Source organism: Vipera berus, assembly GCF_964194415.1.
Source record: "Vipera berus genome assembly, chromosome: 4".
NCBI lineage: Eukaryota > Metazoa > Chordata > Lepidosauria > Squamata > Viperidae > Vipera > Vipera berus.
The window spans coordinates 34,802,420-34,874,508 of NC_138206.1; positions in this window are offsets into that span (position 1 = coordinate 34,802,420).

Genomic DNA, 72,089 nt, shown 5'->3' on the forward strand with positions numbered 1-72,089 from the left:
AAATATCTATTTAACTCACAATCCATGCAATGAGAGAATATTGGAAATAAATTGACAGGTTATGTGCCATAAGTTTTGTATCAATTCTTACTGATCACATAGATTTTATCCATAAAAAAATATTTCCTAACTTGATCCTTCAAGTCTTGCATCACCATTGTAATTGAGTCCATTCACTTTAGAGCTGGTCAGCATCTTATTCTCTTTCCTTTCATTTTCCTGGAATTAAATCTTTCTATAGAGAGTTAAGATGTTTCATAATGTGTCCAAAGTATGAAAATTGATTCTGGTCATTTATGCCTCCAGTAAGAACTCAAAATTGATTTGTTCAATAATACATTTTTTTTTCACAGATATCTAGGCAATGAAAAAACAAAGAATACCAGAAACCTGTCACTTTGTGCTTAATTGACTACAGAGGGGTCTTCAACTGTGTCAAACCTGTCAAGCTTTGGAATGTGCTTAGAAAAATGAAAATTCCAGAACATCTTATTTGCCTCATGAATAAATACGCTGAGCCATGGTGGCACAGTGGTTAGAATGTAGTATTGCAGGCTGCCCAATGCCAAGAGTTCAATCCTGACTGGCTCAAGGTTGATTCAGATTTCCATCTTTCCAACATGTAAAAAATGAGGATCCAGATTATTGGGGGCCAATATGCTAACATTTATAAACCACTCAGAGAGTGCTGTAAAGCACTATGAAGCAGTAGATAAGTCTATTGCTATGGCTACATATTTTAAGATAAGCCCTCAAAATATTTGTATGCTTTAATTTTCACAATTGACTTATCTGAGGATAGTGTATTTTTCATGTATTTTGGTTAAAATGTTGAGAGGACTGTGGTTTTATAATTGGAAAGAGAAACATTAATAATCTGCATTATGCTGATAAAGCTACTCTGACTGCTAAAAATGCAAATGATCTGCAAATTGTAGTAATGAGTCAAGGCAAAGGCCATAGTAAAAATGGGACTAAGATTAAAAATAAATTAAAAAACAAAACAAAATAATGACAACAGGTACAAAATACAGCCAACAGTCTTTGAACTGATAAAGAAGATATTGAAATGGAAGATAGCTTCTTTTCTTTTAGAATCAAATATCAAGCAGCAGTCAAAGATACAGTGAAAATTAGCAGTTGATAAAATAGCAATGAAAGTCTTGGAAAAGATATTAAGATGCTAAGACATGTCTATGTCAAGAGGACCAGAATCATACAGGTAATGATTTTCCCTGTGACATTGTATGAAAATGAAAGTTGAGATTGGCAGCATACAAACATAAAATGAAATGAAATGAAATAATAAAACAGAATAAAAGAAGTATTTATGTTTTTATTCAGATTTTTTAAAATTACATTTGCTAACTAGCTCATCTGTAACAATATCTTCATCTTAGCAAGAGGTTCATTCTATTCTTCTAAAATTTAAGTCAAAGCTACTTGACTGTCTAATCTTATAAAAGAATATGCAGAGAAAATACTTGGTGTGTTTTCTTTATTTTGTTTAAGCGATTGTGTTCTTGGTGGGTTGTTGTTGTTGTTTTGTTGATAAACGGTTACAGGGAAAAAAAGATGCAGATAAAACATAAAGAGAGTTTTTTGAAAAGAAGAATGACCCTGTAACAAAAGAAAAGAACATTTGAAAGGTATTATGGAAAAGCACCAATCACATTTAAAACACACAGTAAGACAATCTATAAGTCTGTTATGGAGAAGTATGTGCTGTTTTAAGTTCAATGGTGTGAAAGGTGTTTCAGAATTTATGATACTAGGAAACATGAGGAAATCTAGGCCAGTAATATGCTTGCACGTAAATGTATGAAGGCCTACCTTGGTTTAAATTTTTAATTTTCATGATGGTTTGGTACAGATTAGGATTATACTTATAGACAGATCATAACAGTGAAAAGTGAAGACAAAGACAAAATTCTATTTTACCTTTCTGAAAGAGAAAAGGTGAATATAAAATGATTGATAGCAATGGTCAAAATATTCAAGATTAGTGTTAGTCAAAATATAAAAGATAAAAGGGATAAGGAGTTTGGTCTATCAACATTTTTAGAATATAGTGATTTCAGTTTTGGCATCATCCAGAGTTATCTCATGACAGAAGAGTTTTACTTCCTTCAAAAGGTATCATTGCTGGGCTGTGCTCAGGGCATCAGCTGGCGTTAATCCAGTTCTGCCAAAAGACATGCTTGTAGATAGATACAGTATATGTATGTGAATGAATGTTGATGATAACTTTCCCTGACAGATTCAATAATACCTAGGGTTTTCTTTAACAGTAACAAAATGAATGGCCCATTATGCTTAGCCTTTTTCAAAATAATTGTGTGTCATTACCATGTGTACTGTGCTTCTGTATTTATAGAAACATTAGTGAGGAAAAGAAAAATTGCTGTCTTTTGTATGTGTGGGCATGGAACAATACATAATAGCACAAAGTAAATGGACATAATTCTCTGACTATTTTTTCTCTCTCAATTTGGTCTCCCATTGTATGCTATTTCTTCTTATAAATGAACCATGCAAAGTCTTTTCCTTAATAGCGTATAGTATAATAGTAGTTATGCCTGTTTAGTGAAACTCTGTTTTTGTTTTCTTGTTCTAATATATTACCAATAACATAATTTATGGTAAGGTTTCCATTATAGTTGCACTCTTCTTCTTGTTGTTGTTACTTGCGAAGTGGTGTCCAGCTCATCGCGACCTCATGGACAATGTTCCTACAGGCCGTCCTGTCCTTTACCATCTTCTGGAGTCCATTTAAGCTCATGCCTACTGCTTCAGTGACTCCATCCAGCCACCTCATTCTCTATTGTCCCCTTCTTCTCTTGCCCTCAACCTTTCCCACCATTAGGCTCTTCTCCAGTGAGTCCTTCCTTCTCATTAGGTGGCCAAAGTATTTGAGTTTCAACTTTAGGATCTGGCTTTCTAAAGAGCAGTCAGGGTTGATCTCCTCTAGGAAGACTCGCAGGAGTCTTCTCCAGCACCATAGTTCAAAGGCTTCAATTCTTTGGCGCTCAGCCTTTCTTATGGTCCAACTTTCACTGCTATACATTGCAACTGGGAAGACCATAGCCTTGACTATACGCACTTTTGTTGGCAGGGTGATGTCTCTGCTTTTTAGTGTGCTGTCTAGATTTGCCATGGCTTTCCTCCCCAGGAGCAAGCATCTTTTAATTTCTTGGCTGCAGTCCCCATCTGTGGTGATCTTGGAGCCCAGAAAAATAAAATCTGCCACTGCTTCCATTTGTTCCCCATCTATTTGCCAGGAATTGAGAGGGCCAGAGCCCATGATTTTGATTTTCTTAATGTTAAGTTTCAAGCCAACTTTTGCACTCTTCACCTGCAACAAGAGGCTCTTTAGTTCCTCTTCACTTTCTGCCATTAGAGTGGTATCATCTGCATATCTTAGGTTGTTGATATTTCTCCTGGCAATCTTAATTCCAACTTTTGATTCATCTAGCCCTGTCTTTCTCATGATGTGCTCTACATATAAGTTAAATAGGCAGGCAACAGTATACAGCCTTGCCGGACTCCTTTCCCAATTTTGAACCAATCAGTGGTTCCATGTCCAGTTCTCACTGTTGCTTCTTGACTTGCATATAGGTTTCTCAAGAGACAAATAAGATGGTCTGGTACTCCCATCTCTTTAAGAACTTGCCACAGTTTGTTGTGATCCACACAATCAAATGCTTTAGCATAGTCAAGGAAGCAGAAGTAGATGTTTTTCTGGAACTCCATGATCCAACATGGGTTGGCAATTTGATCTCTAGTTCCTCTGCCTCTTCGAAATCCTGCCAGTACTTCTGGTAATTCTTGATGTCTCTGCTTTTTAGTGTGCTGTCTAGATTTGCCATGGCTTTCCTCCTCAGGTGCAAGCATCTTTTAATTTCTTGGCTGCAGTCCCCATCTGCGGTGATCTTGGAGCCCAGGAAAATAAAATCCGTTACTGCCTCCATTTCTTGCACCCTTATTGCCCCATAATTACAGATTGTAGAACGCAGGAGATAGGAGTGTGTGTATGTGTGTGTGTCTGTGAAGGCATTATATCCTTAACTTTTTCCTTGACTTTTTATATCCTTTACTTTTTCCCCATTGCTGGCAATGGGGTGGGCATGGGCCGGGAGTTTGACATGCCTTCTGTAGGGCCTAATCTACTACTGCCAAGGTAACTATTTTAATTTTCCTTTGGTTTCCTAGAAGAATTTCATTTTCACTTTGGTTCTCAAACTACAGATCCAATGGCAAATTTCACGTGGAACCATTAATACAATGCATAGACTGAAAAACAAATGTTTTTTAAGTAAGAAAAGGGAGGGAGGGCAGCCCAGTACTAATTGGTGGTTTAGCTGAAAAAAACTATGGAAATCATTTCTATGAAAATTTATTATTTGTTACTAAATTGTATTTCACTGGCATCATTTAAGATAAAATGTAAACTTCACTTCAAACATATTAAGGCAATAGAAAGAAAATGCTGCACATTTAATATCCAGTAACTTTATTAAAAATAATCTAAAATGCTACTGTTCAAATAAAATTTAAAGAGTAAATGTAAGACCTTACATATACTAATATTTGGATATATGGTGGTTATTTGATTTAAAAATTAAAACTGACACATTTTTAGAATATTTATTTACTGAAACACATAAAAATAACAATATCCTTGAATGCAAGTCAACCTTTTATTAGAGATTACTTACTAGTTCTGAAATTAAGAAGCAAGACAAAATGTAGAATATTTTAAATGAAATAAAAATAAAATAAAAAATTTAAGACTGAGATTGAAATAGAATTATGTATTAATCATGAACAAGTTACAATAAAGCTTATTTTATCTTATCATATCTCATCTCATCTCAAAATTCCATAGAATTTTGCTGAAATATGAGATGGAAGAACAACTGAAAGAACATATGATAAAATTTTGATTTTAATATACAAATGAACCAATGGGAAAATATGTGGTTGAAAGGATTAAAATTTATATTATGCTCTAAACTTAAAGAGATTTTTTATGAAATATCATTGGTATTTGACAATAAAATTATCAAATTGAAATTATCTAGAATGTATAAAGATACTTTGAATCTTTGCTAGAATTATTAATAACATAAACATAACACAACATTTTATCATGTGTGGTAGATTACAATTTGGATACAAATTACATGTATTATTTTAGAAGACTTTAAAGTTAAAGTACAACTAAAATCAGAGAATTTTCTTTTGGGACCAATGAATAAACAATTAGGAAAAAAAGTCATGGAACTTTTACATAAAACAACTGCAGTGAGATTATTACATGCTCAAGACCATCAACAAAGGAATGGTTGGTGAAGATGATGAAACTTGGGGAAATGGCTAAATGCTTTTATTTGATTAAAAAAAACCAGTATCTATTCCTTGTAGAAACTCCTTATAGATTTTTTGCATGAAGCAGTAAAAATGCACTTATGTTTTGTGGTTTTGATGACTAGGAAAACATGGACTTGTAAACATAAAGTGAGATAATTTTGTAATTGCTGTAAAGGAAATTGGAAACTTTTTTTCTGTTTTCTTTCTGCACTTTTACTTTTCTCTTTTTTCTTCTTTCCTTATTGCTCCTGCTCTTAATTAGTGTTAGATTTATGTGCTGTGTAAAACTAATTAAAAATTATAAAAAATAAAAATAACTAAAAATAGCTGAAATATTTTTCGTGAAAAACGTATAACTGAAATTTAAAAAACCAATAATCTAAATTTTTGTTTACAATTTTTGCAATATCTTCAATAACTCATTTTGATTTTGAGAATTGCTGAACTCCCACATGTCCTTGAACTACACTCTAAGAAAAAATGACATAATTTATTTTTATTTTATTTTATTAGATTTATATACCGCCCTTTCCCGAAGGACTCAGGGCGGTTTACAGGGTATTTAAAACAACCAGTACAAAAGTTAAAAACAAATTTAAAAAGATTAAATTATCCCTAAAATTAAAAAACCCCAGTTAAAAATTCTCAGCCTGGGCCGGAGAGCTCAAAGAGCCAGGTCTTCAGGTCCCGGCGAAATGTGCGAAGGTCAGGGGCAGTCCTAAGCTCCACGGGCAGCTGGTTCCAGAGGGCAGGTGCACCCACAGAGAAGGCCCCTCCCCTGGGTGTTATCCGCCGATGCATGAACTCAATAGATATCAAGACATTTTTTAATAGTGGAAAAACAATTGGATTGCTTTGTTTACTGTTGTTGTTGTTGTTTGCTGTTTACTGCATACAAATCTCAAAAAAAAAAATCTGGTTATACAAATATAGAATCTATCCATATCTCCTTAAACTTATCTTTCCTTGAGATAATGTGTTGCTATAAAACGGAGTTTCATAATTCCAGAAAAAGGCACAAATCCAATAAGAAATTTCAGAGAAGTACTTGGTTTGTACTCTCTGTCAAGCCAAAATACCCTTTTGTTTTAAATCTGAAGCACTCTATATACCTTTTCTATTTTTGTTGCTCTATAATAAGATAGAGTAAGTATAGTAAGATTCATTTCAATGGAGGTGCAATGGCTCAGCAGTTTGTCATCTGGAAAGCTGACAGCCCAGGTTCAAGACCTTAGTGCCACATGACAGGTGAGCTCCCATTACTTTTCCCAGCTCCTGCCCACCTAGCATTTCGAAAATATGTGGATAAATAAGAGCATTCTGTGCACCACCGTGTATAGTTATGCTGGCCAAATGACCACAGAAGTGTCTTCTGACACAACTGGACAGAGGAAACCTTAACCTTTGCCTTTGGTAACATACTGTTTTGTAAATTAATTCTATTTATATTTTGTACTTGGCATGTCTGGCTCTTCTCCTCTCTTGTTTCTTGTTTGGAAACTTCAGTCATACAGAGATGACTTATTTTATATCTGAAATTTAGTTGCATTTACTCAGCTTCATGCTTCCAATATTAGGAAACCACTGTAAATTTTCCATGATATTTCTTCTGATTAGGTCATTATAGCTGAAACCCAGGAGGGCTCTCACCATGGTCTCTGCTCTACTGTATTTGCATAGACCTGAAATTTTCGGCCTCAGTTATTTTTAGGCCATGTGGACGAGTTTGAAACTCTGCATATTGGCTGAGAAAGACAGAACTATTTTAGCCACACTGTTGAGATCAGCAGTCAGATGTAAAACAAGATTTTAAAAAAGGCACTGAAGTATCAAAGGCTGTATGTGTCAGGAATGAAGAATACATTTAAGGAATGGAATGAAATGGCATGTGATTAGAGTTTAAAGGTGATTGTATTATGGTAGGAGAGTATGACTTCTTTTCAGTATTAATTTTACCTGAAAATATACACAAAAAATATACATAAAACATTGTGCCCTTTAATTAACATATCAATAAGTGTCCTCAGATGACTTTTTTGTTGTTGTTGTTACTGACTGTTTTCCTGACTCTGGTTTTTGTCTGTGTTGTTGGTCTCCCGAGTTATACAAACTGTACTTTATTTGTAAGATAATTGATTGGGCTTCTTCTGTTTATAGGTAACTCTTTGCTACCATCTAGTGATTATATGGATTTTTGTAAGTAGTAGCTTTAACTAACTTCTCTGAATGGAGAAATGATTGTGCTGTATCATATAAAAGGTTATGCCAAATTTTCTATTCTTGCCTTATTTATTATGTATTAATTAATTTAATTAATACATTAATTAATAAATCAAATAAAATTTACATAAGACATCCATCTTACTTCAAGGTGACTCTGGGCAAGAGTTAACCTTAATCATCACTTTGTGAGCCAGGCTGTCCAATGCCAGGAAGATCAGGAGATCCAAACAGTTCAAATGAGTATAAAGATTTATTGTAAGCTTGAACTCTCTACAAGAATCTGAACTACTAACAGCCAAGGAATATTAGCAGGAGATAAAAGTAGAAGGAATTCAAGGTGAGGTGGACTTAGATCTCTTGTGGACATGAAGAGACTCATGTCTAGTGATGCGTTTTGACCCTTCTCTCTGGCTCAGCCTGATCATCTCCTACAAAGGCCTCTGATATTATTCAAAGACCAAAAAATAAAAAAATAGGGGCCTTTAGCCACAAAAATTTCTCATCATCTCACAATTTGTTTTAAAGTACGGCACACATCTATATTTCTATGTGACATATTTTATAGACATTATTTGGTTTTTATTTTTACAGAAACCACATTGGGAGCCTCTCAGGAAAAAGACTAGGTGGATTATAAATGCTTGAAATAAAAGCATAATTAAATAGCAACAGCAGCTTCTTGACACATTTTCTATGAAGTGCTTTTAATCTTTTTTTAAGAGTACAAATCTTTTTCCTCTGGGATGAATATTGTTGCTGGTAATGGACACTTGCTGAGAGAGAAAATGCAGTAGCTTCTGTTCATCAACTTAAATCAAAACAAGAGTTTTCTACTATTTTATGAATAAAGAAAGTGAACAAGTTGATAAAGTTGCTTGCAATAGCTGAACTAGAAAAGATTAAATTAGATGCATGTTTAATAAAGTGTTTAAGATCACATAATGCAAAGAAGATGAAAAGCAACTAATATGAACATATTTAGTTTTACATAAAGAAAACAAAATTTTAAAAGAAGAGTTTTGAAAGTGATAACAGTATTTTTCATTTTTGTAGAGAGAAAAAATTATCATGATTGGGAAGAACAATTGTTTATTAATTAAATTAAATTAATAAAATGTAATTAAATGCAATCCAATTCTATAAACCAAAGCCTTCTATGACCTACTTGTCATAAGCACAAAAGGACACAGAAATGCCAATCTGAAGCTCCTCACAATGGATAGAGTCTCAATTCCAAAACACAGAGACTGTATACCAGCTGGAAAGAGAGTAAGTGGGGTCTGGTGATTATCAAAGCTACTGTCCTGGATAAAATGCAGAGCATACAGGAAAACTTCAGTTAATGACACCCAAAGATGAGCTGTTGAGAGAATACCTGAGGCAGCAGCAGACATGGGAGAAAGAAGTGCTATGGCAAGACAAGATCGTACATGGAATGTACCATCAACAGATAGCTGGGTGGACTGACATTAGGAAATCCCACTAAATCCCATCAAATGATGTAAAGAGCTAGACTAAAAGACAGTACTGAGGTACTGATCATAGATACACAAGAACAGGGACTAAGCACCAGATCCGAGGATCCAAGGTTCATACTATGAAGACTCAAAAACAGTCCAAGACATTGGCAGGGTATAAGATACAGATAGGAACAGCAAACATTGAATGGTACAGTCAAGAAGCTGGCATTGTGTACAAGAACATCTGCACAGTGTATGGGCTAGATCCTGTCAAGTTGTCATGCCTCCATCTGAGCCTGAATCTGAGGAGGAAATGGAGCTGGAACAGGACCCTATGGAGGCCGAGGGAGAGGTGTCTATGGCTTCAGAGGAAGAGCAGGCTGAGGCAGGCAAGGGCCCTTCAGGATTGGAACAGGGGAGACAGAGTTCAGGCAATGAGCAAGGCCCACCCCCACCTTATCCTAGAGCACAGAGAGTGGAGAGAAGGAGGGAACAACGCAGGCAGGCTCACTTGCTGCCATTGTCAACCTCCCATCACCCGGTTCACTCCCACAGAGTCAGCCTCCTCAGGGTGCCGTCGGCCAGGCAATGCCGGCTGGCGACCCGCAGGGGGAGAGCCTTCTCTGTGGGCGTGCCGACCCTCTGTAATGAATTGCCCGTGGAGCTGCAGACGACCCCTGACCTTCGGTCCTTCTGCCGTGACCTGAAGATGTGGTTGTTCCAACAAGCGGGCCTGGACTGACTACGGTTTTAATTAGCTTTTTACTGGTTTCTAAATTGTTATATAATTATTGTATTTATTGTTTAATTCTTTTTTAAATTTTCTATTTTATGTTTTTAATTTTTATTGTTGTGCGCCACCCTGAGCCCTTAGGGAGAAGGGCGGCATATAAATTTAATAAAATAAATAAATAAATAAATTACTTGGTAGGAGAATGTCCCACCCTACTCCACAAGGCACACCTGGGGATTGAGATTTAAGGAGACGCTGTGGGGTGGGGCATTTGTCGGGAACAAATGCTGATTCCTTGGAGTGTTGTGTATTGTTGCTCTTGTTCTGTGCCTTCTGTTTGGAAACCTGGAAATCTTGACTATTGGACTGACTGACCACGATTGATTAAATGTTTTAAGACTGGATTTTGGATTCTCTCTTTGAAAACTGCTCAGGCAAGCTTGGATTCAAATGGACTCATTAGGTTTATGTTTTCTTCCTTGTTATCTCTATGGCCTTGAGTATATTCTTATGCTAATCAGACTGTATTGAAACTGCTTCAGCCAGAATCAGCTGAAGGTGTGTGTTTGTGTGTGTGTGTGTGTGTGTGTGTGTGTGTGTGTGTGTGTGTGTGTTCTTTTGTTGGAGGCTTGCCAGCAAATGTGGGAGCATTTGGGGAAACTTTGCAGCAATTAAAGAACTGTTTAAATTGCCGGCTGACTGCATTGCCTCTGTGCTGTGCCCTGGGTCACCACACAAGTCTAGTTGTAAGATTCCAAAGAAGGTTATGAAGAATAAAAGGGCTAATATCCTCTGGGACTTCCAGAGCCAGGTACTGGCCATTCAACCAGATGTTGTGGTAGTAGACAAGACCAGAAAACAGTAGTAGTGGTAGATGTAGTGAAGCCAAGTGATAGCAACATCAGGAAGGAATCTGAGAAACTATAGAAGTACCAGGTCCTGAAGAAGAATTAAAAGGGATATAGAAAGTAAAGGCTAAAGAAGCCCTAGTCATGGTAGAAGCACTTTTGGCTTTGACTCCAAAACTGGTGGAGAATTCAAACACATCCCAGAAACAATGTTAGAGCTCTCTGCCCAGGAGAGATGTCAGAAAGAAAATGGGGGGGAGGTATCCATGTGTGCAAACATCAACAAATATAAAGAAAACAAAACTACAGAGGCTAGTGACAAGTGAACAATTTTAAAACGTGAAAGCAGGCAGCGCTACACCTGTCTGCACAGGACCCAATAAGGAAGTTGGGAATAAACAGAGAGTTCTTGCAGTGACCATAACCCAGACTAAGCACTAATCTATTCTCATTGCCAATCCACTGCAATCTGGACTGGAAATTTTGAAGTTGGTTTCAGAAACAGCTGGAAGGAGTATGAGAGACAAGTACCAAAATTGCCTTAATTATGTAAAATGTCAATGCTCAGATAAGTTGCTTTTGTAGTTGGGTATCAATAGTATGGCATGTTAAAAGATGAATGAAAATGGTGTTTAAAACAATACATTTATCAAATGCAATTGCTCACTCACACTAAGTGCAGATCAAATGGTAACAATGGTAGTAAAGCATGAATGGGACTGTATTGTCATTCCACCAGGAGTTGCTACAAAGAAGAAGCTGCTTTTAAAAAAGGATATATCCTGCTGCTTGATAGTATAAGACACAGTCTGGTAAATCAAAGCCTCCATTTTCTTCTGCTGTTTATAACATCTTCAGTCAGATTCTACCTTTTTTTCCCTTGCCAGATAAATTTTAATATCGCTGTATTTAATTCATTGGAAAAATTATATATTTTTATCGGTATTGTTTGAAATAAAAAGAGTAGTTTTGGTAAAAAAAATTCCATTTTTCCAAATCTAGTTTTATTTGTTTTAGTAATTTTACATAATTGTCTCTTTTATTGTTGCTCATCTTGTTGTTAGATATATCCCCAAGTATTTATCTTTCCTAACTACTTGCAGGTCTGTTTTTACTGATAGTTATTTTTTTTTTGTTTGTTTATCTGTGAGATTTTTAACTATAAGTTTAGTCTTTTCTCTATTAATTTTCAGTCCTGCTACTTCTCCAAATTTTTCAATCTTTGCTAATAATTTAGGACTTGTATCTAACGGATCCTCCAACATAAATACCAGGTCATCTGCAAATGCTTGTAGTTTGTACTTTTGATCTTTTATTTCCATTCCTTTGATCTGGATACTGTCTAACATTCCTGTTGAACACTTCCAAAGAAGATAAATAATAGTGGGGATAATGGACATCCTTGTCTTATGCCTTTTTTAATATTGAAGCTCTCCATGAAATCTCCATTCACAATTATTTTAGCCATTTGTCTATGATAAATTGGATTATATTCATAAAATTTTCTCCATATGGTTTAGTTGTTGAACCATAAAGTGCCAATTGACGTTGTTAAAGGCTTTCTGTGCATCTAAAAAATCAAAACCATTTGTTTCCATGGGTGCATTTTGTAATATTACAATGTGTCTAAAATTATTCTTAAATTGTTCTTTATTTGTCTTTTTGGTAAAAAAAATCCATTTTGTTTTGAATGTATAAATTCAGTCAAGAATCTCTTTAGTCTTTCTGCTATTATTGAAGCAAAGATTTTATAGTCCATATTTAGTAGAGATATTGGTCTATAGTTCTTTATCAGGGTCAGGTCTGTGTTTTATTTGGGTATTAGCATAATATTGGCATTTCTCCATGTATTTGGTAATTTGGCTTTTAGTTTTGTGGCTGTTTGAATAAAATGTATATTGGGATTTCTTAAGATTTATTTCTCTCTATATGTCCTGTATACAAAATTTCTTCTGCCATTCTGAAAAAAGCCTTAAGCAAAATATTCCTTCCTTATTTCCCTATTTTACTACTCTTTTAATCTAACTTTCCATTTACAATTGCATTAAAAACTCCTAATAATCAAATATTTTGGTACTCCAGTTCCAGTATTTTCTTGTGTAATCTTTGGTAGAATCAGTGGCGTAGCATGGGGGGTGCAGGGGGGGCCGGCCGCACCGGGTGCAACATCTGGGAGGGGCGCATTAGATGCATTTTACTTTAATTACATCAGTATTTTCATAACAAACAATACATGTGCTTAGGGGGTAAGGGTTTCTTTAATTAATCTAGTGGAAGAGACTCGAGTGCTAAAATCCACGTGTTAGGGGGCACAAATTACTTGCCTTGCCCCGGGTGCTGACAACCCACACTACGCCACTGGGTAGAATTCTTCTTGTTTGTTATTTGGTGTGTAAATTGTTACCGTCAATGTCTGTTTTTGATTCACTGTTATTTCTATCATTAGTATTTTTAATTCTTCATCCAAGTAGATTTGTTTAGGATTCAATGTTTCTTTGATATATAGAGCTACTCCTCTATTCTTTTGTTATGCTAATGAAAAAATGAAGTTTCCCAATTTTGGGGCACTTCAGATATTTATAGTATTCTCTTTTAATATGTGTTTCTTGTAAGCAAACTATATCCATTTTTAATTTTTGTAATTGTGTAAAGAGTTTTTTTCCACTTTACAGGGGAAGTTAATCCATTTATATTTATCGAAGATATCCCAATATCCTTATAAATTAGTTTGTCTCTGTTCTTTCCCTTTAGCCCCTTCTTCTTGATTTATAGTTTCTGTTTCTTCCACTTCTCTTTGTTTGGCCGCTCCTTCTAATGCTGTCTTTATGATTTCTAAATTCCCCTTCTTGTTGAAGTTCTGAGTCTTCTTCTTTGAGAAAACTCTTTATCTGCTATAAAATTCCCTTGTTTTGAAGATAGAGGTACAATCAAGCAGCCACACTAGCATGGTTAAACGAATGGATAAGTCTTAGAAATAAAAGACTATTATACCTAGAAGGGCATGGCCTACAACTTGGATAGCATGCTTTCCTATGGTATGGGAAGAACAAAATTCACAAATACTTTCAAAACCACTATGTAAGAAATGCACTGCTTTTGACATGGGAAAAGGTAAAATCAAGAACTTACATGAAAATACCAGGATGGGTCTCAACAATGGAGGTGTTTGTACACCCAAACCTAATCAATTATGAGAAATTTGTGACTTATAAAGATATTTTGAATATTGACAGGACACTACAAACTAAACAAGAATTGGAAAAATAGGGCATTGAGCTATCATGGTGGCCACACCTGCAAATACAAATGAGATATGAGAAAGATGCAAAAATATATGGTTTTTACAAAGACCAGACAACATTAGACCAGATGACAAACTGATTAAGAAACTGTACAGCTTTCTGTTAAATTTAAAGATGGAAGATGAAAAAGTTAAAGAAACAATGACAACATGGGCAAAAACTTTGGGAACAATATAGAGTTAGAAAAATGGCAAAACCTATGGGAAATAAATTACAAAATAACGAGGGCAGCTACTTACAAAGAAAATTTATATAAAATGTTCTATAGATGGCACTTAACACCTGCAAGATTAGCAAAAAAAAATTAAAAATATGTCTAACAAATGTTGGAAATGCAGACAAAATCCAGGCACATATTACCATCTTTGGTGGACATGCCCTAAAGCAAAGAACTATTGGTCAAAAATACATAGGTGGCTAGAAAAGATGATAGGAACACATGTAGACTACAAACCAGAATTATTTATTTTAGGCATAATATCATAAAATTATGATAAGAAATGTTTATACTTAATACTACATATATTTTCAGCAGCAAGAACTATATTTGCTTAATACTGGAAAAATGAAGAAATACCATCTGAAGAAGACATAATTAAGAAATTTTTGGACTGTACAGAAATGGATAGGCTCACATTGAAAATGAAGGGGAAGCAAGACTCAGAATACTTTCAAACATGGGAAAATTTTATAAATGGTTAGAAAAACGGAATAAAGAGTAGGAATGGAAATTGTATTACTATCGAGACTTCCTGTTTGGTAGCATTGAGACAAGCTGGAAAAGTCAGTGCTCGGCTTTCCAGCTTGGTTTTTTCTTCATCTAACGACCCTTAAAGGGTCGAAAGTTGCCTTGGGGAGGCAATGAAGGAGGAGGGGCACTTCAGGAGCTCAGATCAGGGGGTGCCCGATCAGAGCGAACTGTAAGACCCTCTGCAAAATGAAGATAAAAGGCTGTTTTTTATCATCAGCCATAGACGTCTCCAGCGGGAAGAAGAAAATCACAATTCAGAGGAACACCAACAGCGTGTTGAATCTGGGTGAGCAGATCGTATCATTTCCTTCTCTTAGAAGATTATTAATGTTGAATCCCTGATGATAAGAGCTGGAAGGCAAAGACCCCCAGAAGATTTATAAGCAGCGGGTAATTAGGTAAAGGTAAAGGTTCCCCCGCACATGCATGCTAGTCGTTTCCAACTGTAGGGGCCGGTGCTCATCTCTGTTTCAAAGCCAAAGAGCCTGCTCTTGTCTGAGGACGTCTCCGTGGTCATGTGGCCGGCATGACTAGACACCAAAGGTGCACGGAACGCTGTTACCTTCCCACCGTAGTGGTCCCTATTTTTCTACTTGCATTTTTACGTGCTTTTGAACTGCTAGGTTGGCAGAAGCTGGGATGAGTAACAGGTGCTCACTCTGTTACGCGGCACTCGGGATTCGACCCACCAAACTGCCGACCTTCTGATCAACAAGCTCAGCGTCCCAACCCACAGAGCCACCGCATCCCAGGCGGGTAATTACTTGGGGTGAAAAAAAATTCTTTGTTTAAAATATTGGACATTGATAAATAAGCTAAGGAGGACATCTAGTGGTGGGGAAAAAATGAAATCTTTGACTGAAATGTGACCTTGGAACGAACACCTGTGGACGCGATGAGGGCAGCGAAGTAATTAGACTTCACCGTCCTCATCGCAGCGAGATAAGACCTTGTAAAGGCTCTTAGTTGCAATTGGTCAGATTCACACCGGGTGGATCTCCAACCACTATATAGACCCCGTCTCCAACACTTCATCTCCCGGAGCTCCACAGAAAACCATGGGGCCCAACGGGATCTGTGCCGGGTCTGGGGTTGCAAGGGTACAACACGGTCGAGTGCCTCGGTGGCCGCCCTTTCCCAGGCATCCACCAAGGCCTCGACCAGGCTGTGAGTGAGGGAGCTAGGTAAGGACCCAAGCACCATCTGGAACTGTTCTGGGTCCATTAGGCGCCTGGGACAGAACCACCTGGTCGGTTCCATAGCCCAGTGGCAGGGGGTGGCACAGCAGAAGACCAGCCACAGGAGATAATGATCGGACCATGACAGGGGGACAATAGTTGGCAAGCCCCCTCCCAGATCATCCAACCATTGACCAGATAGAAAAATCAGGTCAAGAGTGTGACCCGCCCCATGAGTCGGGCCCTGAATTACTTGGGTCAGGTCCATGGCCGTCATGGAAGCCATTAACTCCTGAGCTAACTCTGACGACTCTCCCAGGGAAGGCAGGTTGAAGTCGCCCAGATCTATAAGTCTGGGAAACTCCACCGTCAACCCTGAGAGGGTGTCGAGCAGCCCAGGCAGGGCCATTGCTACACAGCTGGGTGCCAGGTATGTTAGCAAGAGGCCCAACTGAGCCCGAGAGCCACATCTCATGAGAAGGGACTCACTCCCGCCTATCTGGACAACAGTGGTCTCCCACGGACATAAGGTTTCCCGTATAACCACCGCCACCCCACCGCCCCTGCCCTGAGCCCGAGGCTGGTGTAGCACACAGAAACGTGGAGGGCACAGTTCAACCAGAGGTACACCACCCTCTGGGCCCAACCAGGTCTCCGTAATGCATGCCAGATCTGCGTGTTCCTCCTCGATCAATTCCCGGATGAGGGGCGCCTTGTTCACAATGGATCTGGTATTAAAATACACCAGTCTGAGCTCAGGGTCCTGGTCCCCCTCACCCCCAGACAAAGCGTATAAGACCGTGCTAGAATATTGAATACGAACCATAACATAGTAAAAACTGCATAGGGCAATAAACCAAATGAACAATTAGATGACTGTAATGATGTTATAGAGCCAGGATATATATATCTCAGTCCTCCAGCTCAGTTCCACTCGGCTCTCACCCGAGTCAACCAGGTGGAGCAGCCACAGCTGCTCTCTCACCGCCGCTGAGAGAAGCCCACCTAAGGTAGACTGAGTCCAGAGTGCTAGTGAAGCCCATCCCACTGATCTCTCACATCAGTGGGAGGTTGATGAACAATCCAGGCCGCCCTCTCACCACGGCCTTATTCCGGTACCATATCAACTGGCAATAGGAAGTCTTAGGAGTGGGCACAAATGTTGGTATTCCACCCTGCTCCAACTAACCGGACGTTAAGGAGGCATGATGCATTAAGGAGGTAGTCCTTCGTGCCAAAACAGTGTGCGACAGCCAATCCAGGGGAGTCAGACCAAAGCCCCCCCCAACCAAGCAGAGCACGAGGGCCATGCCACAAAAAGTCCACAGGCCATTAAACCACCATCCTCAACAGAAAAATGCCTGGCAAAGAAATTGTTATTAATACATAAGTTAAACATTTTGTTTCTATTTCTTTACAACTGCTGATAAAAATTGGACTGGCTATGTTCAAATTAAAAGGGATGCAGTGGCTCAGTGGGTTAGGATGCTGAGTTTGTCAATCAGAAGGTCAGCAGTTTGGCAGGTCGAATCCCGAGTGCCGCATAGCAGAGTGAGCGCCTGTTATTCGTCCAACTGCCAACCTAGCAGTTCGAAAGCACGTAAAAATGCAAGTAGAAAAATAGGGACCACTACAGTGGGAAGGTAACAGCATTCCGTGCGCCTTTGGCGTCTAGATGCCGGCCACATGACCACGGAGATGTCCTCGAACAAATGCTGGCTCTTCGGCTTTGAAACGGAGATGAGCACTGGCCCCTAGAGTTGGAAACGACTAGCACGCAAGTGTGGGGGAACCTTTACCTTACCTTTATGTTCAAATTATACACACAAGATAACAGGCTTAGGTGAGGGGGAAAGTGTTACAATTCAATCTATTTATGAATATGAATGAATATGTCCATAATTGCCCAGTGTATTTTAACAAAGATATAGAACTGTGCTATGAGGAGTTTACAATTTACATTTCTTATTCTTGGGAAATTAATGACAGAAAGAAAATGGATTGAAAAAAGTAGATGCAAAAGTAACATTAGATAAATATGAGAGAATATAGTTGCATATCCTTAAGTAATTTATGAAAAAAATGCTTAAGGTTACCACTTCAGATAGACATACAAAATTTGCATGAATCCAGATAACCACTAAAATAGTAGCCATGAGATACAGTTCTTGGCTGAGGGAGTAAAGGAGACTATCTTTTAGAAAGCTAACTTTCACTCTCAGGGGCCATTGAGGACCACCTCCTGAGCTTGGAGCTAAGTAGGGTCAAATCTAGTTAGTGCTTGGATGGCTGACTGTCAGGAAATCTCAGAGATATAGGTTAGATTGGGGAGTTGGGGATAGGGGGGACATAAGGACACCATAAAGGAGACAATGCAAACCTGTTATATACTGTTGCAAAAATAAAGGCTACCCAGATGTCTCCATGAAATGAACAAGAGAGGACTTTAACTGAAGAAAAGTTTACCTTGCTAATCCTGCATGGTTCTAAAATTAAGAAATGCCCTCCCTTAGAAAATGCATTTAGCCTCAACTTTTTTTTAGAAAATGAATTAAGACACAGCTTTTTAATGAGCATTTATAAAAACATATTTTTATATAATGTGTTTTTAGGGTCCTACTTATTTTGGGCTGAATTTTGTATTACTGTATACTGTACAAATATTAAAAATTGTATATTTTTTTTAAAAAAAGAACCTGCTACTTATCTGTAGTTACCCAAACCCTGATTCTTGGAAGGAATATATCTAATAAATGAATAATGCAGGAATTGGGATCTTGTTATGTTGGTCCTATGTTAGGTCCTCACCAAGATGGCCATAGTCTAGCTGGGATATTGGCTCCTGAGCCCAACCTTAGTTTAAGAAGGCCATTTGCTTCCTCCCCGCAAGTTTGAAAGGTCGTCAGTAGGTCGTCCCCAGAACTAGATCTCTATGTATCCTTCACGGGCTAATAAATAGCCATTCCAATAGGTGGAAGATATTGGTCATGCATTCTGAGATCTCTGAATAAAAACTAAGGAAGAAAGTTTTATTTCGCCTCAAGGATGAATCGAGACATCACCGCAGCTTCACCAAACTGGCAAAGAAACAATTCAAGAAGAGGTCTGTTATAAATCTGGCCTCCCCAGATCAAGCTGATGTAATCATGCCCTGGCACAAACTAACAGCCAGTACCAGCCTGCAACCCACCTTAACACAGGGATCTGATGACGGATAGGCACGGCCAGTGTCATAATTCACAGGACCTTTAATGGACCTCCCCTCCCCCCAGGCCCTCCTCCTTCACACCTGCTGCTAAGCTGTGACTCGGGTGGCCTTGCGTGCCTCCTCTGAACTTTGCACGCAGCCAACACTGCAGCAGCAGCTACCTCCTCTGAATTTCTTTGCAATGTGCAACCATATTTCCCTCTCCAGGAGAACAAAGAAAGAAGATCCTATTGGCTTTCGAAAGCCAATAGAGAAAGTAGCACAGCTTGTGCAAAAGTTGAAAAAAATCATCAAAAAAAGGTGCTAGAACTCCATTCTGAGCATTGTATGAGAAAAAAAGCCCTGGTCTTGAATAAAATGAAGTAATTTATGGCCATGTAATTTCACTCTTGAACATGAGTATAGGACCTCTGAAACTTGATCCAGCCAAAGATAATGATGCTTTTCACTTCTTCTGGAAACAATGGTTCTTAAGTTAACCATGATTAAATTATTAAAGTTCATTCAGTTAAGACTGTCAATTAAAGAAATGTGAATGGCAATTGTTTGATTGAAAACAATTCTATTCTTCCTTATAATTTATGTATAAATGCCTTCTTCCAATACAACAGATTTGTTTAAGATGTTGCTTCCCACCTGCAAGGTATAAAAATATTTTATCTTTCTTCTTCCCTCCACCTTTATGTGTGTATGTTTGTGTGAGTGTGTGTATGTATACACACATCCATACACACATCCATATATAAACACAAAAGTAGGGAGCGAAAAAAATCAGTATGGAATTTGCAGCAGAATAATCAAAGACAGGTCCTTTGCAATGTTTATGCAGAAACAGGGGACTTATTTCATGTTGCCAAAATCTCCAGACTTCCAACAAGACAATTGACATGCAATCTTTGGAACTTTCTCTGTCCAAAGCATTATTTTTCCCTGTGTGCTACCTTTTTCAACACCTACTGAAACTGTTGTTTCCATCTGTTCCCACTATGTCTCATAATGATGAGATTTTCAACAATTTTTTTGCTAGATACATAGTAGCTCCCTGCTCCAAATATTCCTACAACCACCCTGTGTGGCAGGTTTGCCTGAGAGATGGTGATTTGCTTAAAGCCATGTGGTGAGCTTGCCTGGCCAAATGCACACTTGAACCTGGGTCCCCTACTCCAACTCCTTAATCCACGGCTGCAAGTGTGACATGACCCACTAACTAGTTTAGCATGTATCAACAACATAATTCAATTAAATCTCAGTCAGACAAAAGTATTTTCAGTATGAACTGGACTAAGACACAAAATTTAATGTATTTTGTGTGTGAGCCATTGCGCTAATAAATCTTTTTTGTCTTTAATGTTCATAGATCACACCTTTGGTGGGAAATGCATTCACACAATTACAAATGCACTAGCTGCTACCCTTTCAGGATCATCCATTTTTCCTCCATCTTAATTATATCCTGTATAAGATTACTGCTCAAATTGCAAAAGTTGAAATTGCTGCAAAATATGGCAACTGTGTTAATTGATACATTCCATTTATGTCAGATTAAGCCTTTCCTGAATGATCTGCAGATATTGGCAGATGCTTATGGGATACATTTTTTTACACTGCCATTCAAATTTAAACAGTTAAATGCCTATCTGGTTACAGATTTTTCTGTATAAGATTCAAAATGTTTCTACTATCAAAGTCTTGTTCATCTTGCATATGAAAGATGATATATTCCTGCATTGTTTCTAAGATGTAAAATGTAAACCCTTACCTGGGACCATCTTTGACTCTGGGGGGAAAAATAGCCAGTTCAATTATTTTTTATAGTTTCACTGTAATTTATAAGTATTGTTTTTAATTTGTTCCCAAACTTCTGTATTCTGTTCTATATGTTATATATATTAGCGGTTCTGAGTACTCTGTTTAATAAAAAGTAGGATGTAATTCAAATGAGCAATTCAGTAAAATATATTACATGAGGACAGCTTTCTTCTTATTGTTCATTTTGAAGTGTAGAATTGTATGAAAATCCCAAGTGTAATGAATTGAGGTAAGGTTAATTTTCCTTTTTTTACATATCTCTTCATAGAGTTGCTCTTCAGTTCATTATTCATTCTTTCATCTCTGATATCTATGTGTATTTTCCTAAAAATATCTGTGTTTCTAGTGTTTGAGCAAAATGAATAGTCCTCGTCGTTCACAACAAACCTGACCCCATGTATGTATGTTTCTCTGCTCGAATTTGAAGAGCAAAGAAGTCATTCACTAAGAAAGCTATTGACAATAGCAAAACAAGTCTTTTTAGTTAAAAAGGAAAATCTAGAAATATTACAGTTCTTCATTTCAATTCCAATTAAATGAAAATGACAATATTCTTTCATAAGTCTTGTATGTTACCACACTACCTCACAGCATAGTTTTTTTGAAAAGTTGAACTAAAAACTAATTGTCTTAAAGAAGAAAAGGGGAAAAGCTCCCTACAAAACAGCCACCTCAAAGTGAACCTCAGTAAGGAATAAGTATTGACATGGAAATGTATTTCTTTTTTAACCAAGAAAGAATACAAGTATTTGAAAATTACTAGCTATAATATACTGTTAATGTTTTTTTTTTAAATTTTATATAAATCTAACGTTAGCTTTAGCATTACTACAGAGTTTTAAAATTAAAAAATATCCAATATACTGTGTTGTGGTGTTTGTTTGTTTGTTTGTTTGTTTTTGTTTGTTTGTAGTGGAACATCTCTTTCCCCACCGAGAAAGATACATTTTATGTTCCTTTCTCTTGTCCTCTTGTCCCAACAACAACATAGAAAATGCTGGTCTGATATAACATTTTCTTTCATTTTTTTTCTTTTTATCTTTAAAGTCCAGTGTTTCCATTTAACCATTTAATCTCAAATCGTATAGAGCAGGGGTGTCAAACTGCTGGCCCACGGGCCGGTTGCATCATGCAAAGGCTGCACCCATCTCAGCTGTGGCAATGCAAAAAAAGTCATGATACATCGTGACACGTCATGTGATGTGGTGCGTTTGACACCCATGCTATAAAGTATAAACTCATCATAGATTATAATTTATGCAATGCTAATATCAAGATCCCAAAGTCTGCTATTATTTCTTTTGGAATGCAGCTATTTTATAATTTATAATAGTTGGTTGCAACACAGTCAAGTACTATTCTTCTTGAAAGTTAAACTTTGAACTAAAAAAATATATATGAATTGATGGATGGATGGACACATAAACGTCAGGGGCTATTTATTTCTATATATATGCTATGTAGACATTGAACTCTTGTTGAAAAATCAAGGTTCAGATTCTTTAAAGATCATTGGAGAACTGATTATGTTTTTATGATATAGAGGAATGCAAGGAATATACTGAAGTCACAATAAATACAGAGCCATTTTCCCCCCATGTAAAACAGTTTACAGCAAAAAGTACATCACTACTTATTTTACTATCAGATCTTGAAGGAACATTAGCTTTCTTCCTCCTTATTAAAATTCCAACACAGATTGTGTATAACATGATATACTAGTCTAGATATTATGTGGAATTGTATTAGAAAAGGAATAGTAACACTGAAAACAGGTCAGATGTACAGCTTTCTGGAACAGTTTTTTGTTCTCCTCAAGTGACTGTTCTGAGAGTTAACTTATTTCAAAGCCTCATTCTGAGAAATCCATATCACAAGGAACTGGAGTGGTCAGATAGCTGATTAAATAGATAATACTGATTTGAAAGTTCTTCAGAACCATGCAGCTAGCCCCAAAGCTGATAAAACTCTTTCCCTGAACAGTTAGCATGTCTGGCTGGTCCACTAATAAAGCCTTATTCTGATGACACCCTTGAAGGAATTATTGGAGAGAGAGAGGGGTAGAGAGAGGCAAATCAACTAAGCATGGAGAAAACAGTATTTAGCAGGAGCAATGAAAGCAAAGAAGTGAAACCATGGTCCCCATAGTAATTCTCCAATCTATTGGAGTTGGTATACTGGAGCTATCTCACCACTGATATGAAAACCGGTCCAGTTGTGGGGGTGGGATGGGAGTTTTTCAGTAATACAGTAATTGAGTATAATATATAGGGACCACTACGGTGGGAAGGTAACAGCATTCTGTGCGCCTTTGGCATCTAGTCATGCCAGCCACATGACCACGGAAACGTCCTCAGACAAACCCTGGCTCTTCGGCTTTGAAACAGAGATGAGCACTGGCCCCTAGAGTTGGAAATGATTAGCACGCGTGTGTGTGGGAAACTTTACCTTTATATATATAGTGGTCCCTATTTTTCTACTTGCATTTTTACGTGCTTTCGAACTGCTAGGTTGGCAGAAGCTGGGACGAGTAACAGGCGCTCACTCTGTTACGCGGCACTCGGGATTCGACCCACCAAACTGCCGACCTTCTGATCGATAAGCTCAGCGTCCTAACCCACTGAGCCACCGCGTCCCATATATATATATATATATATATATATATATATATATATATATATATATATATATATATATATATATATATATATATATATATATATATATATATGTTTAAGTATTTGTCAAGGCTTTTTGAATGGACCTTGCTAATTAACTCTTTCATTCCTGTTTTGGCCCGGCTCAGGGCTTATCCACAGGAACTAGTCAACTTATGACAGCTCATTATTTGTGCAAATTATTCAAATTGCTAATAAAGAATTTGGGAGGCTAAGATGATCATTTCGAACTCATTTATGTTCTCATCAGTTAGTCATATAAAGGGTATGACTAACTGATGAGAACATAAATGAGTTCGAAATGATCATCTTAGCCTCCCAAATTCTTTATTAGCAATTTGAATAATTTGCACATATATATATATATATATATATATATATATATATATATATATATATATATATATATATATATATATATATATATATATATATATATATATATATATATATATATATATATATATATATATATATATATATATATATATATATATATATATATATATATATATATATATATATATTATAATCCACAGGAAGCCTTGAGAGACATACTGTACATCAAGCTAGCTTTGGCAATTTCAAAACCCTAATTGGTAACCACATTTGCTGATGGGAGTTTAGCATTAATTTTGTTAAAGAAAGCATGGAAAAGAGCTTGATGAATAATTTCCATTATGATACTGAGATTTGAATGTGTGGGTCTTTTCTAGGTTACCAGATTTATTTATTTTTTTAAAAAAGTACTCCAGTGCTTTGCTAAGCACTACTGGCTTTAGGTATAATATTACATCTTATTATACAAATACTAAAAGAGAATAACAGCTTTTATTTGAACAAATATCCCTTTGGGCTTCACTAGAAAACCAAAAGCAATATACCAGGGTCAACAAAATGATGTATATGTATATTCACAAAATACTTTTTCTACAACATGTGAATATGTTTTTTCAACAGGGAAAATTGTTCTTGTTGCTACTTTATTGGAAATTGACAGATTTCTTTTAATTTTCTGATCCATTCATAGAATATATGAAAACAAGTGTAATGTTTCCTTGTTCATACAATGCCACTATAATCAACACTGTGCTGGTTATTGCGTATCCACCAGCATTGGTATTTGTCCAAATTTTAATAAGCAAACTCTATCAGTGATTCTTTAAATTAGATATTATGAATGCATAGTAGAAGTCTGCTATAGATTCACTTATTACATTTATCATTATCTTTCATCTTCTGATAGTGCTGTACATAGTATTTAATCTTCTACCTTTTTTCAACATAAAAAATTCTATGAATTTATTCTTGCTCATAAGACTGCAGTGAAGCCCTCAAAGCCATTCCTACTTGTCACAGCCTTATCCATGATGATGCCTTATATATATATATATATATATATATATATATATATATATATATATATATATATATATATATATATATATATATATATATATATATATATATATATATATATATATATATATATATATATATATATATATATATATATATATATATATATATATATATATTCTCCTTTTCTCCTTTTATGGCACGGCAGGAAATGTGGAAAAGGCATCACAGAAAAGCATAGGAATAGTTGTTGTCTTTGTTCCTTTGTCATTTTGAGCAATTTTTTTTCCAGTGAACAACACAGAAAGAAAGTTAATCATTCAGGGTATATTTCTCTGAATGTGTCTATGCTCAATATTGCAGGGGGGGGGGAAAGGAAATTTGATATGCAGCCAGGAAAAAAATGGCTATAAATATTTATTGCAGTTTTAGCTAATCTAGAGGCATGTTTCAAGTTCAGTATTATATTCCTATGTGCCCATCAGAGACCATGATTTTATGTGATTAAATCCTGATTTGAAATCATAAAATATTCCACCTGAAAACTTCTAATTCCCCAGTTGGTTAGAATGAAAATTAATACAAATTTGAAGAACTGAAAAAATTGTGGTCTAACTTAATTCTGGGAGAAAAAGGCTGTGCATATATATGCTATTTTTAATCATATAAAAGGTGCTACACAGGACTGAACATGGCCTAATATTCCAAGGAATCTTTGCACTTTGTACATCATGCCATGCCAGTGAGCTGATTGATTCTGGGCCTACTCTGGTAGCAGCTGAAGAATTGTTTCAGGATTCTTCAGTGCAAATCCAGTGCAATCCCACAATATGGGATGTTCACCAAATAATAGTATTAGTCATGAGGATGCTGGCAGTTTCATTCAATTCATTTTTTTCAACATATCTATTCAATTTTCACTTTCTTAATTCATATGGAAGCTGTAATGTATTTGTCTTCTAATTTTATTACTTTTATGCATTTTATGCTTTGCTTTCAGGCTCAAAATAGATACAAAGTAATATAAAATACATATTATAAATTAAGTAGGAATATTTTAAAATAAAAACTAGGACAGAATATCTTAATACTGAACATATGCAAAACTGTCATGTATTAAAACAGTATGGATTGTCTAAATTATCTGTCCATCTGTCTATTCCCCCAGCATAAAAGAAAATAATACCCATCTTACCCTATTGTGATAGTACAAAGTTGGAGAAACCTGGAGAAACCCATTCAGCTGAATTGGCAGGACTTCTGGAATTCTTAGAAGATACCAGAGCAATACTTCATGGCATGGCACAAGTCTGGCATATGAAAAAGCTAAATCTCTTCCGAACCTCATTCTCTTACCAAAGAGGTTCATAGCCTTGAGCCATAGGAGAGTTCTATGCAAATTTGGGGTACTTTCCTGCATTGCTTCTGAAATGTATCATTAGTAGTTCAGAATACAATTTTGCTGAAAGCTGGTTCCTTAACTCTGAGCTGGCATTACTATCTCATCTTTCAATAGAAAATGGATGGTGAACCAACATGCCTCCCCCTTTAACACACACACACAAACACACAAACACACACACAAATCAAGGGGTTTTTTTACCCTTTTCCTGCCATTTCTTTAAAATTACTAGTAAGTGGTGAACAGTATGCAAAATTGGGGTTAAGAAGAGGTTACAGTATGCATCACTATTACTAGCTGTAATAAAAAGTTTGATAATATGTATATATTTTAAGTCTAGGTTAAAAATCTACATAGTGATGAAAAATAGCAGTCACTTAGAATCAACCCTTTGAGGTAAGCCAGGTCAAAAGATAGACATGGCAGAGATCTCAGGAATATTTCTTAAGGTAGAATAATAGAATTTGAAATACTCTCCAAGTTTATTTCTGTTACATCTTAAATTAAATAAAATCAAGATATGGTTATGCTGAGTTTATTTCTTATGAATCTTCTTTCTCAGGGCTATGTAATTCCCTCCCCTACTTTCTCTCCTTCATTTCCTATCTCCAGAGTCAGCTAAAAATTCCTGTACACTCAATGAATTTTGTAGGCACCTGGGGATTTTTCCCAGTCTAGCATTTCAAGTAATGCTTCTCCTTACCTACTATCACTTAAAAGATCTGCAAATTTGTAATTTAGTGATATGGAGGGAAAATAAAAGCATCTAATAGCAAAGTAAGACTTTGCACATAATGTCACTTACCTAAAATTATACTTTGGCTTTATTTTATTTCTGTTCTAATTTGTTATATTTACATTTTGATTTCAAAGCAACTTTTATATTGTATTTTATGTGTTTTATAATTATAAAATAATATAATTAATTGGGAAATATACTATAAACCATTATATAACTCTCCCCCACCCCTTGAAAAAATGAATTTAAGCTATTATTTTATGAAGCTATTCTGGTTCAGTAATGTTTTCTTGCTTTTCTCATCATAATTGGAATAAAAACAAAAGTTGCAAATAAAATCAAAACCCAACATTTAAAACAGAGTTGCAAAATATTGAGTGCAAATCAGACCAATCCATTTTTAATAATAATAATAATAATAATAATAATAATAATAATAATAATAATAATAATAATAATAATAATAATAAGGTGGAATGGACCTTGGAGGTCATCTAGTCCAACCCCCTGCTAAGGCAGGAAACCCTATACCATTTCAGACAAATGGCTGTCCAGTCTCTTCTTAAAAACATTTATCACACCCTCTCAAAAATCTTTTGGGGTTGGTGATTAAATTTAATAGTTCTGACCTCATTATCCTACCTCTAATGAACTAAAATGGACAGAGATGTCCTTGATCCAGCTGGTGCTCTCTAGTTTCTTGGAATATAATTTATCTTTTTTAACCTTATGGATGGTACAATTGACTAATGTACTGGCTTATCACCTCTTAAATAGAGTTGGAGATTCTCTTTTCTACAGCGAAATTAGTCTCATTCAGCACAAGAAAAACCATGGTATTATCCAGCATCATTTTAAATCAGAGGATGCATACTGAAGCTTTATCTATCTTGATTAGCACGTGCCATTTTCTTGTCTAATCTCATTTTGGCAAATTGTTTAGAACAGGGAAAGGCAATTATGGCCCCTTAAAACCCAGGAATTCTGGCAGTTGAAGCCCACAGGTCATAAAGGTATGTAGCTACCCATTCCTGTTGATCTGACCTGAATAATCTAGCGTCATCTGAAAAATTAGCACCCTCCACTCATTCCTGATATTGTTGCCTTGAAAAGAAGTAGCAGTACCTGTTACAAAACTTTGAGAGTATTTCTTTCTTTCTGTGTGTTTCCCTTATCTCCTGCCCACTACTTTTTAATAATTTCCATTAGGGAGGATCTGTCCTTGTATTCCATGACTGCTAATGTGTCTTTGGCGAACTTCTGTCCTGAGTTGTGACCCAAAGTCAGATCAAAGTGAATCTATATTCCCTGTTGTGTTTTTACTCTTTATTTGGTGCAGACAGGCAGTATTCTGAAGGCTATAGTAACTAATCAGATTGTAGCATGAATTCAATCTTCAGTAAAAAAAAACAACATCAGGAGGGGAAATAAAGCAGAATTCCAAGAAAAAAGGCAGCAACATACTCCCTTGATCTGAAGTTTATGTCAGGTTCTAGTGCTCATTTTTCATACTTTTTTCCTTATTATCTTAAAAAATAAAACGTTTTGTTGCCAGACATGATTCATACAAAATAGCATACACTGCAAAATTCAAATTGTCTTTGAGTTTCTTAATTCTCTGTGTTATAAAGAGCAGGTGCTAATTTATCCCCATCCTGATGGTCTGAAAATGAAAATGCCCATTGTGCTTCATAGAATTTAAATTCTATGTAACATAGGGGAATATGTTTTTTATTATGGTGAATGATAAAGAATATAAAACAATATTCATACATAAAACAAATATTTCATTCATTCATTAGATGGGAACATCGTTCCACCTGATGTACATTTTACATATTAAATTACAAAATGTGATGGTGCTTAAAGAAATAGCAACAATGGTGATTCCATTCCCAATAAAACTGTTGCTCTATTGGACATTAAGAAGTTATATTTAGGTCTAGAAGGAAGCATTTGATATAAAACTAGCCCCTTCTGATTACACATATATAGTGTTTACAGTTATATAGTTATACAACATGTGTGATATTTTTACCACAAAATCCAGTTTTCCTTATATAAATTTATGTTCATTATTCAGAAGCTGGATGGTTAATGGCAGTCAGTTGGACTAGATATCTTCAAGGTCCCTTGAGATAAGAGTTCTCTAAATAATATATATAATACCTTCAGTTTCATAATAATTGATATTATGGAACTGAAGTACAAGTTGTTTTACCACTTAAAGAAATTAAAAGGAAGATTTCTAAATGCTTCTATTTTTTTCTTTTTAAAGCCAAGAAACTATGAAATTACTTTTTTTCTTTATGCTGTCAATCATGAAGTACTGTTATGAAGTTGAAAATCTTCACATTTCAGGCCAATTACAGAGCTCTCTTATATAGCATTTGATTGACTCAACCCTACTTAGATGGATTTCTTTTTTTTTTTTTTGCTTCCCTCCCCTATAGATTTTCCAGACATCATTGCTGATTTTTGCTTTTGTTCCCAAGTCTAATTCATTTCTCAGAAATATGTTCCATCCATAGATTTCTTCCTAGCTGCATTACTTTTCAATTCACAAGATATGTTTTAGGAATATAAAATGCTTAATGCCTTGAGAATGCTAAATGAGCTAGAGGTATGGATGCATTAGTTAGTTTGGGTAGCTGCCAGAGCATAATGGCGAAACATGCTTTCTTTACTGATGTTTCTAAATGGACTTCTTAGCAATTCCAGATTAGATAAATCATAGCAGTTGAATTTCAGGCCAATTCATTTCCTAAAGTCAGTGGGACCAGGTCAGTTTCACACTGAGTGCTATTCCATCATAACTGGTTGTTTATCAGAGTCCTTGAACTCTGTATCAGCTAAACCATTCTGTGACTACAGTAAATCACCAAGTGAGTTACGTTTTCTCCTAAAATACCAGTAGTAAGTTGCAAAAGAATTTCTGCACATGAAGAGTTTCAAGACTACATTTTGGTATAGAGAACAACATTAAAATGTGCATACAAAGATCTTTCTAAAATTAAAAAAATGCAGTTTAAAACTGCTGTATTTTATTGTTTCCTGTGAAAGTGTAACTGAAAAAATGAATATTTCTGAAAGTTACAAAAATATTGTATCAATATGTTATCTGAAACTGAAATTGAATTATATATATATTATGAATTATGAGAAGTTATATACAAAAGCTTCCTACTTTATAGAAAACAGTAAGTATAAATAAATGTACACTTTTTAAAATTAATGTTTTTTAATCTATAGAAAAACTTGGTAGATTGAAGTACTGCCTTAATTTTGAATATGCCTAGGAACCTGGGGATGGTATGATAAGAAAAATTGTTGTTTTAAAAATAACGGTTAAAGACAGATTTATACTTAAAACAGTTGTCTAAAATAAGACAGTTGAGTTCAAGTGCTTTAAAAATATGAGATTTTTGAAGTCTATGATTCATCAAAATGAAAGACAATGCTTTTCCACTTGTATGCCACTCCAACTGTGGGGAAGTTTAAGAAGTGATATGAAAGTTTTAAGATATCCATTTGGCCTTTTTAAAAAATAATTTTGGATCTCTCTCTCTCTCTCTCTCTCTCTCTCTCTCTCTCTCTCTCTCTCTCTCTCTCTCTCTCTCTCTCTCTCTCTCTCTCTCTCTCTCTCTCTCTCTCTGTCACTGTCACTGTCACTGTCACTTTCTCTGTCTCCCTTGCCTTCCCCTCTACATTTCAGTCAGTGCTGTCTCATGGTAAGTGCAAGAATAAGTTCTGGCAAGTGTTTTGAGGAAATGATTTGAAAGGCTAAGAGAAAGTAAATGGCCCAGGGTCACCTGGCTGCCTTTGTGCCTAAGATGGGACTAGAACTTATTCTCCCATTTTGCAGCCTGGCACCTTAACCACTACACCACACTGGCTGTCTTTTACCTTGAACTTAATTTATGAAAGAAACATAAAAATTAAATGTTTCTTTCATCAATTAAGCTCAAGTTAAAAATATGTGTAGGATAACACCTTGAGATAAAGTTTACACTCTTACATCAATGATAGTATTTCTTTTTTTCGTAAAAGTCAGCTACAAATGAAAAAGATTCATTTATGTTTAATGCTGATAAATATCTGTCAGGAACTCATGATACAACAGGCAGCAAATCAGGGCAAATTAGCATTATACATTTCTTTGTTCATTTTTGTCTTTATCTAGTTTTTTCTCTCCTGATATTGGTATTATTGTTCTTATTATTATTGTAATAGAAGAAACTGGAAAGACACTATGATGTTTCCCAGTTGCCACATTGCTTTAAGAAATCTTTAATTTCCCAGAGGAAAGCAACATACCATCACCTTAAAAAAACATTAATTTGTGTTAAGGGGATGGAAGCAAATGATCTTTTACAACCTACTTTGGGCTTCTTTTTCAAAATAAATTATTTACAATTAAAATCTTATAGAAAGGGAGGGAAAGTAGGCTAAAATAAGGCATATATAAGAGCCCTTTGTATGTCCACAACTATTGAATAATTAGATTAAGATGTATGAATGAAAGGTAAAAGTCTGCATTAAATTATCCAGTGGTGCCAGAGATATATTTCAGCTACTGGAAGAAGTTTCAATATAGTGAATTCTTAGGGGAATAGAATTCTGTTGCTGAAAAAAAGGCAAGAATAAAATGGTAAAACAGCATGAATAACAATCATAGGGCAGGAGGGGGGATGGGACACAATGCCATCAAACAATTAAGAAGATGCAATGCATGTAGCTCTGGTTTTCAGTTAGGACTGATTTAAACAGAATTTAATAAACCAGACACATTGCATTGCAAGTGCATTCTCATTTTGCCCAAACACTAACAGATGTTTAATCAATAAGATGGACTATAAAGGGCAGTGCAATTAGTAGGTCAGAGATATGTTCTTGTGTGGAGCTTGAAAGCTGTAATTATGGACAAGATCTCATAAGTGCTTTGTACCAATGACACATAGCATCAATATGGAAGAATGTATATACTGCATCTCATACAATTAGGAAAATGGAAAAGGAAACAGCCCACATCTTTGAGAAAGCACTTAGGCAAAATTGTCATAATGTAATATCTCAACAGATTTAATTCCTTTTTGGAATACATATCTTTGATAATGGAATAATTGCATATGGACAGTATTAGAGAACTGAAAATACTACCAAGATCCTTCTGGAAATATATCTCAAACCAAACTTTGTTCACATTTCATCTTTCACTATTTTTTCCCCCAAATTCCCTTAAGAAAGAAATCTAGCAGTTAAAAAATTGATTGGAAAAAATCTAAAGTTAAATTTGTTTAATTTCTCCAGTCTAGTGGCCTAAGAAGAAAGACCTAGAAGAAACCAAAGTTTACCACAACTCACATATACAGACAACTGAGTGGAGCAAAGATACAAGACAGTTTAGTATAAACAGACAAAGGGATCAATATCCTTATTGAGGCTGCTGTAAATTATAATTTGGCAGCATCCAGACAGCCACAGTTCACCATCCTTCCAAGAAAAATGTGGTTTATCTTAGTGTAATTGCCAAATACATCTTAAAAGCCTTTTGGCATTCTTTGTTTGCATATAGTTAAAAAGATCCTGACAATTCAATAGTAGTAACTGTGAGAGGGATTTCGGAGTCCTAGTGGACAATCACTTAAATATGAGCCAGCAGTGTGCTGCAGCTGCCAAAAAAGCCAACACAGTGCTAGGCTGCATTAACAGACGGATAGAATCAAGATCAAGTGAAGTATTAATACCATTTTACAATGCCTTGGTAAGGCCACACTTGGAATACTGCATCCAGTTTTGGTCACCATGATGTGAAAAAGATGTTGAGACTCTGGAAAGAGTACAGAGAAGAGCAACAAAGATGATTAGGGGACTGGAGCCTAAAACATACAAGGAACAGCTGCTGGAATTGGGTATGTCTAGTTTAATGAAGAGAAGGACTAGGGGTGTCATGATAGCAGTGTTCCAATATCTCAGGGGCTGCCACAAAGAAGAGGGAGTCAAGCTATTCTCCAAAGTGCCTGAAGGCAGGACAAGAAGCAACGGATGGAAACTAATCAAGGAGAGAAGCAACTTAGAACTAAGGAGAAACTTCCTGACAGTTAGAACAATTAACCAGTGGAACCAATTGCCTAGAGAAGCTGTGAATGCTCCAACACTGGAAGTTTTTAAGAAGAGACTGGACAGCCATTTGTCTGAAATGTTATAGGGTTTCCTGCCTGAGCAAGGAGTTGGACTAGATGAGCTCCAAGGTCCCTTCCAACTTTACTATTATGATTATGATTAATTCATCAGTATAATAACTAAGGTAGTCCTTGACTTGCAACCATTAGTTTAGTGATCATTCAAAGTTACAAGATTGAAAAAAGAGACTTATGACCAATTTTCACACTTACGACTGTTGTAGCATCTCCATGGTCACGTGATCAAAATTCAACCAATGACAATTGGCCCATATTTATGAGGTTGAAGTGTCCCAAGGTGATCACCTTTTGTCACCTTCTGACAAGCAAAGGTAATGGGAAGCCAGATTCACTTGATAACTGTGTTACTCACTTAACAACTGCAATGGTTCACTTAACAATTGTTACAAGGAAGGTTATAAAGGGAGGCAAAACTCACTTAACAATTGTCTTGTTTGCAATGGAAATTTTGGGCTCAGTTATGGTTGTAACTCAAGGCCTTTCTGTAGCAACTCATAATATTGATGTCTGGATAACCATGATTCGTGTTCTCCTCTTGCCAATGAGATATTAGAAATAATTAAGTACTGGGAAAAATTCTTCAGGTTACTTTCTGTGACAGTGTGAGAAAAGGCTGGTTTTCAATGCTCCAGAAAACAAATTTTCTATTTTGCTAAAAATGATTTAACCAGGCACTAACAGACCACACCTCATAAAAGCAATTGTGGCTTATTTATCATTGTTATCTTTCACCCAGTGTTTTCAGCACCCTGTGTATCACCCAAATTGGATTTAGTGACTAACAGATGTATATGAGTGTAACTGCAAAACCCCCAAGAAGACATTCACGTATAGTGACAAACTGTCATCACTGCACCAACCCGTGTATGAAATGGTGGCAAAATGTGGGACAACAGCATCTTCTCTATCTCCATGTACATCATTGGCAATCCTCCTGTAGGCCAGGAAATCATAAAGGAACAGTGAAAGCTTATTTAAACAAAAGAATATCATAGGAGATTGTGCTTTGATTTCTGGGAAAATAGATAGAGCACTGGGTTTTTTTTTTCTAGATCTGATTTTTCTCTGAGGTTCACTTTTAAAACCTTAGATGTTTCTATCCAAGTAGGTAGATAGTTTATTGATTAATAACCATATCAAAAATGATAACTTACGGTGTGGAATTGTGGAAGCTTGTAAAAAGCTACCTTATTCATTTTATTTACAGTGAAACTTCCATTTAATGGACTTCAGAGCAGCAGACCAAATTTCGATGTAGACATGCTCCTGAAATAACAGAGAACTTGTTGCAACTAAAATAGTCCATATGTTAAATTTCTATTATGTAGTCATTAATTTTATGATGTTCATGTTCTTTTGCATTATTTTCATAAAAAAATTATTATACAAATGATGCAAATGACATCATGTGTGTTAACTGACATCAGTTTACAAGAATGCATATAAATGTACATTGTTGTTGTTAGCTGCGAAGTCGTGTCCGACCCATCGCGACCCTATGGACAACATTCCTCCAGGCCTTCCTGTCCTCTACCATCTTCTGGAGTCCATTTAAGCTCGCGCCTACTGCTTCAGTGACTCCATCCAGCCACCTCATTCTCTGTCGTCCCCTTCTTCTATTGCCCTCGATCTTTCCCAGCATTAGGCTCTTCTACAGTGAGTCCTTCCTTCTCATTAGGTGGCCAAAGTACTTGAGTTTTAGCTTCAGAATCTGGCCTTCTAAAGAGCAGTCAGGATTGATCTCCTCTAGGACTGACCGGTTTGATCGCCTTGCAGTCCAAGGGACTCGCAGGAGTCTTCTCCAGCACCACAGTTCAAAGGCCTCAATTCTTTGGCGCTCAGCCTTTCTTATGGTCCAACTTTCACTGCCATACATTGCAACTGGGAAGACCATAGCCTTGACTATACGCACTTTTGTTGACAGGGTGATGTCTCTGCTTTTTAGTGTGCTGTCTAGATTTGCCATGGCTTTCCTCCCCAGGAGCAAGCGTCTTTTAATTTCTTGGCTACAGTCCCCGTCTGCAGTGATCTTGGAGCCCAGGAAAATAAAATCTGTCACTACCTCCATTTCTTCCCCATCTATTTGCCAGGAATTGAGAGGGCCAGATGCCATGATCTTGGTTTTCTTAATGTTAAGTTTCAACCCAAGTTTTGCACTCTCCTTCTTCACCTGCAACAAGAGGCTCTTTAGTTCTTCTTCACTTTCTGCCATTAGAGTGATATCATCTGCGTATCTTAGGTTGTTGATATTTCTTCCGGCAATCTTAATTCCAACTTTTGATTCATCTAGCCCTGCCTTTCTCATGATGTGCTCTGCATATAAGTTAAATAGGCAGGGCGACAGTATACAGCCTTGCCGGACTCCTTTCCCAATTTTGAACCAATCAGTGGTTCCGTGTCCAGTTCTCACTGTTGCTTCTTGACCCGCATATAGGTTTCTCAAGAGACAAATAAGATGGTCTGGTACTCCCATCTCTTTAAGAACTTGCCACAGTTTGTTGTGATCCACACAATCAAAGGCTTTAGCATAGTCAATGAAGCAGAAGTAGATGTTTTTCTGGAACTCCCTAGCTTTCTCCATGATCCAGCGTATATTGGCAATTTGATCTCTAGTTCCTCTGCCTCTTCGAAATCCTGCCTGTACTTCTGGTAGTTCTCGATCCACATACTGCTGAAGTCTAGCTTGTAGGATTTTAAGCATGACTTTACTAGCATGAGAAATGAGTGCAATGGTGCGATAGTTTGAACATTCTTTGGCACTGCCTTTCTTTGGAATTGGAATGTAAACTGATCTTTTCCAATCCTGTGGCCACTGTTGAGTTTTCCAAATTTGCTGGCAAATTGAGTGTAGCACTTTTACTGCATTGTCTTTTAAGATTTTGAATAGCTCAGCTGGAATACTGTCACTTCCACTAGCTTTGTTGTTGCTCAGTTTTTCTAAGGCCCACTTCACTTCACATTCTAGGATGTCTGGCTCGAGGTCAGTGACCACCTCATTGTGATTATCAGGGACGTTAAGCTCATTCTTGTATAGTTCTTCTGTGTAATTTTGCCACCTCTTCTTAATCTCTTCTGCCTCTGTTAGGTCCCTGCCATTTTGGTCCTTTATCATGCCCATTTTTGCATTAAATGTGCCCTTCATTTCTCCAATTTTCTTGAAAAGATCTCTGGTCCTCCCTATTCTATTGTTTTCTTCTATTTCTTTGCACTGTTCATTTAAGAAGGCATTCTTATCGCTTCTAGCTATTCTCTGGAATTCTGCATTCAATTGGGCGTATCTTTCTTTTTCTCCCTTGCCTTTCGCTTCCCTCCTTTCCTCAGCTATTTGCAAAGCTTCCTCAGACAGCCATTTTGCTTTCTTGCATTTATTTTTCTTTGGGACGGTTTTGGTTGCTACCTCTTGTACAATGTCGCGAACCTCTGTCCATAGTTCTTCAGGCACTCTGTCTATCAGATCTAATTCCTTAAATCTATTTGTCACCTCTACTGTATATTCAACAGGGATATGATTTAATTCATACCTGAGTGGCCTAGTGCTTTTCCCTACTTTCTTCAGTTTAAGCCTAAACTTTGCAAGGAGAAGCTCATGGTCTGAGCCACAGTCAGCTCCTGGTCTTGTTTTTACTGACTGTATAGAGCTTCTCCATCTTTGGCTGCAGAGCATATAGTCAATCTGATTTCTGTGTTGACCATCTGGTGATGTCCATGTGTAGAGCCGTCTCTTGGGTTGTTGGAAAAGAGTGTTTGCTATGACCATCGCATTCTCTTGACAGAATTCTATCAGCCTGTGCCCTGCTTCATTTTGCACTCCAAGGCCAAACTTGCCTGTTATTCCAGTTATCTTTTGGCTTCCTACTTTAGCATTCCAATCCCCCATGATGATAAGAACATCATTTTTTGGTGTTAGTTCTATAAGGTGCTGTAGTGCTTCATAGAACTGGTCAATTTCATCCTCTTCAGCACTGGTGGTTGGGGCATAGACTTGGACTACTGTGATATTGAATGGTTTGCCTTGGATTCGAACTGAGATCATTCTGTCATTTTGAGGATTGTATCCCAGTATTGCTTTTCCTACTCTTTTATTGACTATGAAGGCTACTCCATTTCTTCTGAAGGATTCTTGCCCACAGTAGTATACCTGATGGTCATCTGAATTAAATTCACCCATTCCTGTCCATTTTAGTTCGCTGATACCTAAGATGTCAATGTTCAGTCTTGTCATCTCTTGTTTGACCACGTCCAGCTTTCCTTGATTCATGGATCTTACATTCCAGGTTCCTATGGAGAAAAAATCTTTACAGCATTGGACTTTCCTTTCACCACCAGACACATCCACAGCTGAGCGTCCTTTCGGCTTTGGCCCAGTCGCTTCATTCTTTCTGGCGCTACTAGTACTAGCCCTCTGCTCTTCCCCAGTAGCATATTGGACGCCTTCCGACCTGAGGGGCTCATCTTCCAGCGTCATATCGTTTTGCCTTTTGGTACTGTCCATAGGGTTTTCATGGCAAAGATACTGGAGTGGGTTGCCATTTCCTTCTCCAGTGGATCACGTTTTGTCAGAACTCTCTGCTATGACCTGTCCGTCTTGGGTGGCCCTGCACGGCATAGCTCATAGCTTCATTGAATTACGCAAGCCCCTTCGCCACGACAAGGCAGTAATCCATGAAGGGGAAATGTACATTAATATACTTCATTTGCATAATAGTGTCATTTTTATGTCATTATTCCAGTGATATAACTTGTACAAACTACCACTTACAACTTCACAGGTTATCTATATGTGATTGAAGATATCTGTATTCCATTTGACTAGAGAGCATTCAAATACAGACATACAACTTGAACGCATGTAAACTTATTCACACTTATTTGGCATGAATATTATTTAAGGCAACCTCACTTTCTCATCTATGTATTTACACAAAGTCCATTTTACACCCTTTGCTTAATATTGTATTCTATGAATCAGGGGCAATATACAGTATGTAATATATAGGTAGTCCTTGTCTTTTGACTGATTAATTATCAACCATTCAAAGTTAAGACTGACCTTAAAAAGGGGACTTATAACCCAGATCTGATGTTTCAATTCTCATCCCTCTGCTGAGTGCACTTTGGTCACTCTGCAACATGGTCATATTTTACAGCATTCTCATGATCTTGTGATCACAGTTTATGACAGTTTTTTTGGGGGGGAAAGACAGCCTTTATTTCCAGTTTTCAGAATAACAACACCATCATGCAAAATGGATTCACTTAAGAACCCTGTTATTCGCTTAACAACTACAGCACAAAAAATGGTTTTCTGATTGTTACAATTGTAATGGGCAGGCTCCATTACAGTCATAATTCGAACACTAGCCAAATTCGTGTTCTGAGCTCAGACCTCAGTTTGTTCTGTCTGTGGATCATACATTTTTGTTATCACTATTCAAAATGTGGCATTTTTGTCCAATGCTTGATCATGTATATTTAATAGATTAATAGAATGCTGTAATCAGGTTTTATGTTCAGAAAATTAGCAACACATGCAGACATGGCAAAGGCAATGGTAGTTTAATTTTAAACTCCAGAATGGGGACAAACCTAACACAGCTCCTTTTCTTTTCACCTTGTTATCTCTCACCAGTTTACTACATTTTGATTCAACATTTAAATATATTGTTTGTATATAAGTAAGCTAAGGTGAATATGATAATATAAAAAGGAAAGGAAAAGATAGAAATAATGACTGAAGGAACATTCTGATTAGTAGTCAAGGATGGTGCTTACTGTTGACTCAGGTACTTAACAAGTCTTGAGAAGTGTAAATACAAAAAACTTGAAACAATGCATGCTTGTGGTCAGCCCAAGATCAATGTTAACTGAACTCTATGTGAGAAGTTTCAATGTTTCTTATATGGCAGAATTAAAATCATGTAAATTCAAGGATGCATTCTGGACTGAGGGGTTTAATGTTTTTTAAATTGTGACTTTAATTTTTTGCGGCTAGACTTAATTTGATTTAATTTTAATTTTATATTGTATTATTTTTAAATTTTGCCTTGTAAACCGCCCTGAGTCCTTTGGGAGTAGGGCGGTATATAAACTGAATAAATAAATAAATAAATAAATAAATAAATAAATAAATAAATAAATAAATAAATAAATAAATAAATAAATAAATAATGGAAATCAGAAAAGAAAATTCATGGATACAGAAACAAGAAGGAAATAATATATGGAGGTAAGCTTGACCTTTGTAAAACCCAAGATAACTATGAGTGAATCAAGGGAAAATTAGAAATTTTTCTTCTTAAAGCTACAATAGCAAGAATAGAAGGTAATAAAATGTGACATAGTAAAGACATAGAAATAGAAAATGTCTACACTAACTTCATGACATTATATACATAATTAACAAATATAACTTCTCAGTGACACTTTAGATCAGGAGTCTTCAAACATGGCCCTTTTATGACTCGTGGACTTCAACTCCCAGAATTCCTCAACCAGTGTGCCTGGCTGAGGAATTCTGGGAGTTGAAGTCCATGAGTCATAAAAGGGCCGAGTTTGAAGACCCCTGCTTTAGATAAAGAAAAGCACTACTGATTTGCATGAATCATGTTCATCACAATGCTGGCATATAACTTTTAAAATATTTATTAATGAATAACTAATAAGGTTTCAGCATCAACTTTCTTTAAAACTGCTCACTGTTTATTAAATATATGGTAGACATCATAACAAAGCACTGGAACAGGCAATTTATTAGTAGCAAATACATTTTTGAATATGTGACATAGTACCGAAAGACTAAATTGCAAAATATTTGTAATTTTTCTGTGTGGTGATCCTTACATATGGAATTAGGAAAATTTAAGACCATTCCCTTAATTCCCCCCCTTAAAAAAACACATAGACATGCATGCACATGTATGCACACATAATGGGATCATTGTTTTTTAATCATCCCTGTCACTAGTGTACTTTAGATAACAAACTGTGCATTCACATGGAAAACACAGAAGACACTTTGGTAAAACAAGAGGAGGATTCAGCTCCTCCCATTTTGCATTTAGTAGCTCTGATTAAGATACTGTTGTTCTGTTGCTACTGTTGTTTTGTTGCATTCAAAATATCACTGCTTGAAATCAGAACAAAACAAATGTTATATATCTTTTTGTTTAATTCATAAATTCATACATTTTGAGAAATGTGCTTACCTTGTAAGAACACCAATTTGGCTTTTTCCTGCTTCCTTGCTACTGATGCATATAAATACTTGACTGCAAATTCATTATAAATTCATCATGGATTTTCTCATACTTGTGGCACTGTGGCATTGACTGCTGTATGTAATCTTGTCACATTTATTTCCTTATCAATTTATATGCCTACAAGAAAAAGTTTTTTTCCCCAAGGTTCAGTTTTTTGGATAATTGAAATATTTGTCTGTCTGTCCATCCATGTATCTGTTCTGTACCAGCCTGCTACCGGCCCTGCAGAAAAGGCAGGAACAACCCCTTTAGAAACGGCAAGAGGCTGGAATTACACCTGCCAAATTTATTCACATAAAACAGAGTAAGACAAGACACCAACCATAAAACACGAGCTAAGAAGCAGGAACAATCCAAGTGGTTGCCTTCAGCAAACCAGCCCTCCCACACATTCCCCTTAAATACAGTTCAGGGTGTGGCCTCTCTGTGCCTCCTTCTGAGGTGCCACATTGCCTTCCTCTGTTTACTCCTGACTGACTGCCTCCTGCGTCGGGCGTCCTTGAACAGGGCCAGCTGTGGGTCATCTTCATACACGCTGTCAGGCTCACACAGCTGGGTCTGCATCGTGACCAGATGAGAGGGGCCTTGCTGGGGGCTCTCATCAAGCTGTCCAATCCCCTCAGCAAGCTCTTCAACACCCCCCTCCTCCTCCTCTGAGTCATCCGACCCAACTGCCGAACCCACAGGCTGACCCTGAATCACAACAGTATCTATCTATTATATTAGGTGACTTGGAAGCTGCCTTCTCTCTAGAAAGAAAAGCTATAAATAGCAAAGATTGAAGGCACTCCCAGATCATGATGGGAAGCCAAAGATTGAAATTGAAAGTCCAATACCCAGCATTTCTAACAGCAAAGATATATGTTCCTGGTCAAAGGCTAAAAACATTCCTAATTTTTTTAACTGAGAAAATGTAGTTGAGAAACTGTCTTTAGGGAATTCACTTTATAGCGAATTGATAGTTACAATGAGGTGTGCCAAGAATGATCATTTGCCATTGACCACAGCAGCCACATCAGTGATTAATTTCTAAAGAGAAAGGGAAGTGATATCAAGGGTCATTTCTGGAAGCAAAGGTTTCCTGATCAGGAAGTATTAGTGAATGCCTGGAAATCAGCAGATGTGAAATGTGGGCCATTGTCAGAGACCAACACATCAGGCAAACCATGAGTTGCAAATAGTCCCCTGAGCACCTGGATAGTCTTTGCTGTAGTCATACTAGCAACTGGAACTACTTCTAGCCATTTTGAATGACTGTCCACTACCACCAAAAACAGCTGACCTTGAAAAGGGTCCGCATAATCAATGTGTACCCTTGACCACGGAGTATGTGTCAGTTCCCACTTGTGCACGTGGGCTTGTGTCTGTTCAGGCCTGGACCTTTGGCATGTATAGCACCCTGCTACCTGCTCCTCTATGGCTTTGTCAAGACCAGGCCACCATAAGTAACTCCGAGCTAGTGCTTTCATCATGACTATGCCTGGGTGACCCTCATGTAGCGACTGCAAGACTCTCCCGCAATTTCTCCGGGATAATAACTCTACTACCCCACAACAGGCATCCCTTATGAGATGACAACTCATGCCTTCTCATGAAAAATGCCTGAAACTCTGGGTCTAGACAAATGCCACCCACATTAGGACTCTGCCCAGTACCTTGTCCGCCGTGGTGCCAGCAGCAATGTCCTTCACCTGAAGTGGACAATCTGGTAGATCTTGGATGGCTAGGATCTGCTCCGCAGGTGCTGGGTCCGGATCAGTAATCATTAATGGTAATCTGCTTAATGCATCTGTGTGGCCCATATCCTTCCCTGGTCTGTGGACCAGTTTGCAAGAATAGGCAGATAAGAATATAGACCACCTTAGCACTCTTGGGGAAAGAATTTGTGGTGTTTGTTTATCAGTTGTGAACAACCCCAACAATGGTTTGTGATCTGTAAAAATAGTGAATTCTCTGCCATACAGGTAATCATGGAATTTCTTGACTCCTGTCACAATTGCTAAGGCCTCCTTGTCAATTTGGGCATAATTCCTTTCTGCCCTAGAAAGAGTTCGGGAGTAATATGCAATGGGCCTTTGCTCCCCATTTCCTTCTATGTGACTCAATACAGCGCCCACGCCATAAGGGGATGCATCACAAGCGATGCAGATGGGCTTATTTTCCATAAAATGTGTGACAGTTGAGGTCACTGGACAATAGTTGTTTAAGATTCCTGAAACTCTGTTCATGGATTGTGGTCCAGTTCCATGGGGATTTCTTATCTAATAATCTGTGTAAGGGCTCTGCAATTGCTGCTTTGTGGGGCAAAAACGCATGGTAGAAATTAAGTAACCCCAGGAAAGCTTGCAATTCAGCCTTGTTCATTGGGGTTGGAGCCATTTTTATTGCTCTCACCTTAGAGTCAGTAGGGTGAATTCCCTTGACATCAATCCTGAACCCTAAGAATTCAGTGGATGCCACTCCAATACTGCACTTACCCCTTTTTAGTTTGAGCCCAGCAGAGCGGAATCTGCTTAAAACAGCCTGCAGCCTGTCAGCCAAGATCTCTTCAGATTCTCCAGCAATCAGAACATCATCAAAATAAGGACATACACCAGATATTCCCTTCAGAGTCCTTTCCATCACTTCTTGGAAAATTCCAGGAGCTACAGAGATGCCAAACTGCAAACGGTTGACTCTGAAAGCTCCTCTATGTGTCACTATTGTCTGAGCATCTGCCATTTCCTTGGTAATGGGGAGCTGCTGATACGCCTACGCCAAATCTAACTTGGCAAAGATGGCGCCGCCCTGTACTGCAGAGAGGACGTGTCGGACCATCGGGACCGGGTAAGCATGCAGATTCAAGGCCCGGTTTACCGTGGCCTTATAATCTGCACGTATTCTTACCTCCCCATTAGCCTTCAGAGGGGTCACTATAGGGGTCTCCCAATCTACCCCTTCCACGGGCTCTAGCACCCCTTGTTCCACCAGCCTATCCAATTCGCTCTCAATCTTATGTTTGAGAGCGAATGGGACTCTTCGGGGCTTGATTCGCACCGGTAGGACACGGGTTCCGCTTGAAGTTAATAGGGGGGCCTGTGTATTTACCCAGCTTGTCTTCGAATACATCTGCAAATGTTTTGCAGATGGATTCGAGGATTTTGTGCTGAATGCTATTTACACCCTCCAGCCAAATGCCCAGGGCATCGAACCAATCCAACCCCACTAGACTAGTCCTTTGCCCATCGGTTACCAGGACGTCCAAAGGACCCTGGAATTCCTTGAACTCCACAAGCATGGTAGCCTTTCCCCTGAGTTTAATGGGTGTGTGCTGGAAGTCTGACAATTGTACATTTGTGGGCTTTAAGGGAACCCTCCGCTTGCTCCGGCTGCAAATGCCTTTAAATGTCTCATACGAAATTATTGAGACAGCGGAGCCTGAGTCGAGCTCCATCGTGCAAGGAACACCTTGCAGATGGACCTCTATTGTAATTTTTGGTTTAAACAAATGATGGATGTCCGTGTGCAACACGGTTCCTCGGCTCCCCCCAAATTTGGGTGACCTGTGCCACAGGGGCCCAGTACCTTCTAATGCCGATGCCATGGCTTGGAGTTCATTCAGGCTGTCCCTGTTGCAATTCCGGCAGATGGCTGCAATGTGCCCCATATTACTGCAGGAGCGACACTTCATGGAACAGAATCTGTAGGTTGCTCTGTGATGGTTCCCTCCACAGCTGGCACATTTTTGGTTGAAGACACTGGAAGGTCTTTGTTCTCTGCAGCTGCAGTTGCAGCTGCATGCGGTGCTTTTGCTGGCCGCTGAGGTTTTCCAATGGCTTCCATCGTTGTCCCACCGCATTAGTTGTCTCCCTGGCCTTTGATGCAGCGCGTCTACATCTGCCTCTTCGTCCATTTGCCCGCTTCCGCCAAACGCAGCAGACTCACAATGGACTGTCCCTCCTGGGCTGCTGCTGGAACAGTGTGTGGGTTTGCCGGGGCTGATGGCCATCTCATGAGCCATTACCTCGTCCAAGACCTCTCGCAGGTTTATCAGAGGTTTTGCTAGGATTTTCTGTCGGAGCTGATGATCTCTTAGCCCGAATACCACCTGATCTCGAATTCTATCTTCCAGATCAGTGAACTTACAAGAATGGGCAGCCTGTCTCAGCGCCGCTACGTATTGTGCTGTCTGGATGCGTTGGTTAAACTGGAAATGCCAGTAAATTGGACCAGCCAGTGACCAGCCAGTTTGTCCTTAAGTTCTGCATATGGAACGGTCGCGATGGGTGTTGGAGTGCACAATCTGATGGCTATATCATTTACATCCTGCCTGCTGAGGCACAGCAGGGCTGCCGCTTTCATCCGGTCCTCCGTGACCCGGTTGATCAACAAGAACCCTTCGATCCGACCCAGGTGCGCTTCCCATCGTTCGGGCTCGTCAATGTTAAAACAGAATTCGCTTGTTTGTCTGAACTTTGCCATGATGTGTCTGGTCCAGCAATGCTGCTTCGTTAAGAAGATGACTTCTGTGATTGAGTCAGCGCCAATGGGAACAGCATCCCATCCTCGTCACCACTATTATGTTGTGGGTCTGGACCGCATGGACTGCATGGACGACTCAGACAACAGGTTACAGCATCAGATCAACTCTTTATTGATGAACACACTGGACTGGGAACAAAGTCACTGCTGGTCCCTCATATACACCTAGCTAGGTGAACCTGGGACCAATCTCCTCTTTTGGATTTCCCGCCATGGACTATCCAGTGAATCCAGACAGAGTATGCCGCCACCTGGTGGTATCAGTGGCTCATTGCTGTGATAACTCTATATACATAACAGGAAGTGTTGCACTTTAATCCTGTATGCTTACATAATGATGAGGAAGAGACACTCTTCAAATCCCAAAGAAGCTGAAGGTATGAATACTTGATGCTTCCATGTTATCTTCCACTCTTGTCATTCCTCTCAATTTATTTTTTAGTCCATTGTCTCAACTACACTACTACCTTTACAAAATTGAAATGAGCTGGGGAATGGACCTAGGACTCACATCTTTAACAAAGCTTTATGTCCTTCTTATCTTTTCTTTAAAGGGTTACCTTCACCTTTGTGATCAGATTTGTGAGACCTGCCAACGTAATGATGGCAATAAATGGAGTCCACAAGCATTATCAAATACTCAAGCATTCACATACAGACACATAAAAGCATCATTTTGCCCCCAAAATTTTCAGAAATATTTTTTCTGAAATATGTGTGTTAATTAAAAGTGCCAATACTAAAGCTAGCAATATTTTAAAGAAAGGCTGACACTGTGGAATTTTATCTTTAAAAGTGGCATCAAGAAAAAAAATACAATTAAAGGACAAAGTAGAATGTTCTACATTAAAAAAGAGATGCTGCAAAAATTATGTTGAAAATCATGTAAAATAAGGGAGTTGCTCACAAAAACTATGCATTAAGCAAAGTTTGCTAAATTATTTGATTTTAATGGATTTTACTCAACTGTAAAAAAGTGGAAGGGGGAGAAATATTACAAGAATATGTTCATATGATTACTATTAGAATATGTAATAATTTGCCCATTCTGTCATGTCAAAAATTACACTTCAAGGACAGTTCAAATCACTGTTCTTGGAGGCAAAACTGTGGTTTGCTTAAATTTAGATGTCAACTTTTTTCTTCATTTCTTATATAATATCTAAATTAAACTAGACAAAGAGAAACACCTCACCCTCTGGTTTTTATATTTCCATTTGCTACATATTTCTAATTTGCTGACTTGTCTCTAAAGGGTCTGAAGAATATTAAAAATGAAGTGATTCTTGGTGAAAATCCTTATAATGGAATTTTTAAAAAGACTTTTTGGACTTCCTTCTAAGAGCAGCTAAACCATCCAACCAGATTTTACTTTCCTTTTTTCTCCTGAATTATACAAAGGCATTGCTTGTTTGATCTTTGTTTAAAATATGTAGATATTTAAATATTTGAAACAAGCTCATATAGGACATGAATTCATTTCATTGATTTGGGATCATTTTTTTATTATGTACCTTGGAAGTAGATAGCTACCAAAATGTCAACATGAAGAACTTTTTTTCATTATCTGTAACTGTCAGAATTATATTCACGTTTTTTTTACAACTGTTATCAATATTCATAAGATCATAAGTCTAAGTCATGTGGATCCTCTAAACTACAAATGAAAGAAACTATACAACCAGTGATATACTTCACTGGTTAAACAAATTATTAGAATTACCATTGTCATTAACACTGCTTTCTTGTGAGAAAACAATGGTAATCATAGCTTTAGTGTATTGAAAAGTTACACACACCATATAAGTGGAAATCTCAAGCCATTAGTGATCGTAAGTAGTACAACTGTATAATTTGGATTAATTGTGGTTTTCTGGAAACTAATACATTTGGAATTTTGAGTGCATTTGATAAGTATTCTCACAAATGGTTGGCAGAGCGAATTGTCTGGGGGGGAAAAAAGGCCTGGTAAGATAAGTTTTTCTTTTTTCTGAAATCAAGGATAAGAGTTACTTCATTCATTGGAAAACTTTAAATGGACACTTTCCATTTGTCAGAGTGAAAAACAGGAAACCCATTTGTCTTTTTGCATCCCCCATTAAAGGCTTATCACATAGTTAATATTTTGGTTGGCGCTTCAAAATAACAAAAGCTTCAAAATTCAATCAGAATTTAATAAAAAACATTTCCTATATATAGATATTCTAAGCTGAGAATTGACTTGGTTTTTGAATGCTACAGTGTTACAATCCAAATAGCAATAGATGGGATCAGGACAAAAGCTAAATTTGATTACTTTCCACTTAATTAAATTTAATTATAACTAAATACATTTAATACAATTGTAGTACTGTCATGAATTTATTAATTTTTCATTATTAAACATGACACTTGGAAAACAAGTTCTGGAGATCTCAGGGGCTTATCAAGTCTTTCATTTTAATAGGGTATAAAGAAATAGATTTGGAATTTATATATATCCTATGGCCCATTCTTGTTGGGACATTAGAAAGCCTTAGGTAATTTGTTTAACTTTAGAAAAAATCCTGATTTTTCTTGGTTCATGTACATTCCAGATACACCCATTTAATCTTTTATTTTGGGGTTCCATTTTGGGGTTCCATTTTAGGCTCTGCAAGCAAAAAGTTTTGCACTCAAAGAGTGCCAATAGTTTTTCAAAATAGTTTCAGGCACTTTATCCATCCAGCTTGCTTTATCCACTCAGTGTATATAAAAATATAGTGTACAATGCATACAAATGCAATGTATCCAATAATAATACATTCAAAACTTATGATTCCAACTATGAGGCAGAAAAATGCAAACATCCAACAGATTTTACCAAAAAGGTTCAGAAAACTCTCTTTGCTGGGATCTCAGTACCTGGATTTTTACACGGTAGTTCTGGGATCCTTAGAACACTAAGATTAATATTATTTGTTAAATTTATTTGCCAGCTATCTTGCCACCAGGCTACTTTTACAACAATAAAAATGGAGAAATGAAAAGAAGTATGAACATAGTAGTAGTAAAACAATAAACAATGTAAAAGAAAACAATGATGCAGAAATATGGAAATAAAAGATGGTGGGTAGAGAAGCAGGGGGCAAGAGAGGAAGTGTGGTTTGCTATGAATCTACCTCCAGTACTCCCCCACTGGGTCTCCAGGCCAACTAGCAAAGCCAGGTCTTTTTTTATATAGAAAAAAACCTCACTTACAAATTTTATTTAAGTTCAGTCACTTAAAAATATTTTTACCTGAATGCTTCCTGGTTTTATACATGCAGATTTCCACTCCCTCAGAAGGAGACAGAGGAATATAGCTTCAAACTTATATACTTGCTAAGATTTATGATTGTGAAGGCCTTTTTTTTACACACCTTTTCTGAAAGTAGGGGGGGGGAAATAAAAGGATATCTATTTTAGCCAGATCAATAACTATAAATCTGTACAAATGATCCCAGGTTTTATTTCATCCATTTTTATTGCAGGGCCCCTGCCATCTGCCATACATATTTTGGCCATTACACTAATTTACTTTGCAAAGACTAACCACCAAGTCAAAAATGTCAAAGGGCAATTGATTAAAGCTAGGAGGCTGTCTTTGCTTTTTCCTTTTCAGCCAAGATTTCTTCATTTAAGCTCTGAGTTAGAGTGATAATGGAATTTCATTTCTGAAGATAAATAAAAGGGCTACAATTTAAGTGTTCATAAATAAGCACTGTATTTTAAGCTTTTTTGTGATGCTGAGAGAAAGAAGAAAAATAGAAATTGTTATTAAAGTGACAGCATTTTTATTATTGTAATGTCTATGAGATCAAGTACCTATTTTTCTTAAAAAGTTAAAAGATGCTTGTCTAACAACTTCCTCATATATGTTTCTTAATCTTTCTAATATTAAAAAAGATATGATGTTTCTTTGGCTGGTGAATCTATTCTTTGTTATGCTTACCTGTGGGACTGAGGAGATGCTCCATCTATGGGTCTTTATATTCCCATCCTTTGAGATTTTATCATGTTATGAGAGATATATATTCTCAAACTAGAGGGCTATCTATTATCTGTCAGCATAAAGGAGCATCTACTGTATATCTGTAAAGATTAGTAAAATAAGAGCAGAACTGAGAAATAAAACTTGTGTCTGAAGAAGAAGACACTCAGTTTTTGAAAGGCATGCCAAAAATTACATTACAGAAAGTAGGTGGAACTAGTATAAGGTAGTGAGGGTCAAGGTAATATCATCAATATTTAATTAACTGTAGTTAGAATTTAATGCATTTATGATTTATATGATTACTCCCATGTATTTAAAAATTTCCCTATTCATGATGTTAAAACTGATAACTTGGCAACAAAGTGGGTGTTTGGCAGGATATTAAGGGAATATATGTGATATGGAGTCACAGAATGTAAAGTTTGATTAAGGAAACTATTTGAGCAAATTCATTGCATTATAACCTCCAACAGCATTTGTTAAAGTATAGCTAAAGCTTTTCTTCTGTCATTCTCCTCTCCACTAATTCTCTTTTAGATTTGGCATCACACTTTTTATAGACAGCAAGGACCAAACATGGAAATCAAAAAGTGACTCTTAAATATAAAGTTGAAAACTTATATCTGTTTCCCAATATATTTTTACTAACATCTATTATGCATGAAACTTTGATTAAAGATATTGAACAAGTTTCCAAATTGAATAAAGTTTCCAAATACATTGAGAAAATTGGATTAGATCAGAGCCTTTGAAGATTTTTTGGATAATTTGGGAAATCTATTTCACAATTCAGAAAATTGAATCAGTTTAATTTGAAATGTCAGTTCAAATATACAGCCATTATGATTAGTGACCATTGATTTATCCTCTATAAATTTGCCTAACTTCATCAGAATACTATATAAATATGTGTCATAAAGACTAAACATGAATTACATTATGAAAAAGTACCGCCACTTAATTGGGTGTCCTTAGATTCCAGTATGAGTAAAAGATAATATTTTAATACAACAAAATGAGTGATATTATCATTGTGCTTTTTTCCATAGTGTAGATCATGTTCACAGTATGTTGGGTATCCCTTTAAATTTATCTAAAAAATACACATATACAGTAGATACTTCCTTATTATGACTTCTGCCTTCTGAAAAAAAAGCAAAATACCCAAACATAATCATCTTTCTTCATAGGCAATTTGTCCCAATGCCTTGTTCATTGCCCTTTACTTCTTACATTCAAGTACAAGAGCTCGGTATTTAAAATTCAAGTGGTTAAATCTAATTTTTCATAAAACAAAAGTGAAAAATTCATGAATAAAGATCTCAAGGTGAGAACAATAGTTGAAGGCTCTAGTTTGGATAAGGATAAGGATGAGCGCCAAAGAATTGAGGCCTTTGAACTATGGTGCTGGAGAAGACTCCTGCGAGTCCCTTGGACTGCAAGTCAATCAAACCAGTTAGTTCTAGAGGAGATCAACCCTGACTGCTCTTTGGAAGTCCAGATCCTGAAGTTGAAACTCAAATACTTTGGCCACCTAATGAGAAGGAAGGACTCACTGGAGAAGAGCCTAATGCTGGGAAATGTTGAGGGCAGGAGAAGAAGGGGACGACAGAGAATGAGATGGCTGGATGGAGTCAGTGAAGCAGTAGGTGTGAGCCTAAATGGACTCCAGAAGATGGTAGAGGACAGGAAGGCCTGGAGGAAAGTTGTCCATGGGGTTGCGATGAGTCGGACACGACTTTTCAACTAACAACAACAAGGTCAAGGATAACCCGGAGAGATTTAACAAAAGGGTCACCCATTTTGTCATCATTCTCCTGTCATCTATTGTATCTTCAAGTTCCTGTGCATATGTTTTGATAACCTAATTTAATTGAATGGAGGAACCCTTGCCAATAAAATGAATTACTTTCTAAAATATATTTTCTTCATATATACATGTGTGCATTGCAAACATTTGCATTTTCTTGAGAGTATGTGCCAATATTTCCTCATATCACATTGAAAAATGAAAAGGTTTCATAGGATGTTAAGCAAGGAAGGACCAATATAGATAATAATAATAATAATAATAAGTTGGAAGGGACCTTGGAGGTCATCTAGTCCAACCCCCTGCTCAGGCAGGAAACCCTATACCATTTCAGGCAAATGGCTGTTCAGTCTCTTCTTAAAAACCTCCAGTGTTGGAGCATTCACCACCTCTGGAAGCAGGTTGTTCCACTGGTTAATTGTTCTAACTGTCAGGAAGTTTCTCCTTAGTTCTAGGTTGCTTCTCTCCTTGACTTGTTTCCATCCATTGCTTCTTGTCCTGCTTTCAGGTGCTTTGGAGAATAGCTTGACTCCCTCTTCTTTGTGGCAGTCCCTGAGATATGGGAACACTGCTATCATGTCACCCCTCACCCTTCTCTTCATTAATGCCTTTACTTATAGAAATTCAATACTCAATATTTGTAATATTATAAATTTGCTATATTAATATACTAATTTAGATTTTAAAAATATCAATAATAGTTTGATAATAGTTTGAAAGTTGTGCTTGGAGGGAAAGACAACATTCTTGCAAAGAGAGCATGTGGTAATTTCCCATTCTTATCCAGATATTAATAAAAATAAAAATGGATACAGAATTTGTGTTTGTCTCTTAGATCAGTGTTTTTCAACCACTGTTCCGCGGCACACTAGTGTGCCGCGAGATGTTGCCTGGTGTGCCGTGGGAAAAATTGAAAAGTATAAAATACTTTCTTTGTGTTTATTTGATTCCTATTCAAGAGAATTACTTTATATATAGTCAATATAGGCACAGAGTTAAATTTTTTAACATTTTCTAATGGTGGAGTGCCTCGTGATTTTTTTCATGAAACAAGTGTGCCTTTGCCCAAAAAAGGTTGAAAAACACTGTCTTAGATAATATTCTGATTGTTTTATATAATTAAATGAAATTAAGTTAAATTAACTGTAGTTGGTAAACAGACACATACATTTTGTGGCAGTCATAATTTTTCATCTTGACTTTGAGGGGTCTTTTTTAATCTGTTGTTTTTAATGCTTCTCTGGGTTAGTTTCCCTTATTATATGATTTAAGCAATTATTGTTAGCCCTATTTAATTTTGCTATGGACATACATGCCTCAACAGGCAAATACGTATTTGTCATTTGTGTCCATCATGTGTCAGCATTGTTGCAGCAATGTCATAAACAGAGTCCAGTATTTCATATACTCTTCGAAAATATCATTTTTATAAGGGTGCAAGAACTCCAATCTGATAATCCTAAAATACAGCCACGTAAGGTTTATAGACAATATAGAAAAATGGATATTAATGACTACTCAGAGAATTCTCTCTCTGTGTGTCTCTCTCACTGTCTCTCTCTCTCTCTCTCTCTCTCTCTCTCTCTCTCTCTCTCTCTCTCTCTCTCTCTCTCTGTGTGTGTGTGTGTGTGTGTGCTGTTTAACTATTGGGTTAATTTTAATGAATCCCCTTAAATTAAGCAAACTTTTTCAGCTTGAAAAAAGAGAGATTGCTTAATGGACAGCAGAGAAGTACTGTTCATGGCATCAAATAAATTTAATGTTGGAGAGATGAAAAACTGCTAATGTTTTCAGTTCTGAAGTATTAAAGGGACATACATAAACCACAGGCACTATTGAAATAAGCTTGCTGTGATCTAAAAGCAGCAATCCCTGAACAAGCAAAAGAACAGAGCTAAATTAAGCAAAACTTGCATTTAGAATAAGATGTATGTCACAAGGAAGACAAAAAGCAATCGCACTTAGTCGCACTCCAAATGCTAAGGCCAGACCATTTGGTTTCTTAATATAGACATTGATCTGAAGAAACCAAATGGTGTGACCTTAACATTTGAAAGTGAGACCAGGGAGACAGCCTACTGGGTTACTTTCAGCCACTCTATTACAGTCATACCTCTGTAAAAATGAGAGATAAGGTAAAAATGAAGAGATATCTCTGCATGTTGAGGAAGGAAGGAAGGAAGGAAGGAAGGAAGGAAGGAAGGAAGGAAGGAAGGAAGGAAGGAAGGAAGGAAGGAAGGAAGGAAGGAAGGAAGGAAGATTGTGGCAATAGTCCTCAAATGTAACATTTGTATTTTTACTGTTTCATTGCTATACTACTACCATTTTATTTTATGCCCATTGGAGAGTATATTGTATATAAACTTATTGTTATTAAAATCCACTTGTCTTGAATTTGAGTGCACATTATAATTAATCAAACTATCATAATTAATTTTATCAAGAAGTCAAGAGCTAACAGCAATTCCTGTGAAAAGTATATCTCATAAAAAAAATGACCTGCTTCCAAATAAACACAGTGTACAAAATCTTCTTTATCCTTTTTAATAGAGTGATATTTCTTTTCTATCTCCATATAGTTCTTTTCTCCTGGAAAATAAAATAGAGAGAGAGAGAGAGCTACTCATGTATTACAATTTTGTAGCACGTGATTCACACTGCCTTTGATTTTCCTAATTGTGTTAGGAGATTCTAGGTACTGCTGCACTGTCCTCTTAAGTTGCTTCTATCCCTATCCCATGCTGCTGATGTTAGAATATGAACCAGTTAAGAAAATTCTGTCCAGATTGGGAAGATTTAATAATGGCTTGTCGGAGTCAGATTTAAGCCCTTACTGTGAGCTGCCATGAGCCTCCATTGGATAGTTTCCCTACTGCTGAACCTCCAACTTTTTTGCATAGTCGATTACACAGTTAAAAATAAAAAAGCATGTGCCCATGTTTGCTCATGCATACACACATACACATACATACATACATACATACATACATACATACACAAACACAGACACAGAGCAAAGAGTTTTAAAATAAAAATATCTTCATTGCATTTGTCCAGGTTGTTCTTTTAATCTTTTCTCAGAGACATTTCATAGCAACATGGTGATTATAATATCTGCCTATCATCAAGTTAGGTTATGAAACCTAGCAAATTAAAAAAAAGAATACATATATACATAAATACTGTTTATCTTTTCCAAACTACCCAGTTTTCCACTGGATTTAAAAAAAAATCTGAGTTCATCATTCTTTTATTTTTGCCTAACGTAGTCAAAATGAATAAAGACATATTAAGGGCTTCATATACTTAGGGCCCGGATTTAAAAAAAAATCCAGTTCACTGGTTTACTTTAAAAAATAGAAGAAAATTGATAGCTCAGGGAAAGTGAAATAGTATTTAAAACAAATCTCCTGTATTTTTTGCTAGTAATGCTTGGCAGCATATGCAAATGTTGTAATCACTATAATATCACTTCTGTAACAACAAGCTTAGCAAGCCAAAACTGGGCAAATATAAGAAAAGAACTTTTATTTCCCACAATGGAAAAATGGCTGCAAAAGTTGATGGAGTTAGCAGAGATGGCTAAACTAACTTTTTTATTAAAGAAAAAATATATAATTACTTGTGGTTCTACTTGGAAATTATTCTGGACTTTGTGCTTGAGGTGGAAAAAAATGAAACTTTGATTTTGGGCTTTACCAATTTGATAGTTGTTATAGAAATGGCTAGTTTATAATATTATGTAAAAGTAAAAAAGTTGAGATTTGATATTATTATCTTGTTCTACACACCAAAGGGAGTTGGAAGACAACGCCTTTTATTCACCCCCTCTTTTCTACACTTTTCCTTTCCTTTTTTCCTCCTCTATTTTTCCTATTATTTTCTTTTGTATTTTATATTGTAAACTAATAAAAAAGAAAAGAACTTGTATATGTAGCCAATTTGCTAGTTTAACTTAGTATATATTAATAATGAGGAATAAGCCTATACTTTTTCTATTCAATCCAAGTTTAATAATTCTAGTCTGACAGAGGTGGACCACTTGCAACCCTCAAGATAATGTCAAATTTCCTACCTTAGATATCATCCATAACAAGCTGACCCTTCCTTACAGACTAATACTTGGGGGGAAAAATAGGAAGTTGGGAGTGAATGTTTATGTTCTTCTACTTTTAACTTACTTATCAATTTACCATGTGTGGCACCAATGGATTAATCCTAAGGGAAGGCATTCCACAACCTGGCACAGGTAGACAATTCATAATTTGCAATTATGGGTTTTTCATCCTCATATTCACTTGTAATAGGACAGCATTTTGATGTTGTAATCACAAAGTGGCATACTATTTTTAAAGTTCTGAGTTATGATTAAGTTAAATATACTGACCTCTCTCCAGTCATCTGATGGATAAAGTCCAGACTCCTCTTTGGGGCATATAAGAAAATCAAGCTAATTAGGAACATTGTGACTTCCCTATATTAGCTAATTTAGTCCCTGATCCGGATAATACTTTACTTGCCCAATTTCACATTCTCCCACTGAGGTCAATTAATATTAAGCATCCACTTTAATGCTGCATGTAGTATCATACCTGTCTGATGATATTTGGACAATATTTCATATCTGGGTCAAGTTTTATACACACCAGTAGTGAGCCAATTAAGCCTTAAATCTTTTAGAAAGGAAAACGTACTCACTGAAATATAATGCATGGCTTAGGTCAGCAGTTTTTAAACCTTATACTTTCAGGGACATTTGCCACTTCAAGGTCACCTATATAATATTGGGCATGGAAACCTTGCCTGTTGAAGACAATCTCACACCATAACCTATGTATTTATATAAATTAAGTGCATCATGATGTATAGGCCACACCAAACCCTTTTTTTTGTCCTAAAACTGCTGAAGCTTCCTCAAGCTGCTGTTGCTTAAAGTTTCTTAATGACATTGTTCAGTCTTTCAGTGGGAAACACATGAAATCATTTGTAACATTTAAAGTGGACTTCGTAAAGATCACATGTACATACACAAATATATTCAATGAAACCCAGAATTCTTTTGTCTATAAAAAAGGAGTCATGTGCTTGATATGGCCTTCCCCATATTGCATTTTAATCCCAATGACTGTATCTTCACCCTTCTCTCCTCAAAATGTCAAATAAAGCATACCATTATCAAAAGATTCTCCACTCTTGTTCTTTGATATATTATCCTAGATTTAAAACTACAATATAGAACTTGATGATTTGGGAGAAACATGTGTACATATAATTATTTATCTAGTTTAGGATACTGCAGTAGAAGTCTTGCAGACAACTTGTCTGCCATTATGGAGCCTCTATTTGAATACAAAGCATAGCCAAATCTTCACACATGGACTGAATAATTAGTAGTTAGTAGTCTAAGACACTGTCAACAAAAGTGCGTATAGTCAAGGCTATGGTCTTCCCAGTTGCAATGTATGGCAGTGAAAGCTGGACCATAAGAAAGGCTGAGCGCCAAAGAATTGAAGCCTTTGAGCTATGGTGCTGGAGAAGACTCCTGCGAGTCCCTTGGACTGCAAGGCGATCAAACCGGTCAGTCCTAGAGGAGATCAACCCTGACTGCTCTTTAGAAGGCCAGATCCTGAAGCTAAAACTCAAATACTTTGGCCACCTAATGAGAAGGAAGGACTCACTGGAGAAGAGCCTAATGCTGGGAAAGATCGAGGGCAATAGAAGAAGGGGACGACAGAGAATGAGGTGGTTGGATGGAGTCACTGAAACAGTAGGCGTGAGCTTAGATGGACTCCAGAAGATGGTAGAGGACAGGAAGGCCTGGAGGAACATTGTCCATAGGGTCGCGATGGGTCGGACACGACTTCGCAACTAACAACAACAACAAGTCTAAGACAACCAACTGGCAAAAATACATAGTTGCCCAGTTCCTTACTACCCACTGCTGAATGCCCATTGCTTTCTGTGTACTATCAAAGGCATTTCTGTAGAACACAGTTCATTTATAAAAGTAAAAAAAAATGAATAGAAAACAGTTGCTATAGGGTGTGCCATACGTTTCCACATGGAATGCAAGCTGAACAAAAGTGCCAGCTGTGCTCTTCTACAGAAGACAATTTCAAAATAACAAGAGTGATGAATAGTAAGGATTGTAGCCAGCAGTAAATGACATTTTCTAGGGAAAAGAGGCTCAGTCAGCAGCCTACATTTTGCTCTTTAGATTTTATTGTCTGTGTAATGTGTAATTCCAGAAAAAGAGAAAAGTCAATATATTAGCCAACATTTTCCGTGATAATCAATTGTGGCTCAGTCTAGAACCAAGATAATTTACATTATTAGATGAAATGTTACCTCAAAACTGTAAGTCTGAAGTGGTATTCTGATGAATCCATTTCAAAGGAACTTGAATCAATATTATACACTGTGAAAAATTCAAAAGAATGAGACAAGTAGATTATAGATATTTATATAAATATATAATTATCAAAACTAAAATTACAGTAATCAGATTTAAATAATTGTTATTTCAGAGAACAATTTTGTACATTATCATATAAATACCATTAATTATCAGTAGAAGTATTAAATCAGATTATTAAAAACATAGTAAATTCATGGAAACTCAGGATGCAAAAAGATCTTGACAAACGTGAACAATGGGCCTTATCCAACAAAATGAGTTTCAATGTGGAGACAAGCAAAGTTTTACGTTTAGGCAGGAAAAATCAAATGTACAAGTACAGATTGAGCAAGACCTGGCTCAAAAAGAAAGCTATGAGAGGAACCTTGGAGTCCTAGTGCACGATCACTTGACTTTGAGCCAGCAGTGTGCAGCAGCAACCAAAAAAGCTAATGCAATCCTGGGTTGTATAAACAGAGGCATAGAATCAAGATCACATGAACTATTAGTACTACTTTATAAAATCCTAGTAAGACCATACTGGAATACTGCAGCCAATTTTGGTCACTATATCACAAAAAAGATGTTGAGAGTTTGGAAAAAAAATCAGAGAAGAGCAACCAAGATGATCAAAGGCCTGGAGACTAAAACATATGAAGAGTGGCTGCAGGACTTGGGTTTGGCTAGTCTAAAGAAAAGGAGAAATAGGGGAGATATGATAGCAGTATTCTAGTATTTGAGGGGCTGCCACAAAGAAGAGGGGGGTCACATTATTCACCAAAGCACCAGAGGGAAGGAAGAGAAACAATGGTTGGAAACTGATCAAAGAGAGAAGCAACCTGGAATTAAGGAGAAACTTCCTGACAGTGAGGACAATTAACCAATGGAACAGCTTGCCTCCAGAAATCATGGGTGCTCCATCACTGGAGATTTTTAAGAAGAGACTAGACAGTCACTTGTCTGGGATGGTATAGGTTCTCCTGCTTGAGCGGAGGGCTGGACTAGAAGACCTCCAAGGTCCTTTCCAGTTCTACTCTATTCTATTCTATTGTAGTCATTAACTTGATTAATTTTCAAATGATAACCCAAACTACTTAAGAATATTTTTTGTCTTTCTTTTTCCTTATTTCTTTATTCATTTAGTATGCATTTGTAACATGCATAGAGATATGATTTCTGTGTTAATATTGCATCTGTTAGAGGAAAAAGAAAAGCAAGAGGAGAAAATATAAATAGACCATGAAGCAAACCCCACATCTTACAGTTGTCAAATCTCAGACAGAATTTGTGATTATTTGAGAATATTTTGACAATCTTAGTTTGTTGCGCATTTTTTGTTCTTTCTAATATGCAAGAAGTGTGTAAATGTAAATGAATCTTAAATCAAGAGTGTAAATATTGTTGTTGTTGTTGTTGTTGTTAGCTGCGAACTTGTGTCCGAACCACCGCGACCCTATGGACAATGTTCCTCCAGGCCTTCCTGTCCTCTACCATCTTCTGGAGTCCATTTAAGCTCACGCCTACTGCTTCAGTGACTCCATCCAGCCACCTCATTCTCTGTCGGCCCCTTCTTCTATTGCCCTCAATCTTTCCCAGCATTAGGCTCTTCTCCAGTCAGTCCTTCCTTCTCATTAGGTGCCCAAAGTATTTGAGTTTCAACTTTAGGATCTGGCCTTCTAAAGAGCAGTCAGGGTTGATCTCCTCTAGGACTGACCGGTTTGATCACCTTGCAGTCCAAGGCACTCGCAGGAGTCTTCTCCAGCACCAGAGTTCAAAGGCCTCAATTCTTTGGTGCTCGGCCTTTTTTATGGTCCAACTTTCACTGCCATACATTGCAACTGGGAAGAGCATAGCCTTGACTATACACACTTTTGTTGACAGGGTGATGTCTCTGCTTTTTAGTGTGCTGTCTAGATTTGTCATGGCTTTCCTCCTGAGGAGCAAGCATCTTTTAATTTCTTGGCTACAGTGCCCATCTTCAGTGATCTTGGAGCCCAGGAAAATAAAATCTGACACTACCTCCATTTCTTCCCCATCTATTTGCCAGGAATTGAGAGGGCTGGATGCCATGATCTTGGTTTTCTCAATGTTAAGTTTCAACCTAATTTTTGCACTCTCCTTCTTCACCCACAACAAGAGGCTCTTTAGTTCTTCTTCACTTTCTGCCATTAGAGTGGTATCATCTGCATACAGTATCTTAGGTTGTTGATATTTCTTTTGGCAATCTTAATTCCAACTTTTGATTCATCTAGCCCTGCCTTCCTCATGATGTGCTCTGCATATAAATTAAATAGGCAGGGCGACAGTATACAGCCTTGCTGTACTCCTTTCCCAATTTTGAACCAATCAGTGGTTCCGTGTCCAGTTCTCACTGTTGCTTCTTGGCCTGCATATAGGTTTCTCAAGAGACAAATAAGATGGTCTGGTACACCCATCTCTTTAAGAATTTGCCACAGTTTGTTATGATCCACACAATCAAAGGCTTTAGCATAGTCAATGAAGCAGAAGTAGATGTTTTTCTGGAACTCTTTAGCTTTCTCCATGATCCAGCGTATGTTGGCAATTTGATCTCTAGTTCCACTGCCTCTTTGAAATCCTGCCTGTACTTCTGGTAGTTCTCGATCCACATACTGCTGGAGTCTAGCTTGTATGATTTTAAGCATAACTTTACTAGCATGAGAGGTGAGTGCAATGGTGCGATAGTTTCAACATTCTTTGGCACTGCCTTTCCTTGGAATTGGAATGTAAACTGATCTTTTCCAATCCTGTGGCCACTGTTGAGTTTTCTAAATTTTCTGGCAAATTGAATGTAGCACTTTTACTGCATTGTCTTTTAAGATTTTGAATAGCTCAGCTGAAATACTGTCACCTCCAGTAGCTTTGTTGTTGCTCAGCTTTTCTAAGGCCCACTTCACTTCACATTCTAGGATGTCTGGCTCGAGGTCAGTGACTGCCTCATTATGATTATCAGGGACATTAAGCTCATTCTTGGATAGTTCTTCTGTGTAATTTTGCCACCTCTTCTTAATCTATTCTGCCTCTGTTAGGTCCCTGCCATTTTGGTCCTTTATCATGCCCATTTTAGCATGAAACGCTCCCTTCATCTCTCCAATTTTCTTGAAAAGATCTCTGGTCCTCCCTATTCTATTGTTTTCTTCAATTTCTTTGCACTGTTCATTTAAGAAGGCATTCTTATCTCTTCTAGCTATTCTCTGGAATTCTGCATTCAATTGGGTGTATCTTTCTTTTTCTCCCTTGCCTTTTGCTTCCCTCCTTTCCTCAGCTATTTGCAAAGCTTCCTCAGACAGCCATTTTGCTTTCTTGCATGTCTTTTTTCTTTGGGATGGTTTTGGTTGCTACCTGTTGTACAATGTTGTGAACCTCTGTCCATAGTTCTTCAGGCACTCTGTCTATCAGATCTAATTCCTTAAATCTATTTGTCACCTCTACTGTATATTCAACTGGGATATGATTTAATTCATACCAGAGTGGCCTAGTGCTTTTCCCTAATTTCTTCAGTTTAAGCCTAAACCTTGCAACGAGAAGCTCATGGTCTGAGCCACAGTCAGCTCCTGGTCTTGTTTTTACTGACTGTATAGAGCGTCTCTATCTTTGGCTGCAGAACATACAGTCAATCTGATTTCTGTGTTGACCGTCTGGTGATGTCCATGTGTAGAGCCGTCTCTTGGGTTGTTGGAAAAGAGTGTTTGCTATGACCATTGTATTCTCTTGACAAAATTCTATCAGCCTGTGCCCTGCTTCATTTTGTACTCCAAGGCCAAACTTGCCTGTTATTCCGCTTATCTTTTGGCTTCCTACTTTAGCATTCCAATCCCCCATGATGATAAGGACATCATTTTTTGGTGTTAGTTCTATAAGGTGCTGTAGGGCTTCATAGAACCAGTCAATTTCATCCTCTTCAGACCGGTGGTTGGGGCATAGACTTGGACTATTGTGCTATTGAATGGTTTGCCTTGGATTCGAACTGAGATCATTCTGTCATTTTGAGGATTGTATCCCAGTATTGCTTTTCCTACTCTTTTATTGACTATGAAGGTTACTCCATTTTTTCTGAGGGATTCTTGCCCACAGTAGTATACATGATGGTGATCTGAATTAAATTAACCCATTCCTGTCCATTTTAGTTCGCTGATACCTAAGATGTCGATGTTCAGTCTTGTCATCTCTTGTTTGACCACGTCCAGCTTGCCTTGATTCATGGATCTTACATTCCAGATTCCTATCCTTACAGCATCAGACTTTCCTTTCACCACCAGACACATCCACAGCTGAGCGTCCTTTCGGCTTTGGCCCAGTCGCTCCATTCTTTCTGGCGCTACTAGTACCGCTCTTCCCCAGTAGCATATTGGACACCTTCCAACCTGAGGGGCTCATCTTCCAGCATCATATCATTTTGCCTTTTGGTACTGTCCATAGGGTTTTCATGCCAAAGATACTGGAGTGGGTTGCCATTTCCTTCTCCAGTGGATCACGTTTTGTCAGAACTCTCTGCTATGACCTTTCTGTCTTGGGTGGGCCTGCACAGCATAGCTCATAGCTTCATTGAATTACACAAGCCCCTTTGCCATGATAAGGCAGTAATCCATGAAGGGGAGTGTAAACATAAGTGAACATTAACAGAATCTTGCAAATCTGAAGGTACAAATCTCCCATTTCCACTTTTAACTTTCTGATTAATTATTGTAGGTGCTTTCTAAGTTTCTTTCCCTGACCGCTAAGCCCTTCTGGACTACACCTTCCCTTTTCTGATTGTTTCATAGACAGCATTTCTTTCCCGTGCCTCCCGTAATGTAGTTCAGTAGTTCCCCCGGGTAAGTATTTGGGATACTGCAAACAAAATTTCAATTGGCAATGAATTCTGAATGTTGCTGGCAGTTTTGAGCAAATCAGAACTTCTCACAACAGGGTTACAAAGTAGCTTGGCCTGCAATTCTGAGCACATATTCCATATAGAAAGCTCCTTTTTGTGCCACGAGATTTATTTCTGAATAAACACACATAGGGAATTGGTTATAAATCCAAGGTCTCAGCTCCTTGAATACATTCAATAGTATATAGAAGATGCATATTTCTCAACTATTCCCAAACATTCATGTTGAATTATTCCCTAAGAGAAAAGTACTCATTCATCCAAGAATATCTCCTATTCTTAGATTTATGCATACTACTCATTCATCCAAGGATATATCCAGTTTTTAGATTTATGTTTCTGAACATGATGAAATATGAAAAAAGAAATGGTCCTTTGATCTTTATGATGAAATTAAAAGTTCTATGAATATGATTACAAGTAATGTACATGAATATGATCCATTGAAAATGATCTAAAATTAATTTAATAAGTGAATGTATTGAAGGGAATTGTGCCCAAAGAATTTTACATTATGTTAGCTTATTTTATTATTAATATGAGATTAAAACTACTGTTTATTTTGATTAAAGTCCAAAGAATGTCTGCCAAATTCTTGTAAGACATTGCTATGTCCAGGTTTTCTGGGGAGAAAATGTATTTCAGTTTAAGCTAAGCTTTCCCAAAATAGAAGAATCAGAGATTTCACCTATAAAATACTGAATGTGACAATGACCTATTGTCCAAGAAAATCAAAACAGCTTTTCATTACCTAACCCCACTTCATATAATTATAATTTTACAACTTCTAATTATGTAATCATAGTAATTGCCTTTTAATCACATCCTAAGTGTATGTTGAACAAGTGTGGTTTCATCTGGCATGGATAATCACATGGAAGGAAATATAGGTGTGGATTGAATTATATAAGAAAGGACTAAAATGTATATCAGAAAAAGAATCCTTAAAGTTGTTGGGAAGGAATAAAAGTTGGAATCCATAGGTTGTGAGAGTTCCATGTTAAGCTTCACTGATAATGGAGGAATCACAGATGAATTTTGAGAAAATGTTGTACAACATTCTGAAATGAATGTGATCCAGCGATATTTGGAGATTCAATGAATAGGAACAAGATCAAAAAAATATTTTAAAAAGATTTGGACCATTTGAAACCCCAAGAATGAATGAGAATCAGAGTATGAGAAAAATTGCTTAGACACAGATCTATTTCAAATACTGTATTTGCTTTAAGCATGTGTGTATGTGTATACAGATATGGCAAAAAAGGAATATAAATTTAAAAGTATGTTTTATGTTAAAAGAAAATGAGAGATTGGTGATGGATAAAAGAACAATGAAAAGTTGTGAATGTGGCATGGATAATTCTTGATGGTATCAGAAGCAAATCAACACGAAACAAAAAAAAAGAAGTAGAATGAATACAAGTAGAAAATAATTATTCAGAGGTCACTGCAAATAATGCAATCAAAAAGAGCAGGAAACAGTTATGATTAAAAGAAGCAAAGACAATAGCATTTTTTTCTAGAATAATATTTCAAAGTGAGTGGAAAGGGCTAAACAAGGGACCTTCAGAAGAAGGAATAGGACTAAAAAAGGAAGAAATATGAAAACATTGAGATGTGGAGGAAGCTGTTCATATTCACTCAGCAGCCAAATGAAGATTGGTGGCTGAATACATTAAGAACAGAGTAGTATGTGATTAACAAAAGCATTTCTGAGATGAAATGGAATAGTTAATAGTCCAGTATAATCAAGGCATAAAACAGAAATGTGCTATCTTTAATATAATTATGAATAAATGTATAATGAATGCTTATGAGTATTTTGGCTGAAATCTGAATATGTCTGCACTTTTTATATGGTGATGATTCTCTGATAAAGGAAACTGAGACATCTCTCACTGCAGGCGAGGGAGCAATAAAGGCCAAAGATGGGAATGAACTGAATGATTAGAAGCAATCAAAAATAAATGGAAAGAATACACTGTGGAAAATAGAGAAGGAATAATGTATATATTTAAAACATTGTGAGCCACAATACTACTACATGAATTTGATTAAACTGAGCATGGTATATTTATGTTTAAGTAGTAATACTCTCACTATGTGAAAGTTAGTAAAATAGTCTTGATAAAGATAAACTAGATCTGTTAGTAAAGTGATCAGCACAAAAGCATGGTTTAAATCCAAAGAAAGCAGAAAGTACATGTAAGCAGGCCATATATATATATATTGCCATAATTAACGTTAACATAATTAACATTAGTATAAAGAAGGCAGGGTGCAAGGCAAAATCAGACTTGCAGTTTTGGTTACTATAGCCATTCCCAATAAAAGGAATGTCAGGCTCCTAGTAAAAATAGTGTTAATCTCAGTGCTGGAGCTGACACATAGCACATGAAAAAAAACTGCTAAAACTAAAATGGCATTCTAAAGGTCTTGGCTAACTTAGCACCAAGACAGAAATTCCAGACTATATATATATATATATATATATATATATATATATATATATATATATATATATATATATATATATATATATATATAATAATGAATGGCTGGTAACATCTGTGTTCATCCCAGTCCCCAAGATGGGTGATCCATGCAACTGTTAATACAACTGTACAACCCCCTGATATCACATCCTAGGAGATGTTTGTTTAAAAACCTAATCACAATGATGGAAAAAGAGCTGCCTGCAAAACAGGCTGATTTCACAGGAAGAAAGACAACATTGCAAATGCTGTCTGCTGGATTGTGAAGCAAACATGTGGATTTGTGTATATTTATGCTTCATTGACTATAGCAAAGCCTTTGAGTACATTAAACACTCAGGAAAGAAATATTGCAGAACACTTGATTAAGTTAATAAAATGCTTATACAATAATCAGGAAGAGTAACTTTGGAGATACAGACTGGTTCATGGCTGAGTCAGATATGAAGCAGTGTGCATCACTGTTACTCAATTTCTATAGAGAGAAAACTTAACTTATACACAGATTCAAAAATACCCTGCAGCATGTACAGTATGATGAGAAAAGAATGGATACACTTTAAGACATATCAATTGTGGTAAAGCGTTAGTAGATAGCTTGCAAGAATTTATACTTTCTTTAAAAAAATGAAAATGATTGTGGTTAAATGTGTGCTCTCACCCACTTCATTATTTGGAAGTGAGAGTTGGAAAATGCAGTGTCTGCCCTTTGGAACACAGTAGCTAAGATTATATTAGTCCAGCCCTGCCCGCCTTACAGAACACTTTCAAGACCTGGAAGATTTTCCATGCATGGGGGCCAGAAGGTTACTTGAGCCTGTGAAGGTATTATTGTTGGCTCATTCTCAGCAGTCATTTTCTGCTTTTCTGATTTTATTGCATGCTTTTTTATTATTTTTGCTACTAGTTATTGATGTTTTAAACTGTGTTAGCCACCCAGAATCACTCTGTAAGATGGACAGCCATATAAATCAAATCATAAATAAATACCTTGGCTGAAATGAAGTTGAATGAAATGTGAGAAGCTTATGTGGTAAAATGAGAGATATGGTTGAGAATATTTCTATAATGAATAAAAAATGAATGGCCGGTACAGAAGAATTATATTGAGGAGGTTTGTTCAAATAGAGAGAAGGAATGTCAGGTGGAAGTTTAAATAAATTTTAAAAGATAATGTATGAAGGACTGTATGGATATAATGAATGTACAGTTACTTTTCATGCAAGATAAGAAAAGTATGAAGAAGGATAACAAATGTATTACTATAAGAAGGGTAATGAATATATAATTATACAATGTATAACTATTGGTATAACTAGTTTTAACTACTTTTCCTTTTCCTTCCTTCCTTCCTTCCTTCCTTCCTTCCTTCCTTCCTTCCTTCCTTCCTTCCTTCCTTCCTTCCTTCCTTCCTTTCTGTATTTCTGTATTTCAGACTTATTATTTTGTTAACTTAGTATTTCTCACTCCTTTATGTGATGTGTATAATACTGCTTATTCCAAAAGAAAATAACCCCTTTTGTAAGTACGTATGCCCTTTAATGTATTATAGTGCTGGCAACTTTCTTAGCCAGTAATTAATTAACAGACATTGAAATAAATGTCAAAAGAAAGTACATGTTTGTACTTTTGTGCAAACTCAAAAGTATTTGATTATGGTATATTTCTGCTCTGACTGAAAACGTCTATATAAAACTGATTTGTATCACAGTAAAATTTAATTACAGCTGACTCTCAGAATCAGATACTTAAATTATATAATCTGGAGATTTGAAACAGATTCTTCCCTGATCACTCACTTACTTTTTTCTGTGTGGGGAAAAGTAATCTGGGATAGATATTTTAATCTGGGATAGATGATTTATTTTACTTTGTCATTGTCACTTACTCCAAAAGCAGTGAAATAAACTAGGCAATGGAATAGGAATGTGGAAATATGTTTTAAAAAAAAGAATGTGGAGAATGAAAGGAACCCAGGAGTTCGAGTAGCTGAACATTTTATGAGTAAAATAATATGGTTGGAGACTAGTAAATGATTAGGAATTGTTTACAGTTTTATTTACATTATACTCATGTAATCATATTCATTTTTCCTAGTACTGGGCTAAACTATTTTCTAAGTTTGGGAAAAAATGGTTTTGATTTTATATTCCTATTTTTCAATCTGAGAGAGTGCAGTCTTTCACTTCATGTACAGCCACTATCCTTACAAAAAGTGAGGATGATTTTCTATTACTTTATACCTGATGTAGAGGCAACCATTTTCTAATGGTAATTGATTGGGCAGGGTGCATTTTCTATCTATTAGTACTTCAATTTTCTTCTCTTTTTTAAAATTAATTTCCCAATATTACAATAGTATCTTTAAAAAGCAATGTGGTGTCTGGGTTACAATAGTTCCATTTCAGACAAATACATATTATTACAAATATCCAAATTGTTGTAACCAAAACTTCCTCTCTCTTTTTTCCTTTAATACATACTATCTCTTATCTAAATTAACATACTTCTCATTGCTATCCATCAGTCATTTAATGGTTTTCTTATATTTATCAATACTTTAGTATATTTTATATTTTAACATTCCATCTTTAAAACATCAAACACCTTATATATTTTTCTAGCTTTAATTTTATATTGATATTAAAATTAAATGTTTAAAATTTCTCATTTTCATATTGCTAAATAACCTCCATTCCCTTTACATGATTTTCTCCAATACCTAGTAATTTAATACACTTCTTATTTATCTCATTTCCATATCAATATTAGTAGTACAATATTAGAATAGTAGTCATTAGAATACAAATTGCAAGGAGAAGAAAGAGGAGGAGGACAATATAATATTCTTGTTTCTCATTTATAGTTTCCACATACTGTATTAAAAATTAACCAAAATTTCTTCCATTTCAACATTTAATACATCCTCTCATGTCACTACATCCAAGTATATTAGTTATATTCTATCATTTTTAACATATATACATCTTAATCCATATCATTTAAGGAACTCAATATTTCAATGTTAGTATTCATACATCTGTGGTTTATTTTTATTTTTTTAATTTGTCAGTATTTTTATCTACTCATCAAAACAATCTCTCCCCGTGGGCCTGACACTACAAGGGGCGTTCAGGGACTGGACTAGAACTTAAGGCATCCACCCACCCACACGGCTCTGTGCCCACACAGACACGGGAGCGGCGGTCCCAACGACCAGCTGGGTGTCAGCCTCTAAAGGTACAGGCCAAACAACCAGTTGTTCAGTGGGCCCCACACTCTCAGACTCGGTTGCCAACTGCTCTGCGGGCTCCGGAAGAGTTCCAGCCGTTCATCGCCTCCTGAGGCCAGCAGCCAGCTGCTTCACACGTCTGGGTTCTGGCGCTCTGATGATCAGCTGTTCCAGGACTCTCCATCGTGCTTGCATCCCAGGGACCTGAGGAAGGCCCCACAGACACTCAAAAGGACACCCCAGACTGCCCAGTCACACAAGGACCCCAATAGTTGCCGCTGGAGGTAGCCGCTGGAGGCCCGACTATAGATAGGCCTACGTCGGGAGGGCGCATGGCCAGTCGAGATGGGTCCTGGTGGGACAGGTCTGTTTACGATGGTGCCTGTACTCTGATGAGGCCTTGCGACCATTGGCCATTATTGGAAACACCGGATGGTCCAGAGCCGGGCCTTGGCAAAGACTCATTGTGGGATGTGTGGAAGAGTTTATCAGAGCTATGTGGGGCTGAGGGTGATATAGTGGGGTACGGAGGGATGGTTACACACTGGGCATTTAGGGTTAGGATTGGGAGGGGGCTGGGGGATAACATGACATACTTACTTCACGGCAGATGGGTCACAGGGGAGCATGGGCGCGAGGACGCGTGAGGGGATGGAAAGAGGACAGGGTTTTAATAGGTGCCAGCCAGATGCTGGCTTGATTTGGGGAGGGTGGGGCTGAGGCGTGTACCGGCATAAAGCAGGCATTGGGGCATGTGGTTTCCAACGCTGACTTTGCATTTACTTTGGAGTTCGTGAATAAAGGAACCATCGTTGTCAACCGTACCATGACTCATCGACTGATTTCTCATCGGGGACGGTTTGACACTCTTGTAATCCAAGTACAATCTGTCTATTTTAATATTATCTATTTCAGGCCTCTTAAGAATGTCCGTATTTCTTCCATCTTATTCTTCCTTTCTTACTTTGCCATGTCATTTTTTGCTTCTTTGCCTCAGGATCATCAAAGCATTCTTGTGTTGTTATATCATATTGAAGTGGCCCTCCAGTCTCCAGTTTTGAAGGATTGAGGAGTCTGTTAACAGCACCAAATCATCTCATTATTTTCGCCTCTTGATATAATTGTCCTGGTCTGAATAGATTTTTTCCCACATTTTTTCCATTATAATCTTCAAAAGTCTGTATTTGTTGAATATTTAATTCTTCTGCCAATGTATTTGATTGTTCAATTTCTTCTGTTAAGTTCTGTCCCAATAAAATATTAGTTGTAGTCACAGTTTGAGTTTGTTTGTTCAAGATGCTTTCTAGTTCTTTTCCAAAAGCTCTTATTTCATCGCCAGCTGAAGAAAGGAACTGATAAGTTTGGTAAGATATTTTCCACATAGCATAGATTTGTTTTTGAAACTCTTCCATAGTGAAGTTTCACATCTGGTGTTCAAGGTCAATCCTATCTTGTTTTTCCTAAACACTTTCTTGATTTTTTAAAAGAGAAAGTCAGATTGCAATTTCAGATTTAGCCACTGGGTGTCTCCCAAGTACTTTGAAAATTCTTTTCTTTTAGTCCGTTTCTTTTTTCAACTTTTTTTAAAACACCCCTGGGCTTTTTGCTGCTTATTTGAAGGGAGGGTTGAATTCCCCTCTCCCTCTCCACAGGGGGGAAGGTACTTAGCAGCTTATTTAGGTGAAAAGAAGAAGATTAAGGTATAAGAGAGGAATCTTACCCCCATCTCTTCCATGCTGCTTTAATGTTGCCTGATGGTAAGTTTGACTTCGGCTGTCTGCAGCCTAGTAACTGGCCATATTCCTATGGCCAGTCTTTCATCCGCCGGTATGAAGGGAATGCAGGCACTAACGGGGGGGTTGCAGCTCCCCCGTGTTTCTGCAAAAGCCCCTTCTATCTGGTCGCCCCTCCAAGGCGGCTCTTTGGCCCTTTTAGGACACCCCAGTGATGCGAAACTGGACGTGGAAAATGAGAGCTGTCCTCCAGACGTCTATGTCGGCTGACTTGGCAAGCCGGAAGCCTAGTACTTCAATTTTCTGTAACTTTCTTTTCTAAGATTGGAGAAAATGTTACTACACTGAGGAAATTGGAGGAATGGTAAAATTGTCCTCAGTATTTGGCAGAAAGTTAAATTTGAACTGTTTTATTTGCCAAGTAATTATATGTACATTATAGTATCTTAACACATTGCAGCATAAGGTAATAAATGTGACAATAATACTACTATAATTCACATATTAAATGTATGTGAATGCTGTTTTATTTACAGTGCTGGATTAGCAAAAAAAAAGTTTATGTCCTACACAAATTATAAAGCCCTGTATAGAGGCCTGATGTAGATTAGTAATAATAGAACTCCATATTATTTAACAGTGACTGCAGATCTAAATTACAAGCCTTATTTCTTAAAACATAAACCGTAAATTTGTTTTTGTGCATGCATATTGTTAGATACTGGGTTCGTTGCTTGATTGACGAGACGAGGCAAGTGAGTTCAGCAAGAATCATTCTTTATTTGGTTGCAGGAACTGAACTGAGAAACAAGGCTGCGAATGCGGCAATTTATACCCTGGCCTCTAGGCAACAGCCAATAAGTTTAAAGCAACCTATTGCCGCCCTAGAAGCAGCCAATGGTGGCGCTGGAGACAGGTTGTCTGAGGAGCTGGGAGCCGTTAGCCAGCTTCCCTGCTTGAGCAACCTTCCAGAAATTAACCCCACATGATATTCTTAAGCAAGACAAAGCCCAATACATTATACATATCATCCCAGTATATGGTCTGTATGTTTTAGACAGTTTTCCTCTGTCATGAATACATACTCATGTATACAGGGCCTAAAGCCACAATATTATATACTTAAAGGGAAATGCATCAGCCCTATGAGATTTTTCAGAGTTTTTTTCAATGTGTTTGTTTTCTTCCATATAGCCTACAAATGATTCATAATATCTTCTGTGGCAAGCAAAAGTAAACCAGCATTGCGACTTCTTGCTTATGGCTCATATAAGCCTACAACAGGTTGTTGGTTCCATTACTGAATGCTGAATGTCCCTGTGTGTACCTGTTATTAATAATGGCCCTGGGCCATTCTGGTTATTATGGCCAAAAGAAAAAGTTAGTAAAAGTAAAATCCATCATTTTATTTTAAATTTTTATTTCTCTTCACTTATTTCCACTCCCACTGAAAATAAATGTGGTGAAATAAAGACATTTACCAGAGGCAAGACAGAGGAACATTTATTATTATTTATTTATTAATTTTATTTGTATACCGCCCTTCTCCCGAAGGACTCAGGGCGGTGAACAGAGCAATGCATGTTAAAAGACAAAATACAAAAATTAAAAGAGATTAAACAGAATGCCCACAACTCTTACAATAAGTTAAAACACAATAAGAAAAGTTAAAACACATTAATGAAACCCAACCCAATCCCATCAGGCCAGGCCAGCTTGTTCGAAGAGGTAAGTCTTTAGATCGCGCCGGAAGGAGCGGAGGTCGGGCGCCATCCGGAGCTCAACCGGAAGATGGTTACATAAATCCGGTGTGCCCACAGAGAACGCCCTCCCCCTGGGGGCCACCAGTCGGCATTCTTATGTGACATTTCTTATGCAATTTGTGCATTGTGAGAGAAGGCAAGCTTTTAATAAAAAGGTTTTTAGTGATTCATTCAAAACCTAAAATATGTTGAAGGTACCCTTTTCCCTTTTCTAATCTTTTCTGCCAAATGTTTAAAAATAACATACTTATAGATATTTCCTCCCCCCCCCCAAAAAAAAAAGATGTGAAGAGAAAAACTCTCACGGAGAATGGTGTATCACACTTGGCAGTCAGAGAATTCTGAAAGGTTGATGGGAGGAAAGTAGGAAAGAGCGAAAGAAACTAAAGAGGTGAATATTTGCTGAAAGGATGGTTTTAAAAGATTTTTTGTGGGGGGTTTTCCTGCTTTGTTGTTAAACAGAAACTCCTTCCTACTATGCTAAAAGTGGCTTGCCTGCTTCTTTTTCTGTAAAGGTAAAGGTTCCCCCGCACATGTGTGCTAGTCGTTTCCGACTCTAGGGGCTGGTGCTCATCTCCGTTTCAAAGCTGAAGAGCCAGCGCTTGTCAGAAGACGTCTCTGTGGTCATGTGGCCGGCATGACTAGATGCCAAAGGCGCACAGAACGCTGTTTTTTCTGTACATTTCTTTTTATGTACATTGTAATAATATGACATACTGACTAGT